At 35.3% G+C, this 72,089-nt stretch overlaps 1 long non-coding RNA gene across 1 annotated transcript; it reads left to right on the forward strand.

Annotated features, from left to right (window-relative positions):
• The first annotated feature begins 47,970 nt into the window (after positions 1–47,970).
• Positions 47,971–57,936, forward strand: LOC108504407. Its single transcript, XR_001877099.1, has 4 exons — positions 47,971–48,198; positions 52,525–52,608; positions 56,773–56,837; positions 57,695–57,936. It is a non-coding gene; the product is annotated as an uncharacterized LOC108504407 (long non-coding RNA).
• Positions 57,937–72,089: the final 14,153 nt, after the last annotated feature.

Here is a 72,089-nt window from a genome sequence, read left to right on the forward strand (position 1 = left end):
ACTACATCCAGCACTTAAACAGCTTTAGTTTTAGTGCTACTTCGAGTGTTTTTCATCCCAAGGCTCTTAAAGAAACACCAGCTACTGCTTGCTACTATAGACTAGCAATATCACTTTTTAGGTAAACATACTTTGCTTAAAACTTTCAAATTTTCATCCTCAAGTAAGGAACAAAACCCACTGCCTATTTCTCTACAACACTTCTACAACCTCTAGCTGTAACAGAGCTTAAGATTTTTCCCTGTCTTTACTGACAAGATTGTTAGTGCCTTGAAAGCACAGTTTTTTGGTTTGCCTTATGTAAAGCTGCACTGTCATTGAGAAGTTCCTAAAAAGTGTCTCCTATCACTTCCAGGTAGATACAGCTACTGTTATATAGTCTATAGACCACATTACCTGCTTTCGGAGGCTAATTGCTTCAAAAGACATTTCTTGGAAGGGTAAGAATTAAAGCTGTGACTCATATATATAATAAACAGAGTATAAAATAGTTACTATGTTTTCTGAATGCATGTGCTATAACCTATATGACTGGTTATAGCTGAAATAACATAGGATATTTGACCTCCTTTATTGTTTACTGAATTCCACAGTAGTCGCTGGTGTCTGTTTACAGTGAAAATGGTATTAGCACACTTTTCCAAGAATGAGGTCAAACAACAGAATTCAGCAGAGTGAGCATATTTTTGGAATATCAATATGGAACTAGTATCTGGCTACTTTTAAAATACACTGTGGCATACATTTGTAGTAATTGGAAAGAGAAATTTTTAACCTTTACTATCAGTGGAAAGATTACAACTTGATTATCCACAAAATCGATCTGGCAAAATGTTGTCATCCACCAGCACTACAGTGCTGTTGTTGCTGCCAGTATCAGGCTGCTAATTTGTATTGAGTTTGCAGGACTTCAGGATGGGTGCCTCTTAGATTTGCTTTCTCTGAACTTCTCTGCACATCTCATCGGAATAGATGTGATGTTAAATCATCTTCCTGTTGCTCTTTGCGGAGTGTCTAGATGGAGCTGACTCAATGGTTTTGAGTATAGACTTTGGGATATCTGGCTAATCCAGAGTCTACTGTGTTTTGAAGTGTTATCACTTTCAAAAAAAAAAAAGTAATTTTGATTCAATTTTTGATAAGATGTGTAGTTGTCATTGTTTTAGTGTGGAAAAAATGCCTTTTCTTTTCCCCTGACATGGCAGATGCAAGCCATTTCACGCAATCTTTCATTTGCAGCTGTCATGCAGGAGAACTTGAGGATTTGAATATTAGCTCCATTTATAAGTGCGTTAAGTGACATTAAAAGATATTTGTATGAGAAAACTATTTACATTCTCAGGGTTTTTTGTAATTTTTTGTACTTAACACAATGAGCATTTCAACTTTTCAGACACTTGGACTTTCTAAAAAATGCAACCGTCAGGGATGGAATGTATATTTTTGAGACCCATTTATTTATTTAGACCAAACACTTTTGGTATTAGTGTTGCTATTGCTATAACTGATTTATGGAGTCTTTATTCTGATAAACTGTCAGAATAGTTGACTTTGACTTTTTAACAGTTGATTTTGTGTCAACTGCTTGTGCAGATGCAATCAACCCCAGTGTTGTATTGAATATAGTTGATAAAAAATAAAAATATAAGGTGGAATACCTTTGAAAACTTTTCCAACTACAGTCAGGTTTCATTTTTTTATTCTTCTAAGACTGAGCAAAAATACCAATAAAATATTGATTATGGCACCACTTCTAAAATTTGAATATACATTAGAAGACAGTCTTATGACATATTCAAATCACCCCCAGTGGTTATATATTAATGTGAAATTATTAATATTTTATCTTCTGGTGGTTTTCAGAAATATTTGCATAAATAACGAAAGTTTCACAAGCTAAGGGAATCAACAGAGTGTTAAAGTATGCCTTCTAACAGTCTTGTGATGCTGTGTTCTGTAGGCTGTGGTTAGTTGTTCCTTTTTTAAGTACTGAAGATAACATAAAACATCCTGCAGCTTTTCTCTCTTCAGTGATTCTGCTCCCAGAAGAAAATGAAAGGCTGCATTTCTGCAATATTTTCTGTTTGATTCTTTCCTTAAACAGCTGTATGTAAGACACACAACCTCCCTTTGTACCACCATTTTTACTCTAATTCCTATTTGAAAATGCCTTAATCATAGACACTTCTTCAGTGGCTTTGTTTTTAACAGTAAAGAAAAGAAAGTATGAGCTAAAAATGTCTATTCTTCATGTTGTTTCTAGTTGCAGGCTGATTCAGATCAAGACTTTCATTCATTCTACTTTGTCAGTAGTTCATGGGCACAGTCTACTTTCACTCTCAAGGTTTTTCTGAAACCATATTCTCTATCCTTAGCACAGTCTTTGTACTTATTTCTACTGTCACAAAGATACTTTTATATTACTTTCCTGTGCTTATTGTTCTTATTTGAGACTAGAAGGATTCAGCTACGTCTTGAGCAGTTTTACAATACCTTGTCTCCTTTTAGAGTGAAAAGGAATAATTACAGTCCATTTTAAAAAGCATTTTTTATGACTATTCATTTAAAGCCTGGGTTTTGTGATCTAAGCACAAGGGTTTTTTTGGGAAGCTCTCTTGAAACTCTAGACAGTTTTGCTTCAAAGCCATTACTGACTTAATTTTTCCTCTGTGTCAGTCTTGTGAAAAAGGAAGGAACACCTTTGTCCCTCTATGATGTTTTTTTAATTTTCCTCTTAATAGGTGATTCCATGTACTATTGCAGTTAGTGAGCAGTTGATTATGCATTTGTAGGTTGCTCCTTGGGAAAGTCCAGTCTTCTTCAATAAGACCTATGTTGTATTTTTATGTAGGAAAATGCTATTGGTTACAGGATATATTAACAGTTGTGCAGTTTATGAGCCTCTTTTGCCTTGTCACATGATCTGATCACAAATCTTGTTTAAGTATAGGAATTTAGATATAATTTTTTATGGTTGGTAATATGAGCTTACACTTATCTGTAACTTATTTGGGCAAAGTGCACTTCCATGTGTATTTCTTCATGAAGGACATAGACTTTTGAGTATGTATTTACATGCTTGCTTGGTGTTAAGATCAATTTGGAATGTGCCTTTCCCCATACTGGCTAAGGAGTGGTAAAGTTTGACTCTCAGTACGTATTTTCAAATTTTAAGTCCCAGAGAATGCATTAGTATATTGAAATAATTGCTGATGCCTCTGTTAGCAGGCATCATACTTATTTCAGGCATCATACTTATTCATCTTTTATTTTTTTAATAATGGTAAATACCTATTTCCTATCCTTAGCAGTGATAATTCAACAGTAATGTTGTTTTCTGTAGCAGGTTATCTTGCTCCAATATATTAGCCATACAATTCCTGACATCTCACTTCTGGTAAGATGTCTGCGTTTCTGTAGATTAGAGAGAATAATTCATTACCAGGACAGTCCTAAAAACAACTTCTTTTTTTTTTTTAATGGGAAGAAAAAAAATCTCCCATTAGAATATGGATGCTGAAAAATTCTAATTTTTCTCATGACAAAATCCCCAACTTCGAAGAAATGCTGCCTCCAGCCCCCAGCTTCCAACACCCTTAGATTAATTCTTGGTATATTTCTGCTTAAAGTGACAAGGAAATTTAGATAAACTGTACTTTTCACATTTTAAAAAATACACTGCAAGGTGTCAAAATTTAAAAGTGAACGTGTTACTTCCAGAGCAAAACTGTTAAGTGTTGAAAAGAGAAACAGAGAGAGCAAAAAACCCAAAATAGCTAAAGAGGGATCTTTTCAAATTCACGAAATATAGTATATGACATGGTTTATTGCAACAGAAGAGGACAGATACACAAAATTCAGATAGTTTATTTCTTTCTAAGAGTGTTACTTTACTATTTCCTAATAATGTTGCAGTCAAATGTTGGAGAAAAATAATTGATTCTTTCACCCTGTGTTGCTTTCTCTTTGGACCATTTTTTTGCCAGCATAAAATATGCAAAGTATTTCCACAAGTTTAATCTGAAAAAGGTTTTTAAAGGACACATAAATTTTCCTCTTATTTCACTTTTATCTTTATAAAATCAATTTACATTTTTTGGTTTCAAATAAAGGAAATATTTATACGCAGTCCATTACCAAATTTTGGTATGAGTGATTTTTAACCACCTTCTCTGGCACAACGAAAAGGAAGTTTCTTCTGTCATAAGCAACTGCAAGGGGTTGGTTGCAGTTCTAAAGAGGTCTTCAGTTTTGTCTTTTAGTAGCTAAATTTAGACATTTGGATTTGTGTTAAAACCTTCTTTGTTAGATTCAGCCAGATGGCAAATGACAATGAAGTGTTAACAATCCTCTCCTTTTGCCTCTTCTGTCTTCTTTTTATTGCAGAATGTCTATTCATTTCAGTGTAAAATGGTACTATTTACATGCAAGCTCACTCAAGGGTGGTGCTTATCCTGGAGTTGGATGTTTCTCCATATGGATTAGGAGAAAGGTGTCATGTAAAAGCCCATCACCTTGGTGGCAGGGTTGAGCAGCAGCTATTTTTTTGTAGTTTTCCTGTTATTAATGACTGCACATATATCTTGGTGATTTTATTCAACCACATATCTCTGTGTGGAGCTGGGTCACTACTCCCATGCACTGTCACTGGAAGGAAGAGCTAAATTAGGATTTGAGGCTTCTATGTTCAGAGCCTAGCTATTTAAAGAACTCTTTGGAGAGTGAGTGCTATATGTAGGTATAGCTAGATCCTTAATGTCCTGAGGGAATGAATGGGAATGTTTATAGTTGCAAAATTATTCAGAATAATCAGAATTTAAATGTCCTCAAGGAATGTTTGGGAGAGAATCTTAAATATAAGTCAGGCATAGGAGGAATTCTCATGACAAGTGGTTTCTGCTTTAAAAATATAAATTAGTACACACTGGGAAAAATTAATTTGTTGCACATATATACTGAATTCTGTATTAAGTAACTCAGGAAAAAGGTGTTAGAATTATTACAATGAAACCCTCTGCCTCTGAAAACTGTAAGCAAAGTTTTGGACTAAGAGCTAAACCAAAAATTAATTTATAATAAAAAATATCTAATCCCTTTTGATCACTTGGCCTTAAAAACTGTTAGTTGTTGGTTTTTTCCCCTCAGGTCACACATTACTCTACATTAGGGAAACAAACAGAAGGAGCACAAAGCTTATGTTCCCCCACTGGCTGTGTCATCACTGAGATTGCAGTAGATGGTGCTTGTTTGCACCTCACATGACCTGTAAGGGTTGGTGCAGGCTTTGTGGGGAGAGCATGTGGGGGGTATTCACCAGCCCAAGGGCACAGATTGCTGCTGTGCCACGGCTGCAAGGCTTGATGAGAGGGTCAGAGGGGTTGATGGGAGACTCCTCAACCCCAACAAAATGAGGTGGTTGAACAACTGGAAGACAAAACAACTAAAATGAAATCAGCCTTCAATGGCTTAGGAATCCAAATTTTAAAAAATACAGATGTGGGAAAATACATATGAGAAAAAAAGAGTGAATCAAAACTGAGATTCTGATTCAACTTTTTAGTGGAAGGACCGTCCTTGGGAAAGTCAGTTCTAGGTCTTGAATTTGTACCATCAGAAAATTTTGAATTCAGTCTTCTGACTCTTTTGCACTGAAGGATGCCGACAATCTCTATATGGCTTTGGTCCATCCAAAGTAGAGGATTACTTCAATAAGATACCAGATTGATACATGTAAGATGCCAGTGCATTTAACTCAAAGATGGCCCTCAAATTAGAGATGGAAACCAGAAATACAGGATTTCTAGAATATAATAGCTTTTGTATTTATTGCTGCACTTCATCTATGAAATGGGCCCAGCTGGAAACTTAACTGAGAAATGCTTCATATTCAAGTCCTCCAAGGGAAATACAAGCTGGAAATGCAGTAGACACATTTCATTGATTCGTATTTTTGTTTGATTTTGCACATTATGAATTAAATTTTTAATAAATTTAACATGAATACACAGCTGTTATGTCTAGTGTAACATTACTACAGTGAACAGCCAATGATAACTTGTCTCAGGAACAAGGGATGTCAAGAGCCATTTTATAACCATCCTGTGTATAGAAAAGAACACTAATTTCCATTGGTGCAAGATATTGCCTCCCTGTGGATTGCATATGCATCTTTGCCTGCTGTGACTTCTGATTATTAAAATTTGAGATGTTTCGAACATTTAGGTGAAAAAGTTTTATTTTAATATCTTTTTACTGAGGTAAAGCTTCTGTAATGCTATTATGGTCCAAGCTGACAAATAATGAACAATCAATCATGTCCTTTGAGGGTAAAAATAGAATACTACAAAAATATTAGGGGACTATTTTTTTATTATTCGCAAGAACACTTCACATATACATGAATATGATTTTTTTCTCCTCTACTTTTTCAGGAAGGGTTAAAAAAAAGTTAATATAACTAATAGTTCAGGAGTATTTTTTTTCAAAACTGGAAGTGTTGTTTTCTGTGTTTTTACTCTGTAGCATAATGATTATCTTCACTATTTCCAGTTTTTGCATGGCAAAATTATTTATACTTTTGAGAATGCTGCTGCTTGTGCAATAAATGGTGTATCTGTGAAGACTGTGTAGTTATATGTTGAAAACCTTTTAAATTGCTATAATTTTTGATCCAGTTTTGAATTTGGTTATTATGCAGATCCACTCTATAGTGAATGAGAGGGATTGCCATTTGCTTATGTGTGTACAATGGACTGTCTTGGTTTGGACCTTAATGAAAAGGGAAAGCCTGCAGTGCTAATTTGCTGTATACATTTGGAATAAACTTTGCACTGCAGTCATCAGCATAGTGTCTTATTCCTATTTTCCATGCATAGGCTCCTATTTTTCATATTACTGGTACGTTATGCCACCTAGACCCTGTAAGATCTCATAACTGGGACAGCTCCTTTTTTTTCTGTTTTCTGTTTTTTCACTTGTGCTCAGCCTTTCAGGCTGGGCTAAAAGTACTAAAAACCCTTATAGCTTATACCTCACTATATGTCCTTGTTTCAACTCTGCTAAACTTCACTGGGATTTCTTATCCTTTTCCAGTCCCAAAGGTACTCAATTTAATTGGAGTAATTTCCTGTACTTAAGCAAGCTTTCAAACAGAAAGAGTCTCTCATAATCAGAGAAGCACTACATCTCTGTAGACTCATGGCTATACTGTGTTGTCTTGTCCTTTCCAAAACTTCCAGGTTTTATTGTGACAAATTCTTTCTCTTGAATGAAAACAAGAAAGCAAATTCAATTTAATATTCAGTTCATATGTAGATGAACCTATTCATCCATTCAATAACTGAAAGGCAGAAGACTGATTTCAAGAAAAGCAGTAGATGCCTTCAGAAAAAGAAACCTTCTGTCATGGTTGACACAATATGTTGGGATTTTTTTCCATGTACAGCAGACTTGCTTTGCAAGAGACTTTTTAGGTCAGAAATCCCAAATATTTTCAAATTGATTTAGACTAAGAAATTATCAGATCTAATTCTGAAAGTAACTCTTCATTATGTCATAGCAAAGAATTGTGATGCTTCATGTGAGACATTCTCTATTGGAATGTGACTGCTATTATGGTGCTTAAAGAAATACCTTGTCATCGCTGTATCACATTTTAATAATTTTACCTGAATTGCAATCTGGTTTTTGATTTTAAGTCACAAAAGTCATAATCCTGATGCTTTAAAAAAACCCAAACCATTGTACCAGCCTAATACACAAGATTTTTGCATGTTTTTTACATGTTTATATATAGTGTGTAAAAGACATTTGTAGGGCAGGGTGGAATGGAGTGTTGCAAGGCATATCTTAAAATAACTTGATCTTCTCTATACGTTTCATTACATCATTATGTGCTGTATCCTATCACCTTAAAAATAGTATTTTTGTCCTCAGTTCCCATAGTTTTTGTGCATTGCCTTCTACTGGAATCAGAAATTCATATTAATTGAAAATATTATTTCTGATATTTCAAATAAGTCTTTTGTAATGAACATATTAAGAATGTGTATATTTAGCTGTTTGAAAAATGTTTTTTAGAAAATATTGGTCAGAATTGTAGAAATGGCAGAGTACATTGAACAGGGCAAGTGCAGAGAACCAGCAGCATGAACGTCGATCTACCTTTAGATTTTTCTCCTCCCACTCATCCTTATGATCCGTGATGGGAGGAAAAAAGGATATCTTTCCTTCTTTGAGCATTTACTCTTTCATGAACAGCCCACCACGCAGCTGAGGTTTTTTTGAAGATCAATCTTTATTTTTTAATGCAATACCCAATATATTTCACAAATTTTAACATATAATAGAACAGGAAAGACATTGGAGAGATACGTCAAAGTCACCTGTGTTCCTATCCGAAGCCTCTGTGCCTTGGCAGATAGATTGTGTGCCTCTCTCTTTTGGCATAAGGCACAAAGATATTTTAAATTATAGGAGGCCTTTCTATGTAGTTCTCATGTGGTTTTCAAATAGCATTTTCTCAACCCTTGGATCTGTCACCTTCCATTGATTTTTGTAGATGGATATCCAGCTTCAGTGAACACCAGAAAAATAATTAATTTCACCCACTGTAGATGTTGCTTGTTCTCCCACTAATAATCTTTGTATCAATTCATAAAGCACAAGTTATGAATCCCTTGAACAATTACTGTCAGTCCTTGCTCTACTACCAGCATTTACACAGAAGCAGCCAGTGATTAAGATAAACTGCTACAGACTAAGGTTGGCTTATGGAGTCCCACTTCCCTTTTCTCACAAAAGTAGTACATTTGAGATCTTCTAGTTACCAATTTCTTTTTCAAATTGGTATTTGACTTGTACTAAAAATCAAGAATCATCCACAGATATAGCTCAATGCTATTTAAAAAAGTGGATTTGCTAAAAAACTTAACTAAAAAGATCTCAGTTTTAATATTTTTCTGAAAAAATGGTGGCTTTCAATGGTAATTAATAAAACATAATTTCTAAAATTGTAACGTATTTCTTCATAGTTTGTTATGCAACGTGGCTAGAAAGACTCAGATATATTCCTAGATGAATTACTAACAAACGTGTACAATTAAAAGATGCAAAGAAGCAGCAAATACTTATTTATCAATTTCTGTTATTTTCCTGTGTAAACCAGGAATATTTCCTATTTAATTATGCAACTTTCTTAACATCACCGTCTGTCTATGCTATGATGTGGTATTAACAGGTTAATTTTAATTAATTTATGTACAATAAACACAGATAAAACCTTTCAAAATGTATCTTAGCTGCACCTAATTACCTATTTAAGATCTATTTTAATTCTCTGAATGCAGCCAATATAAACTGTACTCTCTAAGAATGATCAGGAAACCATTTATTATGTATGTTTATAAGAAAATATTCTTTAATTTAAAGGATTGATATTTCCTACAAAAAAACTTTGTTGTCTGGAGAAGCTGATAAGGAAAAAATTGAATTCTGATCGGATGCTTGAGGCAAGGACTAGCAGTAAATACTCTTTTTCTAGGGAAATAGTGGGAAACAAAAATGTAATTATAGCTTCATCAGTTGATGAGTGCATGTGTTGATTTCACTGCAAATGATATTTTTTTTTCCTTTCTAGTTTAGATAGATGTATGTTTGAGAATCACATTTAGAGTTTAAACTTTGATAGGGTACAAGTAATAATATTTTGCTGCACCTTAAAAGAAGGAGAAAATTATATAAAGATAATTCAAAGAGGAACAGCACAAAATATAAGATTATGATGTCAGTGCAAGAAAATACTTGTGGTTATTTGTGAAGAAGTCTGACTGTAGCAGTCGGCTAGCAGCTGGATGATCTCTTTTTCTATTTGTGACTGAATAAATTCCATTTGGGAATCACTAAACCACAATATTCATTAAATAGTCAAAAATCCTATTCTGGTGCATTATGACCTCTGAAAAAATAATCAAATACAATGAATCTCTGTTTTATTTTGAAATATCTCATAGCACAGAAAATGGAGTTGTTGAGGTGAAGTAGTAAGTACTTGTATGTGTACATCACACAAGTGGTATTTTATACCCCAGAAGGTAAATGTGATTTGGTTTTAGTAATACCCAGAACTTGTCTCTTTGTTGGTTGAAAATAGGAAGATTTTATTATGATCATGGGCTGCTGAGCTTCAATGCAGTTGTTTGAGTTTTAACAGCTAGTCATATCTACTTGTGTGTTGTGCAATTCTAGGATTTCCAGTGGGAGTTTATGACATTTTTTGTTACTTCTTTACAGGTTGTTTGTTGGTTTACTGGCATTTTACTCATTGTACATTTCAGAGAAAAACACAGTTCAATATATTTCTGTGAAATCAAAGAGCAAACAAGCTTGAGAAACAGTGTGACTGAATACTACTAAAGAGATTTGAAAAGGTAATATGTTGTTATGGCAATTAAATCTCAAGATGCAAAGAAGGCACTGAAAGCTGGGCTTACAAGCCCTGCACAACTTTAAACTGCATGTATGCGTTATAAAAAATAGTGAAAGTTGGAAACCTCAGCAAAATGACCTTTTTTTTTTCCCTTCCAAAGAAACAGTTCATAGTTGTATTCAAAGCAATCTTGTATCATTTTGGTCAGCAATGCATATTTCAAGCTTTTTATTCCTGTTAGTTCTGCAGAGCCAATAAGGCAAAATAGGGACAAGTCTGAGTGCACATCACCATCATTGAGAAAATCACTGACTCAGGTCTGATTGTCAAGGTCTTTACATTAGTAACAAGACATTATATCAACAATAAAGTCATAAATCTGCAGTGGTGGAAAGCTGATACAATGTGAAGAGACTGAATTTACCAGGCCAAATTCTGTATTTGCTTGCATACTTGCTGTCCGAAACTGTCCCTCTAAGGCTGCAATAATAAGGGGAAGGAGCAGAGCTACTTTTGACTAATGTGTGGCCTGACACTCAGTTCTCACCTGTATCCCAGAATGGACCAGATCCTTGGAGATCCACAACTGAATTTCTCCTATCTTAAATATACTGAAAGGCCTTCACTTAAAAAAAAGTATATGATTCTTTTAGGACAGTACCACCTATTGCATATATCACTTTGGAAAAGTAGTGCTTGATAGAGCCCTGATGTGCTTGCAAGTCTGACAAGTATAAGGGAAAAACATCACCACTGTCTTGGACTTAATGCAACCTCAGACTTCCTAATTGCATGCATTCTAGCAGAGATGCTATAGAGATTGTTCTCAAACAATCTATTTCTTAAATCAAATTTTACATGCAAATATGTAGATATGCACTTACACACATATATTGCAAATATATTTTTTGTAATCAGGAAAGCCCAGAATTATCCAGAAAGTCACTAATATAAGACTGTCAAAACAAGCAACATTAAAATGGAATTGTGTGCAGAAGGGGGGGGAAGCTACAATTCTTAACTCATTTAAACTAAACTGGCAAGAATGGTAATCTGCTGTTTTGAAGACACTTTAAACTGAAGGGCTCCCAAACCCTTTCACATATAAGCTAAATGACAGAACAGTGCAAGCTTGGCTTCGTTTTCTGACCGAGGAATTCAAGAGAAATCTTAGCCAAGCTTTACAAAGCCATGAGGATGCATTTTGTTTTACTTACTCCATTGACAGCGTAAGAGGCTTATGAGCTTATTCACTAGTGCACTTCCTTTTCGTAGGGAACAGTAGGGCTCTTTTCTGTGTAGGGCAATTAATGCAACCAGAACCTTTTATTATTCAGTAAAAAAACCCAGAAGATAATTCATGTGAGCCTGTGCACCTGCAAAATTAACCAATTGTAAAAAAAAAAATAAATAAAAAATGCATGGTTAGAGTAGATGACACTACAAGTACCAGAGGGGGTGGAAGTGACAAAAGAGAAGAGCTAACTAAATCTTTTAAATGGTCACTATCTACTACAGATGGAAACAAAAGAAAAGCCCACAAAGAGCACAGAGAATCAGCAAAAGGACATAAGAAGAGTCGGTGCTGTAACTACTAAAAATTTTTGTGTCTTTTTTTTTTTTCTATGGGCAAAAGTTCTCATTGCAGTTGATCTGAAAGGGAAAATACAAAGAATATATTCAACTTTTATTAAAAGGAATTAAATCTATTTTATAAAGCTCAGAATTTGGGAAATGTGTATCATTTTGAACAAAATCCGATAAAATTTTTGAATGAGAACAGATGTGAAATTTGTACCAGGAGACAGGTTTGTTAATCTAGTCCTGGTTAATGAATGTATTTCTTCTATTACAAGTGACCAGTTTCTTGAGTTTGTGATTAAGTTTTTGGGTCAGATGAGAATGGTTAATGGTGCCACTTGCTTTATGAAGCTTTTTGGGAGTAGGAAGACAGATGTATATTCCAGTCTGTAGGAAATGAAATTCTGTTGGACTGCCTCCTGTTTTGTAAAAGAGTGGCAATTTAATAATAATGTTGTTTTCACATTTTCACAGACTGAGGTGAACATGTGGTTTGCATGGTGGGGAGAAGTTTGGCTGGTGTGCTCCAGCGACTTAGCTCATCCTCTGCCACAAGAGGGGAAACAGAGGAAAAACTACATCTTGGCTCCGTAATTTCTTGACTTTTAATGATGTGATACACATGCTCTACCCTTCACAGGACTGGGGGAGGTCTGCCATGCCACACCAGAGCAAAGCAACTACACTCAAATTACACTTGCGTGCCAGGGGTGTGTGTGTGAGCGCACATGTAGGGGTGTGAAAAAGCCACCAGAGATCTCTTGCTCTGCCACCTGATTCTGGCTCTTGTATTGCAAAGTGTCACCTCCCTGCTGCTTATCAGAGCCTCCACAGCCCAGCCAGCCAAAGTAGTGTCAGTGTGCTACAGCTGAAATACTCTATGAAACAGGTATTTAAAGGTCAGCAGTCAGGGTACAGAAGCTGTTTAACAATTGCCACAAAACCTTCCTGCAAGGCTGTGTGTGAGGTGCCACCAAGCCTCAGCAAAACCGAGCACTTGAAATGACCTTGGTTGGTTTCAAACGATTTATGCACTAACTATCAAGCTTTCAATACTCCGAGCTATTAGATGAGTTATCATACCCTAGATTCTTATTTTGAAAAGGTTTCAAAAACCACCAGAGTCTAAATTTTCAGAAGTTATCAACAAAATTTGTTTCCACTGGATTTAAGTCAATTTTTTTTTTTATTGTTTGCTGAAAAATGCAGGATCCATGGTTAAATAATTCACAAATTCAAGTTGAATTTAAAAATAAATAATCCTGCTCATGGAAAAGAAAACTTGGAATAAGCAAAATATTCATTATTAAAATCCTTGAAATTCAATATAATTTTGAAAGGAATTCTTTTAACATAGAAAATAACAGAAATTATATACAGATTAAAAATATTAAACTGTAATACGGAAGTAGGTTACTTTTTCAGTAGAATTCTGTTCTGACTTCTTTGGTAAGAAATAATTTGAAAAGTTAATCTGAGCTCAATTAAAACTAAATTCCTTCAGATATCCTTTTAGTAAGAAACCTGAAGGACAAAAAGTTATTCAGTATACTTTACTCCTAAATCCTAGTGACCTTTTATTGGTTTCACTTTAGAAATCACTTATGCATTTTTGAACTTTTTTGCAGTTAACCATTTGACTGAAGTATATAGGTGTACTGGTAATTAATTTGAACATTTTAAGCATTTACTATGCTTAGAAATACTTGATTATTTTCCTATGGTTGTCATCTACTACCTAGTAAGTTGCCATGTAATTAATCAACAAATTAAGGACTAAATTTGTAGGTTAACACTCTGCAAAAATATTTCATTTAATTCAAAATTGTTAAAATCATTTTTATTTTTAAATCTGCTGCAAGGCTGATCCCATATCTGAGTACTTTGTACTTTAGGTTCAGGCTCCCTCAGATTCTTTTGGCTTTCATCATTTATTTTGAAGGAAAAGTTCTTTATGGTGTTATTTTTCATATTTGGTTTATATGTCCAAGATCACAGTTGGAACAAGTCCCAGAAAGTGAAGAGTTGTTTTGCTGGCAAATAGTGATGGAAAACAATAAGTAATATACCAATTTGAGTAAAGTGGAATTTAAATTTTTTTTAAAAAAGCTCTATTAAATTTTTGACCCATTGTTCTCTAAAGCAAAGAAAATCAATGAATAAATACTAATGAAGCACTGCTAGCAGGTAGTTTTCTTGTGTTTTCTTTTTGTATTGTAGTGAATTTCCTTGAGTGGCTCAGCTGCCCACTGGGAAAAAGAGAATAGAAACACAAGTAAGCAACAGTAGTGTATTACCATAATAGTTGAGCTTGAAAAGCATGTGGGTTTAGTAGAGTGATTTGACATAATTAATGTGGATTAATACACGCTGGTGTATAATGTTTTTATTACTTTGTGACCACCAATGGCATTAGTGTGGTCAATGTAAACATACATAAAGTACAGGAGCATAAAAGGAAGAAGAGAGTTCTGGGAGGGACCGTCATGGGCAGCAATCCCATGCTGGAAATAGTCCATGTATAAAATCATCATTAGACAGATGGTCTGTGCTGGTCTACAGCTGGAAGAAGCCCTTAATAATAGGACAGGGCATCAGGACTAAGTAGAGGGGAGGGAAGGGAACAAAGCAGTTTAAAACAGGAAAACAGGAAGTGCAGCACTGTTTTTTCCATGGGAAAGACCAAAAAATTTCCCATGCTGTTAGAAACTATGCTGCATTATATACTGTCTAGAATTTTTGCAGATATTTGGCATTCAAATAAACAATGTGATAGGTATGAATAATTATGCTCGAGGCAAGTTTACCAATAAGTCTCCAGGATCCCATTAATCACTTTTACATTTGGATAGTAATTTTTATTATACTTCAGGAATCATACCAATTCCAAAAAGATGAGTGCAATAAAATAGCCTTCAGCTTGGTATCAGCTTAAGATGACTGCCCGTGGCAGATTGATGAAATGAGAGGTGTTAAGAGCAGAGGACAGAGGACTAGATGTGAAGAAAGGGGAGTTGTCCCTCCTTAATGAGAAGGACTGCAGGATTTTAGCTGAACTGTTCTTATTCACAGCATCTCAGGAAGGATGTATTTGTCAGACTTCAGGTGATTTAAGAGAGGTAGGCTTAGAAAAAGGACACACATATATCAGAAGAATTGCTATCCCCAACACATAAATAAACCTTTAGAAAAAATAAGATTTCTTTTACACAGAAAAACAGGTCTTTTCCTGTTGAGAAAGTAACTCACAAGGAGGAACTCTCTGTTTTATAGCTTTTTTCAACCCAACAGACTAACAGCAGCTGATATAATCAGGTAGTATGTGGGGAGACAGAATCAGTATATGCATCTTTTCTTTGCAAGATTACAACTAATTATGGCCACAGAAAAATTATCAGTTTCTGAATACTGTCATTTAGAAGGGAATCTATAATTAAATACTAACTTTGGAGGTTTTGTGCTGATGAATTCTCCAGTCTGAATACTGACTTTTCTTTCCCCTGGAAAGTCCTTTTCTAAATAGAAGTGTGGATGAATGCCTTTATTTCTAAACCACTGAGCAAATTTTTACCATGAAAATTTAAGGCTTAGCAATTAGAGTGAACAAACGTGAGGAGCAATTTGGAAACAAATAATTTTCTGTCACCGAAATCTAGAAATATGAGTATCTGAATTACTTTAATAGCAGAGAAAGGAGATGATCTAAATCACACATACATTTGGTTGTGCCCAAGAAATTCATGAATTCAGAGCAACTATTTTATCACGTGGGAGAAGAGAAAATGTTTCATTTAGGTTTAGTCAAATCTCAAAATGCCTGATAGTATAGTGATTTTTGTCTTTTGCAAGATGTATACTTAGACCTAGATTTTACATTTAAGTAAGAAGAAATCTCTACTAAAGTAGATACTCTTGGGAAACAGTGATAGGATGGCAGCGTGGAAAAATGTTCACTTTTGCTTCCTATTTCTTTCCTAGTACGTTTGCAGATATCGCTGTTTTCCTTATTAAGTAGTACAGAAAAGTTCCCATTTCCCACAGTAACTGTTCAATATAAACTTTTCCCCTCAAAATTTGATCAGTGCTGAGACCTATATTGGCCCTATATGCTGTTTTGGTTCACCATCTCAAGCTTCCTATAAGCATTTTTTTTCCTCTGCTTTGTCATTTGTAATACTAAAAGGTTTACCTTTTAGAAGTAAAAAAGTTACATAAAGAATAAATTCAAGTATAACATAAATATTGTTGGATATGGAAATATTGGGTTTTTAGCTCAACTAAGGACTGCAAATGGCAGCATTCAAAATCCTGTTGCATACTCCTGTGACCCTGAGCACAGTTGGAGAAGAAATTCAAAATTATTGAGTGCTGGCTTCATTTGTGTCTTAAGAGCTGTCCAGCAGGACACACAGTCTCCAAAACAAGGTCTAAGTAGATAGAGGTAGTTACGGCACCATCAACAGGGATTTAAATACAAAGAAATTGGAGATGAGAGTCTGAAAGCTCTTTTATTTATTACAATGCTTCTGCATACTTAATGCTTTGAAAAGGATTTTATTACTATCTAAAAGAAGTTGCACAATAAATCTTTAATTAACTTCTCTCCTGCTTGAATACAAGCATCTTCTCCACTGGGCAAGAGTTCAACAACGCTGAGTAAGAGAGCTTTGAAGCTTTAGATGATGTGATGAGAGTTTGGAGCAGCCTATTTTGAAGTCTGCGCTTCCAGGACACAAATTTACAGTTCATAAATTTTCCTTAAGACCCCTGATTAGCATTTTGTGAGAATGCTTAGGATTTTTCCTCCCATCCTTTATGCTACGTCATATTTTCCTGAATTTAAGCTTGCAAGCCAAAGTTAAGCAAGTTTTTTTAAAAAGCAGTTACCTTTCTCTATGTGAAGCAGAACAGTGTTATTGTAATGCTCAGGTTGAGGTGTTTTCAGGTAAGTTTGTATCAGAAATCATCAGCTAGTCAGCACTTGTAGGGACTTTAGCTTTGGTTAATTATTTTCCAAAAGGAAGCAGGATTAAAAAACCCAGAGGTCCTTCTAATGGACAGGAAAAATACAGGCAGAAAATACTACTTCAAAAAAATATGTCAGGAAAAAACAAATCTCCCTTTGTCAGCTCTTCAGTTCTTTGCCTTACTTACCTTTAAAATATTGCTGTCAGATATTTTTCCTCCATGAAAAATATTGGTGAAATATCTAAACCTAAAATATTTCACCTTGAAAAGCTACCTCGGTGCTTTCTGGGACCTGTAATTTAGCAATTGTGTTTCCATTCTCTTCTCTATTATGGTCTTAGGTTAGGTTATATCTCCTGTGGTACATATCTGTCAGTCCTCATAAGGAGTTGGTGATTATAGTGGAACGTGGGAAATATGTGCATGGGAGCGAAGCCCACTGTAGACAATGAAAATATTGAGAAGCAGAAAAACAGGTTCCATGAGGTATTATAATTGTATATTTCTGTTGGCAAAATCTTTTAAGAATTCAAAATAAATCCACAGAGAGTTAGCACTTTCTGTTTTAAATTGTTCTTTAGTTGGAACCTGGTTTTTTTACTGAAGAGCTATTTAGCAAGCTGATAGGAATATCTGATCTCAAATTTATTTTGTGTTTGGAGATGTTACAAGATGTATGTGCCAAGAAACAACCCAGAAAATATCTCCATCTACTCTGTCAGGAAAGCATATCCATCCAGTTCCTGAGACCCATCCATGGCACTAGTTTCTTTGCTGGTGGTTTCACAGAGCCTTCTCCACTGAAAAGAGAACATTGATGGCAAAATCTATATAAAAAAACTGAGGGAGAGTGAATTCTCTTTCTTATTTCTCCTGCATAGGGCCTTTCTGGGTATTTGTGGGATGTGAGTGAAGTGGATGGGATTTCAGGACATTGGATTGGAAACAAATAGTAGCCAAGAGATTTGCACTAACCTGACATTAGGTTACCCCTTAGTGAAGAATAAGAGCTACCTTATTCTCTCCAACATTCTGCCCCCTGCACCCCACCAGTAGGCTGGGCAAAATCTTGGGAGGGGATGTAGCTAGGACAGATGACTCAAACTGGCCAAAGAGATATTCCATACCATATGTTCTCTGCTCAGATACAGAAGCTAGGAAAAAGGTGAAGAAAGAGAGGGACAGTAGTTATTTGCCTTCCAGAGCAACTGCTACGAGTGCTGAAGCCCTGATTCCTGGGAAGTGTCTGGTCTTTGCTGGCTGATGGGAAATAGAGAATAAAATCTTAGAGTTTTTTCCTTTATTTACATGTTCGTGTGTGAGCTTTGTTTTTACTTTAGTAAACTGTCTTTATCTTGATCAGTGATTTTTTTTTCCATCTTATTTGCTTCCTTTCCTGTCCTGCTGAAGAGAGGAGTGATAGAGTGGCTTGGTGGGCATCTGGCATCCAGCCAAGGTTAACCCACCACAAGAAGACCATCAGCAAAGGGCTTAATTTTTTTCAGTCAAGGCTATCATGTCTTTAAGTACATGTGTGGCCCTGTAAGAGGTCCCTATATAAGAGCTTTAAGGTTTCAAAGAGGATATACTGGAGGGATCAGATAATGACCTTAGAGAGGCTTAAGGTTTTAGCATTAGAGTAGATACAGAGACCACAAACAAAGGATTTTAATATTGAAGCATCATAATAGAATAGAGCAATGTCAGAAAATGCCTTAAAAATCAAGACAGTATCACAAACTATGAGACTGAAAATGGATTAACCTGCCTTTTTGGTCCGTAATTGTACAATCCTTTGCAAATGCTGCTTGCCAGTAATAGTATTTAATTTTTAACCTGGTTAAATCTGGTCTGTTGCAAGTTTAATTTCACTCTAGCCATGTGGGAGCTATTTCGTATTGCCTTGTAAGTGTTCTCTTTTCTCCCTGTCTTTTTTTTTATTTTCTTCTGTAAAACCGAACAGGTAATTCAAGATGGAAATTTACTTTTGTTACCTTTTTCTCTGGGCTGCAAAAATACCCTCCCAAAACTAGCGATTTCATAAGTGTATATAAAGACTGTTCTTTACCTATAGAAATCTAAACACAAACATGAAATTATTCCTCCTCTTCTCAGTTCTTCATTATTAGTGAGATATCAGGTAGTGAGGACACACATAATGGAATAGTGTCTGAGTTACTACTTGTGTGAATTTGCCGAACTCTATTGCATTCAACAGACCTTTATCAACTATCCTATATGAGAAAAAACCCCACTACTCTTTCCATATAGATTATCTGTTCAGTGATTCTGCTTTTATCTACATAGTTCATTTTTGTAGGGGGAAAATCTATTGATTTTAAATAAGGAAATAGCCATAATTCATGCTTGTCTCCTCCCCTTTTAAAAGCTGAAATCAGACCACCTGTAAAACATACTATGAAATAACTATGCCCTTTTTTATACATTATCTGAAAAGTCTACTGAGATCAGTTATCCATAGCTACTAGGTTCACATTCCTTTTTGGTTTTTTTTCAGAATAGGGTAAATATGAACAGTCTGAATAATTTAACAGCACATGATCATTACAATTTAGAGGGAAACCAGGGGGTGGATGAACTATATAACAGCCAATACTGACATCATGGCTCAGCAGTCTAGGTGGTAGCTTATTGATCTTACTGTACATATGAGACCATGACTTGATTTCCCGGATCACCAGTTCAGAATTGAAACACATGGTAATTAGCAGCCAGTTTTCAGATCTCAGTGTACTGAGCAAGCAAGTTAGAATAGCTGTCTCCTGGGGAGATGGAAAAACAAGTGAAGGAAATTAGGGGAATTGTTTCTGGATTGCATCTCAGGGAGGAACCAGCAAATATGACTTACAGTGTCCATGGCTGAATTTCTACAATTTATGGTGCTAGGAAATACTTCTTGTGAATAGCATAAACTTAAAAATTCCTACACTTGTACCCTGACAAATACAGTTTCATGCAACCGTAAACATCTCTCTTTTTTTGGTTACTTTATCACATCAAGAGAGATCAGAATTATTTATTTGTGTTGACTACAACAGTATGCCAGGATTCCTACCACCAAATATTCATGGAAATGTTTGAGAGCTTCTGCCAGGCAAAGTCTAACACAGTGATTCACTTCTGCTTTGTCTTTCAGAGCCTCACTGGGGCTGAAGTTTGCATGCCCAGGTTACACTTCACTGACTGTGAAAATTCAAAGTGCCATTTGGGATCCCAGCCTTATTGAAGCTGTGGAAGCTTTGCCACTGACTCATTTGAGCCAGGACTTTGCGCTTAGTTTACAGAATCATATCAGAAGAACTTTTTCTGTTTGTTTGTTTATTTTCTTTGTCTTGTAAACCAAAACTGTCCTTATAGTAAGTAAGCCACAAGACCAACATGACCCTGCATCTTTAAAACCCCAACTCACTACTACGGGATGTGCCTTCACATCAGTTAGATGTGCAAAAAACATCTTCAAGCCAGTCTTAAGTGGTAGATTGTCCCTCCACTGACTATACATGCTGGATCTTCTGAGAACAGTCTATCAAATGGGAAAGTAATAACAAAATCCCATGCATTGGTTTAGTATTAGGATTTTGGGGTTTAGTGGTTGTTTTGGTATTTTGGGGTGCTTTTTTCCCCCAAGATGTATACTGGTAAATCATTTGAAAGGAAATGTGCATTGTAGGAGGAAATGTGTGTTTTTGAAATGCTCTAACTTGGTTTTCTCAGATTATGAAATTTCTCGCACTGTCTGCTTGCTTGTGCTGTCTCCGCATCTCTGAAATATTTAGCCAATTATATTTTGATGCATAAACACTTGCCTGATTGCTCTTCATCCTCATTTTCCTGTGTGATGGATTGAATGTATGGCAGCTGTCCCCAGAGGCCATCCTGAAAATAAGATGTTGCAGCTCATGAGTTTATCCAAGTGAATAAAACTGAAAATATCTCATAAGTACAAAGAAAGTGAATTTTTTCTTTCTTGCTAGTAAAGAGAGATTAAGATGCAATAATGTCGCTCACATAAGGGAAACTTCTTTAAATACCTGAGCCCATTATAAAAATGTGGATGTTGGGACATGCACTGAGTACTGATTGCAGGATGTCACCATGGACACCAACAGAGAAAAGTCAAATATGATGAAGGAGAGAAAGGAGAAAAAGAAGATGTAGTATCCATGACAACAAGTGGAAAAGAATAAGACTCAAAAAAGTTGTAATCCCTGTGTTTGTCTGTATTATTAAAATGAAATTTGCAAAGTTAGATACACATACAATATTATTTATGTGTAGCTGGATATTGTGCAAGTTGTCAGTATAAGACAGGTACAAAGGATGTTCAAATGGTGCATGGATTTTTTTCTATTAGTTTTGTATATCCCTGGAGTGATTTGTGAAACTAAACTGCAGCTGGAGGAACAGTGGTGATCAGAGCCAGTTATCTTTATATGTACATATGTATATACATAAATCTGTCCTTAGTTTGTCTGCATTGGCTAATGATGTGATGCAGCACATTGCAAATGCCTGTAACATCCTGTAATTTGATACAGTTCAGTATGGTCTGAAGTAAAACAATGTGGTAAGAGGAGAGGAATTGAATGGATTAAAAAATCATGTTTTCTTCTGATGTGACAGGAGCTCTCCTTTTGAAGCCTGAATACACAGTTTGAAGTAAGTGCAATGGACAGAGAAAGAGTGACAGAATAAGTGCTTGTGCTATCTGATGCCCACAGGATACTGTACATTTGTGCCTCTATGAACTATTTTGGGCTGCTCTCCCCACACCCAAATGAAAGTGGTTTGCATTTACTACATCATATTTGATGTTACCTATTGGAGCTCTAGTATGCAGTCCATGTGGTGTTGTACTGCCTTCTTGCAGAGGAATGTTGATGTTACAGGGAATCTATCACTGCAGAATTTATCTCCTAAAATGTAACTCTTAAACAGAAAACGTTCCTGTACAAGTAGAAAAAATGAGATAATTTTTTAAAAATTACACTCCATTTCATTGTAGAGGTATTTTCAAATACTCTTTAGTAAAAAATGTTATATAAAAAATGTTGATTAGAATTCAGGAATATGAGGCAAATCTCCTAAAAACATTAGTGAAAGATGCTCTTCTCCTGTATTCAGTGAGAGCTTGTATTCTCAAACAACATGCAACATGAAAGCATTTTTGTTTAAATGCCAAACTGTGTCCCTTCATGAGCTAGATCCAGTACATTCAAGTAGATTTAAGGTACTGCTTAGTATAATTTTCAGACTATTTTTGGTGTATTTTATAGTCTTATGTGTTCATGTGAGCTTGCAAAAATACTAGTGAAAACTATTTAGATTTATCTTTATATACCAACTGTCTTCAGTTCATCAGGGGGAAGGATTTGACAATGTGATTTGAAATGTCCTGTAGAAGAAGAGTATTTTGTGGGTGAACTTCGGGTGGAGGGCTTTTTGGTACCAGAAAATGAATATCCAGAATAAGCAGCTAAGCAAAGCAGAGACAGAGTAGAATTGTGTAGGGACAAGAAATAGAAGCACTCTTTCTTTCCAGTGACAGACTTTTCCCTATGTTTTGAATACAGATGAGATTAACGTGGCTGTATTTGTGGTCATGCTTCAGAATTACTAATTAGATCAGGATGGTTCCCAGAGGAGAGTGATTTTGGTTAACTGTTAAGAAAGACTGCAAACAGAGCATAAAGCTTTGTTCAGAAAAGCAATGTGAAAGCCGGTGTCTTCTGTTTGGTTTCTGTTCGATTTTGGACCCAAGATCTGAAATGCATGGTGACACCTCTTTGAATATGGAAATAATTCAGCTTAATTTAACAACAGAATTCTGTGCTTAAAAATAGCTTTCCATATTTCATATTTTAATTAGTGATTTAAAAGCAGATTGGTGTCAGATAAACATGGAAGTGCAATTAATACAAAAGGAGAAGCAGACATAGAACAGAGAAAATTATTTTAGTCATCTTTTTGGTTTGGAATACTTTCCTGATATCTAGAAAAGTAGATGAGAAATATTTCTTCTTTGGTTTTATAAATAACACTTCTATCTTTTCTCTCTGTATGACGTTCAATAATTTGCTAAAAGTTTCAGATACTCACAGCTTGTAAAAATACTAGTGAATGCTATTTAGATTTACCTTTATATACCAAGTGTCTTCATTTGGGGCAAGGATCTGACAATGTGATTTGAAATGTCCTGTAGAAGAAGAATTTCAGCAGCTGTAAATTGTAATATCTCTATAATTTTAGTACTGTAATAGGTGTATTTTATACCTTTGTGAACCATGCAATTCCTTACATTGCAAAACTTGACTTTGTCCCATGGGACTAGAAATCTACTGGCAAAACCACCCAAGTGCACATCTAAAGATGTGGTCGGAGTTCCTATTTCGGCTGCAGCTGAGCAGCTTCCTAGATCACTGACTTGGATGGTTTGTTGCTGTCTCCTTTGTACCCTCTGCCTTTGTAAGCAGAATTTATCACCCTTTGGATCTGACAGCTTAACTATGCATCTGCTTCCCTCTCATCCCATCTGTGGGATTTTAATTTTTTTTTAACTCAGACCCTTTGACAGAACTGGAGCAGGCAGAGGCTGTGTATATGCTGCAATACCAGCTGATCTGCAGCAGTTGCCTTCTGAGGGGAATAACAAGCATCTAAGGCTGAGCCATAACCCCTCAACCCAGTATTTGTGACATAAGTGTGCTTTGCTTGACTGAGTTTATAAAGGAAAGGGTGAACTAAAATAGTGCGATGTACTTTGCATTATGCAAAGGTATGACACCATATGTATTACAGACTACAAGGTATAAGAGTCAATCTCTAGACAAGTAATTCTGTATGCCATAGTAATTCATAATTTATGTTGTTTCATGATAATACAAAATGGATCATAAGGCCTCAGTGAACTAATAAAAATACCCCACCCAAAACTAAAGAAAGGCTGCTGAAACAAAACATATTTTGTTTCTCATCTACTGGCTCAGAAAGGCAGATGTAGACCTGCTGCTTCTGTAAATGGGAAATGAAACTTAGGAAGCAAGTATCTTCAGGAAAGCTATAAGAAATGCAGCGTGAATGAATTTTTGAGCTATGGTTTCTATGAATTCCATGATGGGAACTCAAGTTCCTATCCCTCATTGTGATTGTTGGTGTCTGGAAGCATGTGGGAAATGCTCAGAAATTTACAAGTTATATGGATCATCAAAACCCCAAACTTCTGGATTTTCTCTTTTTTTTTCTTTTTTTTTTTAAGTTTGTCATTGGGAAGGTAGCTTTCAGTCAAACTTGAATCCACACTGAAACAGAGAAATCTACACTTAATTATCAAAATATATTGATTATCCAATATAATTTTCATGGCCCATCAGGTATCTGCTGCAGTGTGAAGAATTCAGGTTCAAATACTCTCTCTCAAGTACAAAGGAATTTCTAAATGAATAGGATTCTTTCTTAGCTGATCTGTTCCGTTTAGTCTACATGGTTAAATAATGCTTCTCTCTGCACATACCTGGCTAAATCTGTAGGAAAGCCTTTTCCATGTCGTCTCTCCCAAAAAAAAAAGCAGAATACTTGACTATCTCTGACTACTGCAACCTCTTGGCTAATTGACTCGTTATGAACATATATATGCTCACACAGACCTGCTTGTTTGGTTAGCTTTTCTTGCAGGAATCTGTGGTGCTTCTGTTTGAGCTCCTCCCTGTGCCTAATACAGAGTAAGAATTATTTCAACTTCTCTGTGGATAGTTTTGCAGTTTTATATGGTGGTTACATTTACTTTTAAAATATATGCTTTTAAAAGTGTTTCCCTCTTTTTTAGAACTTTTGCTTTTCTAGAAATTGGTGAAAATGTTAAAACAATAGGAAAATGACATTTTATTGTAAGTTTCAAAAACAAGAACCTTACCAAAAATTTACTGAAGTCTCTAGAAAATAATCCTTCTGGTCTCCAGCAAACCCTGAATATTCATTATAGATATTGCAGTACCTCTGCATCACTATACTTTTGTTCTTGTTTGGTTGACTGCAGAGATGGTCACAATTTAGTGAGGTAGATAAGCTAAAAGTGTATAAAATTTGTGTGTATTGAAAGTTATATGGAGAATACAAATCATGGGCATTGATTGACTTCACAACACTTCAGTGATTCATAAGTTGAGTGGTATTTGCTGTGTGAAGAGGGGCAATTTTGCCCAGAGTTTTTACTACACTTCCATTTATCACTATCCAATTATTTGCTATTGCTAATAGAACTCCTGTCACTACTCAAGCTTTGAAATGCAATCATTTATTAAAAACATATTTGATTTTAATATAAAAGATACAACAGTGGTTTTTCTGAATTGAGCCAGTAACACCTGACTAATTATCTGAATTATGTCTTAAAAAGTAAGATTAGTGCAATAGAGCATGAGCAGGATTTTTTATTTTATTGCCTCAAAATCATTAATTCCTCCACAGTTTCCTTTCTAATCAGAACACAGCATGGCTTCTGCTGAAAATAATTGACTTTTTTTTAGCAAGTCTTAATAGACAGCACTGAGAAATGCAACAATTACAAGAAAGAATGGAATGAGATTTATTTGTAAAACTGTCATATAGATTATCAGTCTGTCTCCAAGACAGGAATGTGTTGCAGGTAAATGATGTCATACATTCGAGGGCTACTTTTTCACTGTCAGGTATCACAAATGAGTCTCCTTCACAGATAGTTCTCAAAGGAAAAAAAATAATATCCCATGTATTGAAACTTGCTTAAGAATACGAATGCTGCAAAAGCATGGTTTTCACAGGGAAGGCTGGGATACAGTGTAGAAGATTTTGTGAAGCTCCAGGACTTTCCCCTTCCCCACGGATGATTATGTAAACAAGTTTTTCCTGTGTCAAAACAAACAGTATCTCTCACTCATATGGTAGTCACACTGATTATTTTCTGTTTATGTAGAAGACTTCATGCCACCATCCATATTTATTTGCTCATATTTTTAAATACAGTAAAATATACCAACTACTTGGCAACGAAACTGCTTTACCTTGCCAGGTGTAATGGGCTTTTGGCCCATATAACAATATTGAGAGCAGAGAAAAGCCCTCTGGGTTTTACAGTACCATACCAGATAAATCTAGTATTTCATCCCATGGAAGAAAGTGTATCACAACAGAAAAAAACTCTTTTAAAATTCAAGCAGCAAAGTGATTAATCCAAATGTATTCCAATAAATGATTTATAATATGCAAATGCCAACAATACAATTTTTTTGAATGAAGAAAACTGTGAAGTATTTTAATTTTGATTCCTTTTTCAAATATGACTGCAGACCTGTGTTTTGAGAAAATTATTTCAGAATTCCAGAAGTGTAGAATGGACTTGGTATGCTGTGCTGAGTAGCCCATAAACGTAGAGATATCAGCACAAACTGAACTCCTGTAAATTAATGAGCCCTGAGCAGGAAGTGGGTGACCTGATGAGGTTCCTTACAGTCTCAATCACTCTTTTAACCAAGGGTTAAACCCAAGAAATTTAGCTGAAAGAGGCCACATTATTCAGGGACAGAATATCTTTCAGTGTAGACATTTCTTTTATGTTTGAAAGTTAAGTGGGAAAATTTAACCTATTACCAAAGGTTCACACAAAATAGCTTTGAAATTATGTAACATTTCCTAAAAAGTCTTGGACAAACTGTTCTTTTTCCTTGTTCAACAGAAGATAAATTTGTGGAAAATTGTAGAACTATAATTCTAACACCTAATACATATGTCTAGGCACTTACTCCATCGCTCCCTCTGAAATTACCTCTATATATGAAAATTATCCACATGAATTTATTGATTTTGATTTTTGTTATGAAGCATGAAGACATCCCCAAGAACCTTCTATAATAGAAATTCTAGCAAACATGGGAGTGGAAAAATGGGGTTTAGTTAAAGAAAATTGTGTAAGTTTTGACAAGGTAAATTTTTTTGTAAAATCCTGATCTTTACAACAATGATAAAATCTCTATTTGCTTCATTAAAACTACAATCTTGTCCCTGTTTTTAGAGAAAGTGCTTGTACTTAGACGATGTCTTCTATAGAAGTCCTTTTTAAGATTACTGTGACAGCATTAAGACTGGGAATACAGTAGAGACACCTCCACCTGAAACAGAAGACATTTTTCAAGGATACATTTATCCAAATTAAGCTTTTGTTCAAGATGACTTTAAGATTTTCTGAAAACTTGAAATGCTGAAGGTTGCAAGCTCTAATTTAAAAAGTAGCTCAAGTGTTCAAAAGGTGAAGTCACTTAGGTTTGCTTGAAAATTTTGCTCTAGGAAATTTCACCTTTGGGTATGAATTCCTATGGTGGAAAATACTTGAGAATAGCAACTCACTAACTTATTTTTTTTAGCTTACACTTTTATTCTTTCAGCATATTTGCACTCATTTTTTTTTCTTTTTAGATTTCAGCAGAGACATAAGAGCTAAATAGAAGCTGGGGTTTCAACATTATCAGCTAAAGTTGGGTTCATTTGAGATTGGTGTTACCTCAGCTGAGATACCAGAGCTTCTTTACCAGAATTTTTATCCTATCTGTTAAGACCCTTCTGTGGGTGTGTTTCAGCCTTTGAAACACTATTAATGTTTACTTTTCACTTAACCTTTTTGGCTAGCTATATCCTACTCAGTGTGATGAACCATCTCCCACTTGTTCATATTTGTTTTATGAAGCCTTCGTCTTCCTACGCCCTGTTCTGCCCCCAGCCTGGACCTGTTCAGACTTCATTGGAGAGGTTTGATCCACCTGCAAAGGAACTTTTTCAAGAGGAGGTCGCCCTCTCCCTCCTCCGCTCCCACGTTGGCAGCGACATGTGCCCATTGACGAAAAGGGGGAATTCCCAGCCACAGCCAGCCGCAGACAGCATGAGTTTCGTGGGAAGAGCCCCTCTTTTCCCCTTCTCGATGTAGGGGGGGAAGACCTCCGTTTCAGCTTCTCCCACTTACCAGGGCCCCATGCGGTGACTGCCAGAGCCCAAGAGACCGACTAACACCGAACAACTGCAGGCTCTGCTCCTCCAGTGATCCAGCAGCGCTCCCTCCTGACCTTGGTTAGAATTGCACCAAAAGGCGGAAAATACTGAACTGTTTCCTTTCTGAAGGGGATTTTTTGGTACAGGATTATTGTTTGGTTGTTTTTGTGTTCTTTTATTGTTCTACCAATATACATATATCCTTTAATAAAGGGCTGTTATTTTTTCTTTCTCTGTACTTCCTCGATTGGAGCCTCTTAATTTCAGATTTACAATTGCTTAGAGGGAGGAGTTTGGTCTTCCTCATAACTCACCCTCCTTAAAAAAACACTTAAGTCTCATTAAACTGAGACAAGTAGTGTGCTATTCATGCCTGCATTACACAACCATGTGAATGTTCTTGCTTGTAAAATTCATATTTCTACAACGAAACTCAGTAGCCATGCAGATGACCAAAAATGTGTAGGTGAATAGCATGGAAATGGCAGGATTTCCCTGTCTTATGCCACTTCAATAAAAGCGACATTATAATTTGTTTTGCTACATCTTACTTATGTCAGTGCAGTTGGTAGATTTTACACACAAACAAGAGCGTATATATATATATTTATATATATATATATACATACAAATACACATTCAATGGGCTTGAGTTCCACTTCTAAACAACCTGGGTAAAAATATTGACTCTTTTTTTCCTTTCTCCAATTGTGAATTAACTTATGCCCTTCCCACAGGACTTCTCTCTCCAAAGAATTTGAAATCACATTTACTTCTGAAAATACAACACAGATGTACCAGGAACACTTTTTCTTGTTTGCTGTTGTTTTGTATTCACTCTTCACATGAAGAGATTTAGCTTCAATGAGACATTGAGTAGAAATGATATTTAGTTTCTCCTATAGAAAATAAATTAATTCTTTGTGTTATTTCTCAGTCTTCTAGTTTGATTTTTTTTTGATTCACTGAAATTCTAACAAATAATTCTAGTTTATGACTGCTAATTATAGAAAGCAAAATACCAATGAGTTTGGTACTATTTCAGGTAACAAAGTGGAAGTTATGAACGTAGAAATTAGCTCAACAAGTCTTTGCTGTCTTATTTTCATTGTTTTGTGGGCAATTAAAAAAAAGATCCTCACTAATTAATACTTTCAGATAGTATATTGATTTGTAAGTTAGTTGTTACAAGAATGCTGTCCCTGTTGCTAGAATCTGCTACCACCTCTGGTCTTTTTCAAAGTGCTGTAAATCAATGCAGCTCTTCATGTGAAGGAACTTTTCAGGATGAGTTAACAAGAAGAAATGTATAGCTGATTTATTGAAGTGTGGAGTAGGCTTCACAGCCAAAATCACACGGTTGCTGCCAGTTATAGAACTCCTGCTTAGCACAGTTAACTTCACCTAATAAAAGGTTCATTTTTTTGCATCTTGTTTAGGTAACTTCCCATAGATTGAGATCTTCTGAGTAAGATTTACATTGCAGATGGTCAACATACCCAAATACTGAGAAAGGTGGAAAAATAATCAAAAGATCCAGCTCCCAACTAAAAGGAAGTTAACTTACAAATACCTAATTTTTACTGTATGCAATGTCTAGTTCACACACACACATACACAAAATAAATTAAAAAAAAATAAAAAAGTTAAAAATACCTTATCAGTAGGAGAAGGTTCTGAGTTTTGAAATCTGGTAAGCTGCATAATCATCTGAGGTATAGAAATATTACTTCTCATCCATTTCATATTCATGTGTCATGCAATGTTTCCTGTAAAGTTTCATCAAACCCTTCCAGTGTGCTTTACCTCCCATTTGCTATATGAATTAGGCCACAGATTCATTAGAGGTTTCAAAAGAAAACAAAAGCAACTTATACTTGGATATATCATAATCCTTAAAGTATCAATTAACAGCATTTGTTTCTAGAAAAGCTGAAATAGTGGGGTGGGTTTTTGTTTGGTTTGGGGTTTTTTGTATATTGGGAATTTAGAAAGTCTTTGGGAACTGAAGATTGCTATACTTCACCAGGAATGGGTGAGAAATAGAATGAGATGTTTATTAAGCCTAAATATTGCATAGTGGTTGTATGAAAATAAGATAAGAAGATCAAGCCTACACTGCTTATTGAAAGGACGATTATGCTTACTAATTTTTCCTTAAAAGTTTGTAAAAAAAAGAAAAAAAAGACATCTGACAAAACAAATTTAAAAAGAAGTCATTAATCTGTCAGAGTGGGTTAGTTAGCATGGTTGCATTGGAGTCAAGTGAGCTGTCAAACAAAAATACAGGCTGGGCAGATAATGGATTGAGGGGAGCCCTGAGGAGAAAAACTCCCCCTTGGTGGGGCTGTTGGTGGACAAGAAGCTCAAGATGACCTGGCAGTGTGTGCTCACAGCCCAGAAAACCAACTGTACCCTGGGCTGCATCAAAAGCAGTGAGGGCAGCTGGTCGAGGGAGGGGATTCTCCACCTCTACTTCTCTCTGGTGAAACCCCACCTGGAGTATTGTGTCTGGTTCTGGGGCCCCCAAACAAAAGAAGGACTTGGACCTGTTAGAGTGAGTCCAGAGGAGGCCACAAGGGCTGGAGCATGTCTCCTAAGAAGACAGACTGAGAGAGGGGGGTTTGTTTAGCCTGGAGAAGAGAAGGCTCTGGGGGGATCTTAGAGCACCTTCCAGTACCTAAAGGGAACATACAAGAAAGCTGGAGAGGGACTACTTGTAAGTTCATGCAGTGATAGAAAAAGGGGGAATGGCTTTAAACTAAAAGAAGGCAGATTTATATTCGATATTAGGAGGAAATTCTTTACTGTGAGGGTGGTGAGATACTGGAACATGTTGCCTAGAGAAGTGGATCGTGGAAGTGTTCAAGGCCAGGTTAGATGGGGCTTTGAGAAACCTACTCTAGTGGAAGATGTTTCTGCCCATGGCAAGGAAGTTGGAATGACATGATCTTTGATGTCCTTTTCAAACCAAACCATTCTATGATTCTGTGATTTTATTCCAGATAGCAATATGACCCAAGAAACCTCAGAGACAAAACTGAAAAATATGATATCTTGTCATAAAGTATATACTCTAGCTAAGGAATAGGAAACAAAATTGTACTTGTTGATATTATTCATGGAGATAGGAGATTTTTTATGATTGATATCACTTTTATTTAGTTCAAGCCAGGTCATTTAATCTTGAAAACCTGAAACACCTTTAAAAATTTATTTCTACACCTTGAACCTTTCTGTGGTCCCAGGTACCCATGTCTGGTATGTTATGAATGACTCGAAGAAAAAATACTGTGTATATGTTTGGAAAGTTATTATATGCTGAGTTAAATACAGCACAACTCTGTAAACCAATATTAGCATAAAATGATTTACAGTTGATGTCAGAGGTGATGTCTCAGAGTGCTTTTTGAAGGTATAAATAGATTTCTGATTAATAAGCTAATGTGTGGGTATTTGCTGCTAGATATATATTGCATTACACTGAAATTTTAAGGAATATAGAACAAACAGCAGTATTTGCAAGTATACAGTGATTGAACTTGAACTAGTACTATTATTTATTATGTATTTACAATAAAAGTTTCATGGGTCATCTACCGCCACCACCTGTGTCTCCTAGAACATTTCCATCAACGCTGCCTCCGTTCAATCCTAAATATCCACTGGTCAGATTACGTGACCAATACATCTGTTCTAGAGCAAGCAGCAGTCACAAGTATTGAGGCCATGTTGATGAGAACACAGCTGTGTTGGGCAGGGCACGTCTCAAGGCTGAAGGACCACCGCCTCCCTAAGATCCTGCTTTATGGTGAACTTGCCACCGGCTGCCGCAAGAGAGGAGCCCCGAAGAGGAGATACAAGGACTCCCTGAAACAACATCTCAGCCTTGGCCATATTGACCACCATAACCTCCAATCGGGAGGCCTGGAGACACAGCATCTACAACACTGCTGATGCTTTTGAGAACACACGCAGGATCACTCTTGAGAAGAAAAGACAATGCAGAAAGAATCGTGCCTTGCAGAATATACCATCTAAGGCGTCTTTCTGCTGTGCCTTTTGCAACCGGACGTGCCTGTCTCGTATTGGCCTTTTCAGCCACCAACGCGCTTGCAACAAACGTGGGTAGAGCCCTTCCCAAATCTTTGTTCGTGAAACCCAACCATGATGACAATAAAAGTTAATGATGTCTCCCTTTTCCTTATCTCTATAGCATGTGTAGATATCTCCCTGTGACCCTTGTATTTTGCCATTCTGATATGCTTTTAAAAATGGATTAGTAGTAGTCACTCATCACTCTCAATCTTTTATATCCAGGATAACATACACTAATTTATGATGTTGAATTCCATATTTTAGCATATTTCTTCTAATCCCACTCTACCCTTGTCTTTTGAATCTTTCAGGTCAGTAGCATTGTCTGAACTGGAGGACGGGGAACAAAACAAAATAAAAACAACTGTGCAGAAAAAAAATTAATTTTAATGCAGGTTTTCTGCTTTATTTTCATTTAGATACACAACGAGATGCCATAGAAAATGACTATATTGTCAAGCAGCAGTCTGGCAGTTAGAGAAGGCAGTGGCCAGTGTATTTACTAAAGCTGATGACACTAAAGAAGTTCTACACATAAAAAAATTTACAGAAGATGTGATAATCTGTAATTGGTATTTAAATGTACTGGAGGAGCCCTGGTAGTCTGTACAGATTGGCTTTTATAACAGCAGCTGAAACTGAACATGAGGAACAAAATTATTGTATAGATAGACAGTAACCTAAACTCGTATACTTATGAATTTTAAACTCATGAAAACTTATAATAAGAAGATTTAAGACTATTTTGGTAAGTTCAGTGGCCTCCCATTACAGTGTTACAAATGAAGAAAAAAACAGTGCAGTTATATTAAAAAAAAAAGATAATTAATCTGTTGCATTCTTGGAGGATATGTCAATACTTGTCCTACCTCTGGTCCTCCTGTCCTCTTGTCAGATATGAATGGAGATAAAGCCTGACTAATAATGAGAAGATGTGAAAACAATTATTCTGAATTAGGTATTAATGAAAAGAGAAATGTTAGTGGAAGTTTGCCTGAAGTATTTGTCTTAAGGATAATGGTGTCAATTGATTAATCACACCATTCAAACAAGGTTAATTTAGAGATAGAATTAAAGAACTCACTGTGTGTCACAGAAAACCACCAGCATTACAAATTCATTGAAACATTTCTGGACCACACTCCAACAGTGGATGTGTAAACTGAAGAGCTGATGGGACATAAAATGAATTAAAACCCAGGTATTTTCCTATACCTCTTTCTAATGTTAGTATTCTCTGAACTTCTTTTGTTTGAAACTTTAATGATACAGTAAAAAATAGTTATAGCTCTTATAAAAGATACCTGTTAGTCACAAGGATAAAGGTACCAATTATAGTGAATTTTGTGACATTCCCCATACTTCATTTTTTTTCTCACTTAGAGATTTTCATGAGATGTTAAATATTGAAAAATTTCAAATTTCTAATACAAGAAGCAGCTGCTGAGTAATACATCCTGAATCAGCCAGGAAAGTATATATTCGTACAGCTACTGATTCAGTCTCTCTACAAACCAAGTCCATTGTTTCTGTATGATCAAGAATAGATTGATCTTTTTTGTTAATCAATGATTAATCTCTTCATAGCTAACGAACCTATATATACAGTGGAGCTGGTGAGCTGAACAAGTGAGAGAAATTTGGTTGCTCCTGGGATATTTGCACAGGAGTTTTAATGCCAGGTTGCTACCTTCTGAAAATGCCTATGTGAGTAACAGAGAATTGCTGCCTAGACAGAGGGTATTAAGGATCACCACTTGAGGCTCAGTTGTCTGCTTGAAAAAAAGAAAGACTTTTAAAATGTAATTTCCTATTGCTACTGATGAGTTTTTTCCTTTGCTGGTATTGCTGAGGGCCACTCAGCAATATTAAATTAGAAACCTTTTCCCCTTCCCTCCAGCTCTAAACCTAGAAGAAATTGAAAAACATTCATGTGCCACAAATCTCTTGACCAAGATTACTGCATATTGTGAAAGTGAATTATGATAATTTCTTACAGATTTTAATAAAGAAGAATGTGTTCAGAAAGATACAGAGAGTAAGACTAGAAAGATCTCTGAAATAATGTATTGGTAGGGACTTTGAAGGGACATCTAAGGTGTCTGAGGTGCTATGTCTTTTGCATAGTTGTTCATTGGATACAAATCTATGTTGGTTTTTGATCCCATTGTCCCCTAGAGTGACATAGGAGACTATCTAGCATAAACCCATGGGGAATGATTAAGGCAAATAGTTTTGATTAATGCAAATACCTTTGCCTATACTTATTCTTTCCTTTAACACTGGTGTTCCAAATGTGACATATTGTCACAGCTCTGAGTATGATAGTTAGTTCCTGGGATTTTGCCATGGAGAAAAAAAATCATTGGTATACTCTTTATGAAACTCATTTTATTTACATATCAGAGAAAAAGAGCATCAAAAAGAATGGCATGACAGGTTGTTTTTCCAAGAATTTCAATCTACCACAAATATCTACATCTAGAGGGATTGACATTGCTACGAAAATCAGCTCTATCAAAAACCAAAAGAGAAAACAAATACATGCTATTTTCCTTCTTTCCTGTCTTCTGCAGCATCTTGGTCATTACTATACTGAAGCTGTAGAACCTCATGGACCAAAGATGTGATCAGGAGTCTTGAATTCCAAAACAGTGTGTCATTTTTCCAGTGAGTAGACTGGATTTTAGGAGGAAATTATTAACTTTTTGGGAACTTACGTCGTGATTTTTACTTAAGGAGTAACTGGTTGAGGGTAAAGGGAAAATTTAAACAGAATTCAAGGAGAAACAGTCTGAGGGTGAAATGCTTAGACTGCAGAAGAATATACAAAAGGAGTCCAATGATACACTAGGCAAAGTAGGAAACCATTATCATCTGGATATATAATCTCAAGTAAAATAAGAGGGTACTTTAAGGCACTTTGAATTGTGATAGGCATTTTATCACAACCTCTGTTTTGCTGGAGTGTTTTTGCACATATCCTATGGGTCATTATCCCTATGTTCATAGGAAATTCTTGCCATGTATGATACCCTCAAGGGCATGTTTACACATTTTTACACATGACAAATCTTTAACATGAGGAAAAGTTGAAATTGAGATAATAAACATGAGAGTGGGAACACAGCTTAAAGAGAAGGTAATACCTTTTTTTTTAATTAAAGTTACACTCTTCTGTTGAGATGGACTCTGATTAAGGTAGGCACCCAGAAATTCCCATTGTAATACCTATATAGCCAATATTCTTTAAACTCTTGTCAAGTTGAAAATTTTGAGTTCTAATTATTTTGCTCAATATACAAAAAGGATTTTTGACACACCTAAAACATAAATCTTATTTTTATTAAAAGGCCATCCTTCCCTTGTTTCTTAATTTTTAAAAGAATTTTCAAATAATCAAGCTTCAACCAAGCATAGTGCTCTAAAAATGTTTCTAATCTGGAATTTTATTACAGGTACAGCAGAAGAGGGAAAATTGAGCCCATACCTTGAGCAACTAGATAAATCTAGCTCTGTTTCTCTTAAAAACACTGTCCATGTGAAGCAGATTTAGTACTACAATGCAAATAGTATTAGAATAATAGTGAAAAATTAAAAAATCCACCCCACATCGTCAAATCTGCTGAATTCATTACCTAGGTATCTAGGGTACATGTTAAATTAAGAGCAGATTGCTTTAATTAAAATCTCATAAACTCATGAGCTTTGAAAGTTGCATTTTTTAAAGTAGATTTGCTCATTAGTTAAGACCTTATAAGTACCTGACTGTTCTTTTACTTATTGAATATGAACTCCATTTAACCCTACACATATTAGATAATGTCCTTATTCATAAAGATGATTTCAACCCCACTACAGTTAGTATTAATCTACAGACTTTCTAAAGACATTGAGGGTCCATTTTGATTTTTTATAATAAAGTGGCATATAAAATGTGAAGGTGTTCATAGCAGTTATTTGGTTTGGACTAGATGAAAATAAAAAGAACTGACTCCATATAATGAAAGTGTCTTCACACTGTTGTAGCATTCAAGTATCACTGGTCCAAAACAGGTAAGTTTATGGACCTCCTTAGGCTGTAGTCATGTTTAAGGCAAGCATTTGGGGCAAGATGTAGATGGGGAAGAGAAAGTTCAACTTCTTTTCTGTTGTAATAGCTTGCTTATCAGATGTACCGTGATGGCAATGCCTCTATGTAATTTTTCTATTTGATGCTGCTGGTTGTTAATATATTGTGGGGAAAAATGAAATTAAAAATTCCAATCTTTTTATATGTATTATTTTAAATTTTTGGTGAATGTATGACTCTCAAAGTATAAAGAATCACACTTGCTGTTGCAAAAGTCTGCTGAAGGCAAAACCAAAGTTTACAGATGCAGTTATGTAGACTGCTGCAATTTTCCCTATCTTTTCAAACCTCTTTCAAAATGCTCAAAATCTATTCTTCCCTTTATATTGTGTATACGAAATGAGGGAGAACTCTTTCCTTAGTATTCAACCTTCTCCAATGGTCTAACTTGGGTCAACAAGAAAGCAGAAACAGAAGACAAAAATATTTCTTCCAAGTTCCCCCTTTCTAAGGAAGAATTCAAGGACCTACTTGTGCATATGGATTCAGAAAATACTAGGATAACCCTTACTGACCAAAGGATCATTTTACTGGTGCTGGGGTCATTCAGTTTTATCACAGCTGAAGAGTTCTGCCAGCTTTTCATTTCTACTGTGGAAGAGAGATGAGAAAATATTCTGAAAAGTCAGTTCAGTGCTTTATACAGTTATTTGTGTTTTGCTGACAACTGGGTAGTGAAAGAAGGTCTTTGTAGCACCTTGTAAAACAACACCTGTAATTTTAATTGTCTTATAATTATGTATAAAAATCAGAGAAAATCTAAAAATTCCTCCAAGCCAACTTTCAATTTTTATATATGTATGGGTAATTCCAAAGCATCTACTAAAAGTTGTTTATCTTTCTTTTTATTCTGAAAATACATTCAATTACCTGCTAACTTTCATTTATTTTTTTTTTTAGATGCTACCTGATGTCATGAAAATAGTTTTCCAGACATTCAATATGGAGAACAATTGGCCACAAAAGAGACAAGTGCATTAATTTATATACTTCCATGAGGTGTCTTGACTGCTTCATTTGCATTCTACCAAGTCACTCATTTTTGCCTGGAAAACTACTGCCACTCCAGTAGGTTTTTTTGAAAGCAAAAGTGTTTTCTTTCCTGGAGACCAACCTGATCTCATGTACAGTGTTTTGAAGCAATGGGAGCCATGCAGAATCTCACGTCTGTTGCCACTAGTCCTGGGTGGAAAGTGCTTGAAATTGTTCCATGTGACAGTGACTAAGCAGCTATCTCTAAGAAAGTTCACTGATAAACTCTCAGCCCTGTGGAAGATATTTAAAACTTTTTATTTCCCCCTCCCCACCTATAAGTCTTTAAAAACAAAACAAGTGATAACAGTTAATTGGTATTTTAGTAACGAGCGAAACTGAATTTTCCATCTATTCATTCACTTCCTTGTGAGAGAGGAGTGTGCCTCTGTTGACATTATGGGCTTCAAAAGCTGGTTCTGCCTAACTGTATATAAAACAAACCATCGTGCAGCAGATAAGGAGAGTGTTATTACTGCGCTATCATACAGGTGAAACATAGTTCAACTTGCATAATTTGTAACAGTTTTAAAGCAACATCAACAGTTTCAAGAGATAAAGGCTGCAAACTAGTCTCTTTAGGTGTTAGAATTACCTTTACTGAAGTAATTTCAGAACTCAGTGACATTAGTGGGGCTCCAGTAGATCCTGTTAGTAGCAGCCAGATCCTGTTAGTTGTACTCTTCACCTAGCCTGAGCTCAGCCTATACTCGCTGTGCCTTTGCTATTACAGGTAGAAAATGCTCTAACTGAATTGTTTCCTGACTATTCCCAAACTCTGTTTATTGGGAAATTCACAGCCACTTTCTGACATGCTTGCACAAGCTCACCAGAGGGATAAAACAGCAGAGAGATTTGAATGCATTTGAACAAAAACTGGCTTGCCAACCTACACTTGAAGAGGAGGATACAAAAGAAAATTGAATTTAAGTCTTGAAAAAAAGAAATCAAATTGCACTGCCTGCATTCAGAATATTTTCCTTTTTAAAGTATGAATGGGAATTTTCACAGTGAGAAGTCTGGTGACAAATAATAGAAACAAGCAATAGCTCTCTAAGGCTTATTTTCTTATCTTGAAATGTGTTTCACGCCTGTCCTGAAAGTGAGCCCTTTTCACATACATCAATTGCTCCATTAGTAACATGCAAGACTGTTCAACTTGCATATTGTGAAGTAAATGATACAGTATTTTGCACTTAAGATTATTTGTTGGCTTTTGTTACTTGTGTCATATTCATAATTTTCTTGTTCTGTAATTTTTTTGGTCAGCATAAAATTTTATTCCTCCACAAATATCTTTTCAAATACAAAAAGAATTTTGAGTTTGTAAGCTTTTTCTTGTGTAAAACAAGTAAAATTTTATATCTACATAATTTGTTTCTGTTTATGAATGCTCCAGTTAAACTTGAGTAGCTCTGAAATCAGCAGAGTAGTACAAAATCTATTTTGGCAGTCTCCCTATGTCTATAAATCAATCCTAAATGCAATAGCAGCAATTTGCAAAAACAGACAGTTCTGCAAATAACAGTGTATTGTATGTACTTGTGTGGCCAATTTAAATAAATTGCTATTATGAAATATGCCAGATAGTCAACTTTGAAGATTAAAAACATTTTACAGAACAGAAACAACAAGAACACATCTCATTAAGAAAGATTTTGTGCAATGTTCTTTTACAGTTACTATTTGTGCTTATTCTTTTCTGCTAAAATAATGAAAATCTCAATAAATGCTAATCCTGAGAAGGTTGTCCCAGCTTAAACATCATCCTTGGTTAGTTTCTCTATTTGCTACAAGAGAGGATCCTTTTTTTAAAACTGAGTGAGCAGACTTTGTTTCACTTATTCAACAGAAGCTTGGGCTGTTGTTCAAAATTTGGCTCTTTATCTGTTGGGAGGATATAGTTGCTCATCTGAGGTGAAAAAATTTATCATCTCCGTGTCTGTGCCTGAATATGTGACTTGAGAGTATAATGAGCTCAATGATAGGTCATATGCTCTTTGTTTTTCACTGAACTGATAAAAATAAAGTTGATTGCAGTCCTTTTCTGACATGTTTTTTTCTTTGCGTTTTTAAGCAGCTTTTTTTCATTTAAGATATATTTGCAAGAGTAACATGTTTATTATAGAGCAAATACATGCTCCTTATGCACCCAACCATTGAATAATAAGGAGTGGGGCTCACGTTCTGTTGCTTTTATCAATAAGGATTTCACTATGAGAGGTTACCTTCTATGAGCATTTATCTGTTTGTATTATGAAACAGCTGGTGAAATTACTTTGGTCCTTCTCAGCCATGCCCCATGGCCAATGTAAGAAACACAGAACTACAAAGGTTTTGTGAGAAAGGGTCTGAGAGGAGAGATTCATAAACTGTTGCAAAGTCAGCAGGAAAATCTTTTGGGGGAGGTTGCTTTCATTTCTTCCTGCAGTGCAGAAAAAAAAAATATAAAGAAACAGGTACAGAAATTCTTCACCAAAGTTCAAAGTTGCTGGATACACTTTCTGGAATGGAAGAGCATTACTTCTTTGTGCCTGTCCGAAGCAGCAGCCTGCTCCCAGGCTGTTCACCACCAAAATGAATTTCAGGTACACCTAGAGAAGAGGTGACTCTGAAACAGATGGTAAATCACCATCTAAACTAGACTCCGTTCTGAATCAGAGCTGATGCTAAACCTCAAAAGTATTGTTTGTAACTACATTTCAGTTGATTTTACCCAGGTCAAGAAGAAACTGGGATTTTGCTGTGGCTTAGACAGTTGATTATCAAGATGTGTTTAGTTTGTAGTACTCCATACTTGCTGTATTGTACCTCCTATAAATCTATCTGAAACTTAATATACTTCAAGTTGATTTCTGCTAGCACTGAAATCAAAGCTGAGTACTCATGCAGCACAGATACAGAAAAGAGAGTGAGGCAGGTGGGGAGAATTTATGTGGTCAAATAAATTTAATTTAATTAAACTCAGACCAACAGGGCTCAGCTTTTGGAATTACTATGGATGCAGTCATGAACTGGCAGATTTCTACCTATGTGTGGTGGCACATTTCAAGATTTAAATGATGGAATGAGAATTAAGATGTGCCTGTGCATCACTAGTTGATTAGGAAAAGGGGATGCAGACAGAGCATGTTACCAAAGTTGTCATTCAAAATAAATGCAAGAAGAACACGGAAAAAAAGAAAAAAAATCATCTTCTTTACTGCGCTAGTAAAGATGACACCTATTTGTGATGATAATTACTTTACAGGGTAAGTAAAATAAATAATTTTATTTTGAATGGTGCTCCATATTCAGTCACATTTTAGAAGTTAATCATCCTTTACCATCCTTTTTGCCTTTTATTAAAATGTTCAATATCCAACTTACTCAAATTTCCACCTAAGTATTCTGTCCAAAAGTTAAAAAACCCCCACCCAATATGTTTCAATACTAAGTGTGCTAAAATAGCCTATATTTTTTGATGTTTCCTTACAAATTATTTTATTACATAAGTTGATGTATGTCTTAATATCTTCAAATATTTTCAGAGCAAAGAAATAAAAAAAAAAAAGGAAAAATTGTTTATTGGAGCCACTTTTCATACAGTGTATCCATGAGCTCTAAAGAAATTGAGGTAGCTGCAGACACTTAGTTATTTAGTTTCATTGCTAGTGGAAGATCACTCTTAAAACTGCTCTGTAATTCTCCTAGCTTTATTTTATCGGACATAACTCTGAAACTTTGAGATCGTGTCAAGTTCCATCAACAACTCATACAGCTTCCAGATCTGCACTGTGCTTCTGCCCAGCAGATGGGAAACCAATGATTCCAAGCTTATTTTATGATGTTTCTGATATTTCTGAGGCAAATTATTGGTAGGTTTCAGTTGCTTTATTTTTTTTTTCATGTATTTGGATTTTTTTTTTACTAGATACATTCATTTGCAGGAATTTTGGATCCATCACCATTTAGTTTCTTAGCCAGGGACATCCTTTATTTTGTTAAACTTGTGTTATATTTAACTATGGTACAAACAGAAAGGAACAAGTAAATCACTTGCATCTGTGTCTCTAAAATATGCTATCTATATGTTAATTTACATTTGAATTGGAGAATTCACAAGCAATTAAACTACTCACTCTACTGCTAAATGGATTGTTAAACTGGTCTATAATTTTTTGTTTCCAAAGGCCTTTGGTTGCCTCTCACAGAATCAGTTACAAAGGTTCTAGGAATTCATTGGAAATGCAACTACAGCACAACTGTAATTGCCCCCCTTGTTCTGCATGTATGTGCTTGCTAGTCCATAGGGCAAAGGCTTCAGTGTCTCATTTTTACAGCCAAACACAAACATGTGGAATAAACAGGACATTAGATAGTTACCAGGCAAAGGTAACTAGAGACTAATGTCACACAGAATTTGGCAGGAATAATGGTAAAGACAGAAATTTATCCTTGCTATGTCATCCACATTTGCAATTTGTTGCATTATTTGTATCAAAATGGGCCTGTTTAGAAGCAAGAGGGATGTTTTCATAATGGAATCAGAGCAATTGATTGTTTGTTTGTTTCTGAAATTCAAGTAAGCCATCTATATAAGTTTCTATAGTTTAATTTGGCTTCACTGAAATCAAGCCTGACACCCTGAATAAGCAGAACTCTGTGCCTTTGTTTTCCAGTATGCAAAATGTTTACTTTTGGAAAGAATCGAAAGGGTAGTGGTTCAGAGGGATTTGGTAAGTGTTGTCCTTTCTCTTACATTTGATGAACTTTCACATTCCTCTAAGGCCACAAGTAGAAAGTCTTTAAAAGAAACTAAGATGTTAATCCGATAGCAATCTGTCTCTAGAGTGAGAAATTTTTTGAAAAATACCATAAACCAAAAGTACCGTTTTGAGGTTTATCTCTGGTTAATGATTTCCTCTTATTTTGCCAGCCTGAATTCTACCTGCTAGCCCTTCAGGCTGCTTTATCCACATCTAAGAACACTGTAGTAATCTGATTTATGTTAAAACTCAATGCATGAAGATACTGGACTTCTTGAAGTGTTTGCACTGATGAAATATGAAATAGAATATGTGCAGATTTAATTTTACAGCAATAGACGTTGGTTACTGAAGAACTTCTAAATCTTTCTGGCTTAAAACTCTTTGTGTTTTGTAATCACAAACAGAGCACTAACATTCAAGAGATAATTTTTTAGTTAAAAAATACATTTGTGACAGAGAAAACCACATGCAGATAAACAATTAATAAGAAAGATATTTATTAGAAAATTCATGGCATTTTTCAGTAATATAAAAAAACCAAAGGGGCTGAATTTGTATTTTATATAAACTGACATAGGCCTTTGGAACTCAGTGGAGATATGCTCATGCTCAGGGGATCCATCTCATTCAGAGAGTTATTACACTCAAACAAAAGTGGAAGTCCCAAGAGACTTCACAAGAATAATATTTCATTTTCCACTCAAGATTATTGTAGTAGGTCATCAGTTTTGACCATATCATAAGGCTTCTTGTAGGATGTTGCTCTCCTTGAATAGACCCTAAAGCAAACAAAGCCTGCATTTTCAGAAGTGGATATCCAATTTGACAAGAAAATGGAATCAACTCCAATAAAACTAGGAGAGAAAGGGAAAACCTATTACTTGTAGGCTGAGGATTGAAAACTGCTGTGACTGTTCTTCCTGCTTTGATTTTTAAAGGAAGCTTGATTGTTTTTTGGGTTGGCTTTTCTTTGTTGTTGTTTTTGGTTTTCCTTCAGAGTGGGCAAAAAATATACCAACTTGAAAACTTTCTGTATGAAAGATTACTGTAAGAAACATATAATAAAATATTCTTTCTGGTTAAAACGTGATTTATGTTTTTTTGGTGTTGAGTATTTAGCAGAGTGGGTTTTCCCCTATTCTAAATAATGTGGAACATATTGAAGTTTGGTTTTTTCATTGAATTTTATTACTCCATAAAGTTTCTGCTTCTTCCACAGGCTTCCCATGTGACTTCCTCAGCTATAGTTTGTCACCTTGTAACACTGAATTAATTTGTTCCATATTTTAGAGGTCTTCTGAGGATAAATCTACATATTCATGTAAGATGGCAAGATATTAAGGTGATGACTATCCCCTTTTAGAGAAAAATCTATAAATAAGAAACCCCTGTAAGACTGTAGCATTGTAGCACAATCTATTTTTTGCATAAAATGAATTTTGTTCTTTCTTGTTACACTCTAATAGGTCACTGATTTTTATTATCTTGTTAAATGAAAGAAAGGCCACAATTAGCAAGCACTAATAATGATTCATGATCCAGTCTAACTTCCAGTAGCATTAACAGAACCTTTCATTTCTATTGGAAGCCATTATTGGGTATCTTTATTTTGCAAAGCACATTGCCTTCTAAACAAGGAGTTACTTCTTTAGCAACAGCCATGTTTGTCCTAAAAGACTGAAACATATTGCACCAATTTGTGTAATATTTCAGACAAAAGCATGGTGTCAAGAGCATGTAGAACTCTACCTCAAAAGCATTTGCACGGTGAAGACCCTTTCTTCATTGACCAGTGGAGCATGGTTCCTTGTTACCATAGAAAAAAGTTTCAGGATGGAATAAATCCTGGTTTCAGCAGGGATGAAGCTTGTTAGAAATCTGACGGAGACCTGAAAAGGGAAAGTGGTTCTTCTGACTTCTCAGCCAGGCAAACTAAACCACAGTTGGACTCCAATGCCTGTATGTGCTTGGCTATGAGGTTTCAGTTATTTCTTGAATCATTCCCTAACACCGTATTTATTTATAATGTTAATTATCAATATTTAACAAGCAAATTCAAACTTGAATCCTTTATAGGATTTGAATAATTTACCTCATTTTCCAGAATAATAAAATTGTGTGGATGGACATGAAAAAAATTTTGCTTACAACTACTGTAGTGTATTAAGCAATATCTCAGTATTTCATTGAGGCATGTTGTAAATGCAGTCTGTTGATCAATTTCTGATGTAGTTAATGAAAATGTTTTGAATTATTTTACTGCAAATTTTATCAGACTACTTGTATTTAAGGGGGAAAAATGAAGATATTAAAATATTTCTAAAATATTCCAGAAAATAAAAGGTTATATATATTTAAGAAATTCATTTTGAGGAACAAATAGAGAGACCAGCAGAGATAATATTGGTTGAAAGAGGTTAATGCTTCATTTTATACTTTGTGGGTGAGTTTCTTCATCCCAAAACAAATCATGCATTATACAACTGTTCCTACAGCATATTAATGTAGAAAAAACCACTCATTTTAGGCAAGTAGAAAAGAGGGGGTCAAGAAAAGTAATTAAATGTGACAGTGAGAACTTCTTGAAATAATTAAAATATAAATTGAATTATAATTCTGAAGAAAATATTTTGACTTCTCCACTTAAAAAAAAAAAAACAAAAAATAAGTCTAACTTACAAACAGACAAATCCTGGAGATTAATTTGTATTTATCCATTCATCAAACTTAATCAATTCAGAGACAGGCATCAGAAAAAACATGGCAGGTCATTCTGAAATGAAGGACAACTATTCACGAGTCTATGTGTGTCTGTGTATGCTTAAAACAGCACAAATGTCTATTTCAAATAATTTAGGAGTCAGATAACTTAACATTGCTATTAAATGTGCTCAACTGCACATGCAATATTGGTGTTGTGGTTCTTAATCTAACCTAGAGATTTCTGCTTTTAAAAATTAATCATTGAGTGTGCTGATGGCTCTGATATAATTTATTTTTTTTCTTCCTATTTAAGGAAGGAAATAATATCCTTTCACATCCTGCGAGGCATCTTTCCAATATTCTCAAGGCTTAAATGCTGGCTGTAAGGGATGGGACACAATGTGAATATTAACGTCCTGGTTGAGCTGACAAATGTGCTCTGTCTGGGCCAGGGCCAGACATGAGCATTCAAAAGATGGAACTAATCCAGGAGGCTGAGATTTTCAGAGAATCTGGGGAAAAGTCTGCCAAAAGTGCTCAGCAGCTTCCTCATAAAGAGAGTGCTCTAGAAATCTGCAATGTGTGAGTGAAAAAAAAGTGAGTTGTGACAGGACTGGAATGAGTTGAAAGAGTTCAGGATAGTGAAGAAGGACAAGGCTTCCAGTGTATCAGTACATGGACAGAGTAAGAATGACAGATGAACTAAAGCACAAGAAGATACACTTTACACAGTTGTTTGCATTAGAATGCTTGCAAATATCGACACATTTCTCCATATTCTAGATTTCACCACTGCTTCAAATATTATTAAAACAGTTCAATTAATCTTTCTTCTCTTAGTTTATTTTCCAATACAACCAAGTCTGCTCCAATGGTGCATTAACCTCAACGTGGATTTGGTAGAGAAGACAGCCATCCCATCACAGCTCAGTGGCAATGGTAGAGCTGAGGCCAGTGGGCTTATAAGAGGAGCTGTCAAAAGCTATTTTTCCCCTGTATCCATTGGACATCCATGTGCATAGAAACCCTTCTTAAATCATCCTTTATGCAAAATTCCTGAAGGGTAGGGAACTATGGGATAATCTGGGGGTAGATATGGCTCATTGGACCCTCTAATGAGTACAAACTAGAAATTATGTCCCCGGTGGAAGAGGCAGAGAGAATTTAGGATAGATTACTCCAAAGAAAAGGTGCTCTTGGAACAGACAAGCAATTTAGAAACTTTATCTGAAAGTCACTCAAACCTTTCAGCAACAGGGATAAGTTGCTACCTCTATAATGCTTAGGTCTGAATTCCATCTATCTACACTCTGTTTCAATGTTTCCAATCTTCATTCCCACTGCTTACTTCCGTCTGCTTATATTAACGCACAGAGAAATCCACTTGCTAGCTTTTACCACCAGGGTACATGTTTGTGAATGCCAGATGACAGAGGTATTCTGATTTAAACTTACAAGAAAGATGCCTGGACTCTGTGAAGATTTCAGTCCACCATATGAAGCTGCTACCCTCATTCCTAAAGCAAGGAAGCACATGCTGCTGTTAGGAAAAATAAAAAAACCTCATGTCTCAGTTTAATGAGACTGAGGTATTTTGCTAAGGAGGATGAGTTATTAGGAAGACCAAGCTCCTCCCTCCAAGCAATTGTAAATCCGAAATTAAGAAGCTCCAATCGAGGAAGTATGGGGAAAAAAAAATAATAACATCCTGTGATGGGTTAGTGAGATTCCCTGAGAAGGAAACGGAAGTAGGTTAGATCATCTGATGTTTATTCTGCCAATAAGATATTCCATACCATGCTATGTCAACTCTGATATAAAAGAAACAGGAAGGAAGTCAGTGCTCTTTTCTCTTCTGGTAGCTGAACAGAGCATTTTGGGCAGCCTGTTCAGAGGAGGAGTGTCAGTTGTGGGGAAGTATCTTTATTTTTTAGTTCCATACACATATTACTTATAGCGTTCTCCATTTTTGTGTAAAGATAGATAATTTTTCTTAGCAGTTTTGATCTCTGATAGTTTCTTTTTCCTTCCCTCTTTTCCCCCTTTCCCCTACCGTTTCCTCCAGAGGGAGCTGGGTGCAGGCCCAGTAGATACCTGGTGTTCAGTCAAAGTAAACCATAACATAGCCCTTTATTAAAGGATATATGTGTATTTGCAGAACAACAAAAAGAACACAAAAACAACTAAACAATGATCCTGTACCCAAAAAACCCCTTCAAAAAGGAAACAGTTCCGTACTTTCTGCCCCGGTGCGCGGGAGGAGCTGAAATGGAGATCTGCCCCCCTTCCCCCCCACACCGAGGAGGGGAAGGGGAGAAGGGGAAAAAGGGTTTCTTCCTGCAAACCCATGCTGTCGGTGGCTGGCTCTGGCCAGGACTCCCCCAAAAGTTCCTTCGCAGAAGGGCCAAGCCTCTCCGATGAAATCTGAACAAGTCCGGACTGGGGGCAGAACAGGGGGCAGGAGAACGGAGGCGAACTGGGGCCAGAAGTAGCCAGATGACCCGGCTGAAAGCAAAGCGAACTCGGAGCCTTTCCACACCCCCCCCCTCCCTTAGGCAGGGCAAAAGTGAAGTGTCTGCCGTTTCCTGAGGAGAGGAAAAAAAAATTCATCACCCCTACCCCCCACCAAGTCTTTTGAGGATTATCAGACTGGAATGTGGATCTGCTAGCTAGTTCCTTTGTGTGTGCCAATCACCCTAGGCAAACACCCTCCCTCTCCCTTGTTCAACATCTTTCTTTTACAGCGAATAGGAGGAAAGAAAAGAAATTCTCCTTTGTTTTTTTTAGAACAGCTAGGTAGAACTTCAGCTCTTCTCTGAAATCTTATACACTCCCTCATATAAACAGATCTTCCCAACTCAAAGCTCACCAGAGATTCACTAACTTTTTATTATGTTTTTGTTCCCTGTAGAAGTCTGCATGCAATTTTTTGGCAAATTCTTCATAGTTGTAAAGTGAGTGCTGTTCCTCTGACAAAATCACAAGGACTATAGCAAATGAAATTTTGACCCTCCATTCACAGAAATACCCTTCCCTCTTATTTTTGTAATGCAGATGCCCTAGAACTTTCCTACATGCTTTATTCTAAAATCCACAAATGCTTGCCGCAAAGAAAGTGTTTTATTATAATTTTACAGGCAACTAATATTTTCTTTCACTGTTCCATGCTGAGAACCCCTTCACATGTCACAGAAGGGTCAGGTTCTCTTTGCTGACACCAAATACAAAATCCTTCTGCTTTTAGCACAGGTTAGGATACGCTGTGTTTAATTAGCTGGTGAGGGTAAGCAACCAACTTCCTATCAGTCTGTCACACAGTTCTGGGCTGACACACTCAAGATTTCTTTTGGGAGCTGTAGAAGAGGGGCACATATGCGGTTGCAGGTCTTTGGCACTTAACCCAGGTGGAAAACATGTGCGGGTAGTAATGGAGCTGTTACCCAGGAATAGTGAAGACAGAGGCCCACAGTCATAAGGTAAATAGGAGATGTTGAAGTGTGAATCCTGGAGCTCTGATATGTGAGGAGGGAAGCCAAGCTCCATGGTGATGGCACTGGATTTTGTGTAGGAGTAATCAATGATCAGGTATCCTGGAGCAAAACACTGAAATCATCCATGGTTGTGTATTTGTTCCCTCGCCTTTCTTCTAGGTGTTGAGATCAGTTTCAGTTCAACAAAATGTATCAATAGGAAGCACACGTAACTTTTAAAGGCAGGTCATCATCTGTTAAAACTAGATTTTTAGGCCTGACTCTTCTGGGTAAACTACAACTTTTATGTACAGTTCAAATTTTATTTTAGATATGTTGATATGCAGTTTCCAAGATGACCTTCGACTTACACATTACAGGGTCTGTATTCAGAATTTGCCTTATCCCGATCCCCCTAAACATTGGCAAAAACATAAAAGAAAGTGTATGATCACTTAGAGAAAGATGCATCCTCTGGTTTATAGAAGCATCTAGGGAGGCTGATCATAAAGTCTGCAATTGGAAGAAAAGAAGGACCCTTGCAGCAGCACAGTATTGAGAAAAATAAAAGTACTTAGTAGTGAGGAGAAGAGAAAAATTGCTAATAAAAAAAAAAAACAAAAAGAAAAAACTAAACAAAAAGCAACAAACAAACAAAAATTGAAAGTGACAAACAAACAAAAATCAAAAAAACCCAACCAAGCAAACAAAAAATCATTTTTCTTTTCTAATGAGCCCACTGGTATTCTGACATAAGTTTGTGAAATAAGGTGAATTATTGGGAAAATATTTTGTTATCTCCTTGATACTGTCTTATGATTCACAGGTTGCCAGATCAGTTTATTTCTTAATGCTTTGTTAATACCCAGAAAGATAAAGAAAAGAAGTATTATGCATTGCCTCATATAATGTCACAGAAAAATCCTTAAGATGTCAGCAACTACTCTGAAATTACAAGTATTAAAGGAAGAGATCTTATAATTTTTGAATTATTGGTGCATAAAGGTTTATAATTGCTATTCTGATTTGATGTCTGTCTAGTTAGCCTGTGATTTTTTAATGAAAAGGTTAGCAGTTGCTGTCTTGGGTTACCCAATAAATAGTACTGACAACCTGTGGTGAAAATGTAAGTGGTACTTATGACACATAATAAAAAGCACCAGTTGGTCAACCAACAGGAAATATTAAAAATGAAAAAACTAGGTCCTTATTAGGTGGACAGGTTACAGGTAAGTTTAACAGAATACAAATACCATTTCCAAAAAGTAGCTTTGAATGTCACTAAAATGTGTATAAAAATGGTTTGAAAAGATAGTGATATTGATCCATGCTGATCTTTATCAAAATGGTAGAGTAGCGTTTCATTCAGTAGAACTTTCATTACAGCCCACTCAGTGCATTTAATGATGTACAGTATCTTATAGTTATAAGTGATTTCCATAGCAATACTAGAAATCTTTTAATAGGGCATGCTGGAAGAGATAACATCTGCTGTGATACCCAATCTAGTGTATCATTAAAGGTAAAACTTTCCCCTCAGCATTTAGCGATGACAAAGGTTCTAACCTTGTAAGCAGGGTTTCAGAATGATAAGTGGAACTGCTCTTTCACATGAAGTGCCTTTCCCCAGTGTAATGCTAGAAGGGAATTTATTTAAGTTTGAAACTTAAGTGCCTGTTCTTTTATTCTTTTGGGAGCATATTCTCAGGCTAGACACAGTCTTCAGTGTCATGTTGTTCTTGTAAGCAAAGTTTTAAAATAATGTCCGTGTTGTAAGATTTTAAAGGAACTTCTAAAGGATATTGTTGATACTATTTTATATACATTCTGTTGCTGACAGGGCAATTTAAAGATCTAAACCAAATGTCAGATTCTAAACTGTATATTTTGCAACTTACATCACTATATTTTGTCAGAAAGGTGTCCAAATATTAATCATGCTTTTTACTGAAAAAGATTAAGTTAAATACTTGCTATAAGAGTCAGGAAAAAAACCTTGACAAGTATATCTCTTATCTTCGAAATAAGCAACTTAACTGCCAAACTTGTAGATAGCCTAATGTATTTGTATGCATTTTCACCTTTCAGCTTCAGTCATTATTCATTACAGCAGGGAACCTGGCTCTTAGTGTTTTAAATGGAATAGCAGACCCGCTGTGCTCTGATACAATTTCATGTATATTATGTGAAAAAGGCACCTGTCTCCTATGACCTAGTTCTGAGTGCAATTCTAATCTCACCTGGGGCTGAGTTAGGATAGCATCTTGAACTAGATGTTCCTACTCCTAGGCAGTGCCCCAGTAAACAGCAATAAAGTGAGAAAAGGGTGGAAAGTCTTTGCCACTCACTGTCTGACAATTAGGAAGCAAATAATGAACTCTTATGGGGCTCATTGTGGGAAAGTAGTGAAAGAGATGGATATCAATTAGTTAACACTATTTCATTCCGTACCTCTTCTTATAAGTGGTTGAAATACTACTGTAGAATTAATTTCTGTATTAGCTTTTGTGTATTCTCTGTTCTATGTATTTTCAAGGAAAAAATATATTTGGCTTTGTAAGCTCCAAATTAGTTCACCTTCTACTTAGCTTTTTGTTTGTATTTTACCATGGCAACATGGTTTACAATGGATTTGCTGTTCCATGGTCAAACGACTATAGAAAGGCCCTGATGAGCATTCCATATACAATGTTAAAATTAGGTTATTGCGTACATACAATTATGATAAAATCAAGTTATCAGCATACACAGATGTTTGCATACATCTGTGATGAGTTTCTTTCATTCTCATTTATACAAAGTCTCTGATTTTATTGTTTATAGAATGCATGTCAACCGATATTTTGTATATGGTAAATTTTCTTTCCTCTAATGTATTGTTTTAAGCAATGAAATCACTATTCATTGACCATACTTCCTTTTCAAGAAAAAATTTGAACTTCTTTAGCTGTATTTCAATAATATGGATGTACAATTTTAGCAGAAGGATGAGATGCTTCACTATGAGACTAATTTAGGTAAAACTGAGTTAGTAAATACATAGTAGCATTTTGTTTTTTTTTTCATAATAACTGCATACAAGTGCCAAATATTGGAAAATGCTCTTACACATTCTGTCTTTTTGATACTAAAACATATTTTAGGTCCTAAACCAGTTTTTGCTGGAGTTGCCACCTTTTCCTTGTCTTCAAAGAGTGTTGGCATGTGGCATAGACTTGTATTTTGAATAATATTTTCTAATGGTTTAGTATAATATTTGTTCTGTTAATATTAGAAAATTTCACAGTTGGGCAATGCATAGTTATCCATCACCTTTCTCCATGTATTTTATTTTTGAGAAAAAAATGGTTCATGTCCTTTTGTTACTGGGCACAGCACACTGTCACTCCAGTTTTAGAACTGAAGGAGTATTAATAGATTTTGCACTGCCAATTTCTTATTATCTGTTTAGAGAATATTTTTGTATTCCTAGGATTGTTCTCATGGCATGAATGAGTTGAAGATGTGTGCTCAGTATCTGTATATCAGTTTCACTGAGGTGGAGAATATGTCAATAATTCTGATTATAAGACTCAAGGGAATATGAAATGTGTCAAGGTATATTAGGTATATGGGTTAGAATATGGTTTGGAGTAAACATTTAAGGGATAAGAGAAGAAATGAGGAAAATGTAGGTAAATTATTTCAGGCACTTTAAAAAATATTTTTATATACGTGTGTATAGCTTGGAACAGTCATTGAAAATACTATATTCCACTTAAAAAAAGAATCTTATTATGAGATACGTGTCAAGAGGTAAATGGATATTTTCACAGAGATAGTTCTAAAATAAAACCCCTCTTATTAACAAAATGAGTCAGTTTTATACAAGAAAATCAGCCTCCCACAGTTCATGTTATAACAGCCCTAAAAGGTGCTCTGCAACTGTCTAAGCAGTGATGGCAACAAGCCAATAATCTTCTATTAATTCCTTTTTCAAATTTGACATAATATACAATATTTAGCATCAAAATAATTTACAAAATACATCTGATACAAGATGAATGGGACACGATTTCATCATAGCGTCATCAAGAATCTAATCACACCAACACTTAAGTACACATTATTCTGAGTACATGAGTAGACTCAATTAAGTTACCTGGATTAGTCACATCCATAAAATTAGAGTGATGCAAAACCAGTTTTTCTAAAATGGAGCTAAAATTTAATGTTGCTTCTTGTAAATTTAGACAAGCATTTTATCAAGGGAACACTGTTTTGTAAAAGATGAAAACTGGTCTCTCCATTGTCTATAGCAATATGATTTTATATCTCTTCATTGTATTTTAGAAGAACAGCTGCCTCTATTAGTTTGTCAAAGAAACATCGCCTTTCAGTTTCTCCTTCAACTGCCAAACATCCTGGATAATTAGGGTAAGGAGTAATCAATTTACTTTGTGTATGTGTAATATGCATAAAGTAAAATGTGATATGAATTTAAAACAACAAAAGACATATCTTCACTATCCTATTTAAGTCTTGACCCATTAATAAATAATTAATAAATTATTAATAAATTAATAAATTAATAAATTAATAAATTAATAAATTAATAAATTAATAAATTAATAAAATTCAGCTGAATTTTATATCGAAATGACTGCAAAAGCTTACAAAGACTGCACACTCCTTAGACTGAGTAAAACTGCTTTAAAAAGCATCTTGGGAAAAAATGTAGCAGAGTTCATAGCATTAGACAACTTTCTTTCAAGACTTTCTTCCAATTGTGCCTGTAAAAATCATACCACATCCTGATGCATGCAAAATTATATTTTAAACTTCATTTTATTCCTTTAATCAAATGATCTGTCCCCTGAAGACTGCATGATCACACATCATTCCTCTCATAGGTGTTATGAAACTTGTTCCAGATCTCAAGGAATGCTAGAACATTCCAAGTTTGCTAAGCACACCAGAGTCTTCAGCTGATCCACGGTAGCAGTATAGGCTAGGCAATTGTGTTATCTCTACCTTCACAGTAGGAGAGAAATTAATAACTTGTCCAAGGTCATGGAGCCAACCATTTCAAAGGTTTGATCATCTTCAAAAGCAATTTTTTCTGGTTTAACAGGTCTTCCCAATTAATTTGGAAGCTGAAAATTTTCCATGTCCAATCAGAAAACTTTTGAAATGGTATCTTTTAAGAAAACTAAAGGGAAGCATCCCTGGCTGATGACTCATCTGCCAAACACAGAGAGGAGATATAATTTCTAGCCCTCATCTCTTCAGCCAAATGCCCCTAAACCCTGGTTATTTAGGAGACATTTCTCATCTTTCAGTTTGAAAATTCAGTTAGAGTGTGAGAAAAATTCAACTGACCTGTTGCAGTGAAAACCATATTATTTTATGAAAAACTCAGCTTCAAGAACTCATCAATGTCAGTGAAAAATTGCCAGTGTCAATGCCTTGCATCGTTAATGACTCTTTCTTATAAGCACCGTCTCACTGGGATTTGTTTATGCTGAGCAATGGCCAGTACCAGTTTCTGGCTGAAACAACTTTTTCCCTCTCCTACAGAGGTCTAGGGCTCACATACATGTGGATCTGCTGTGCCAGCAGAACAGCATGTGAGTTCTGTAAAAACACAAATCTGGGTAACACAACCATTAACAAAACAACTGTCTGTAAAATGTTTTTGGAAGGACTGTCAACACTGAAACACGTGCTGCACTCAGACCTGCCAGCTCCAGGAATGTGAGTGGTAAGCTGTGGCTTTTGGAGTTCAAACAACCAGTTTGAGAAGTGATCTATTGCCCTAGCACTTCTGGCAAAGATCTGTTGCATTTGAGGGAGTCTGGCAGCCCAGGCTGTAGATATTTGGAAATACCGGACAAATGGATGTTATGTATAGTAGGTTTGACACCGGAAAAGTTGGACCTGTTGCTGTTGGTACTGCCAGCTTTGGCAGAGCTGTATAGGGTACATTTTCAGTGTAGACTGTACATTTCCAAAGTCTGCATATGTTCTAGCTTTCAAGAAGAATGACTGTCATCTGCAGAACAGATGCCTAGGAATATTTGTGTATGTAGGGGAGGGTTAGCAATGCTCACATTTAGAGGAATTTGCCACAAAAGAGCCAGTGAGAAGAGCCTTTGAGCTGGAAAACTATGTCCAATTACTGGCATGAAGAGGCTTCAGCAACAGATTGGAAGTTGAGAGAGCGGAGCAGATTGTTTGTAAAGAGTTCCAAAGCAATAAAGATTTGAAAACAATATACTCTTTAACCTTAATATAATATGAATTATTCACTATAATTAAGTGTAAATTTTATTTGAAATGATAAAATGGTAAAAAAGTTAAGACACTATTAATTTACAAAAGGACCATTTTTAGAAACATTGAGTATATCTGACCTTCATCCACTGCATGCTGCTTCTTTTAATTTTGTTACAAAAACCTGTTAGGGTAACTCAAATGTAAACCACATTGCTGGTCACTTCAAATAGACTTCAAATTGAGAGTGTGGATCTGTTTCAACAGAAATGAGAGGTAGAGTTTAATCAAAACCTCATCAAAGATCTGCAGAACCTGGTACGATGTAAGCTGCTGTTGTAATATTATGGCAAGTTCTTTTCCAGATGCTATTACAAAACTCAAAATTGAGTTTTCAGTAGAATTGGATCAGTTTTTACAGGTATCTGTGCCGTATTATTCATAGGATCCATCAAATCTTGAAAAACTCCTCAGGTCAGTATGCTACAGGCAATTGCCCAGTATAGGTCAAGGTGATGGCACAGTATGTAAGTCCAAAGATCTGTTTAGTAACTACTGCCTTGAGAAGAATTTGTGACCTATCATCCAGTTGTTTATGGCAGAGGAAATTGCAGGTTATGTTGCTCATATTTGAACAAAATACTCAGATTTCACTGAACATTCTTTTGTGTTGATAGGTCAATTATAGTGTAAAAGTGGTACTGATAGTCTTCTTTCTAGATATAAGATAATGTCAAATACCTTCCAACCAACAAAGAGTGTATGACAGTAATAAATACTGAAAGCAGATAAAAATACTTGCTTTAAGTTTGGACGTCAAGCGGTGTTAAAATTTCAGTGATGTGTTTTGTCAACATACTTCTACCTGCAGTCCTGGGATGCTTAGAAAAGAATTATCACCATCTGGAGCGTTACAGAAGTATGAAGCTGTTATCTGTTGTTTTCACCAAAACTTCAAATGAAATGGTGGCAGCAGAATCCATTTAATCAAATGTATCACTGAGTTTGTATTTTTGGTAGCAGCAGATGGGTGGCAGTCTGGAAGACTTACCTAGAAAAGAATCAGGGTAGTTCTGAATATTTTCTTGGCATTTAAGCATATGCTGGAAGTGAGTGAGTTACCACACTTTACCAAGTTACTGTTCATTAGTAGAAACTGTGGTGACTGATCATGTGCAGATTTAGTCCATCCAATTGCAAAGTATCAAACACATTAGATTTTGGAGTTTGTATTATGAGTAACTTTTAAAGATGTTAAAGTTGATCTGAAGGAATGGTTTTCATGATGCAAGTGGAATAGACTAAGAGCAGTCTGGTTATCAGATTTATAATACTTTAAATAATAGCAGATATAATACATTTACATTCAGTGTTGATCCATGCATTGCTACTGAGGAAGGCTGTGGTGACTCATTAGAGAAAAAAATTCTCCTCTCTCCTTTGACACTAAATTATTGCTTGGACCTTAAAATTACTTAGTTTTTTCTGTCTTTTTTTTTTTCTTTCTTAAAAATTAGAGTATAAGAAGGATTTCCTAAAGCTTTCAGGATTGTCTTAACAATACTTTCTTTTAAGTAGGTAATTCCATGTCTGAAAGACTTGTTTTTTAGAGGCCTCAGTGTAAAATTAGACAAGTGCAAAATAATTACAGTTTGAAAACTGAGACAGGAACAACTACACTATTTTTTTAGTAAGGTAACTAACTTTTCAATCTGTACAGATTTATTAATAAAAACATTGTAAGAATTTTGAAAGCTGTTATTAAAAACATTTGTGCCAGCAAAAATTCTGATTTTTTTCTGTTCAAGAAATACAGGTTCCCCTCTGTTTCCACGAACCCCCTCTGACTTCTATACCTCCATGCATGCTTTGTGCAGTGAATACCAAAGCCAGAAATCTGACAAAAATCTGCTTTCTTTGTTGCATATTCTGACTGCAAAGCAATGTCCAGGACAAAACTCTGACATCACCACCAACAGTGGTGCCTTATACCTGATTTTCTTAAAGCCTCAGAGGAGACTCAGAAACATGGTGAAAATTCAGAAATGAGCCCTACCATTGCAAATTCACTCTCATCTCTGTCTTCTTCCTTTCTGCCTTCCTCTCTTCACCCTTCCCTCTTCTTTCCTTCCTTTTCCTCTCCTTCCTCCTCTCCCTTCCCTCCCAAGTGCACCCCAAAAAGTGCCTCTGCTGATGTTATCAGTCACAATGACCATGGAGAGGTTGTTATTCAGTTCTTTTCAATTGCCACTTATACTCTAAAACCAAAACTACCCTGTAGTGCAGCTATTAGTGACAGGCTTTTGTGATTTTTTTTTTATACAGCTGGTGACTCTGGTACCATCCTGTTCTTGTATTTTGGAGGCCTATATTATGAACTTCTGAGATCTGTGAGTATGTGGGTTTTTACTTTTTGGCAGTGTCAAAACGGCAGCATGGTTAATCAGGTTATGTCAAACAGTCAGACATTAAAATCAGGTGGTATTCAAGGACTCAGAAAGCTTTATTTCCTCTGGAGTCCTTAAATTTTGTAGCCTGTCTGCAAGGTTCTTGGAAATCTTTGTGAAGGGTTTGTTAAAGCGTGCTTTGTGAAAGTCTACCTAAATGAAAAATCAAACCCTTGCAGGGTTTATGACAATTTCTTAAGTCCGTGGTAATTAATTTGGCCTCAATTTCTTTAAAAAAATAATAATTCTTGAAAATTTAGGTTTAGAATTGAAAATTGGACCCTTCTAGAGTAGATATAATAATAAGGGGGAAAAATTTTAGTCAAAAAAATGGCAACATAAGTCATATTCTTAAATTTGAAAACATTCTATTTGTGATACAATTTCCAGTTCTACATCAAATACTTATTTTTTCTTGTGTCAGTAGTCCCACACCTCCATTAGTAAGACTAATATTTAAGACTACTTATGAGCAGGCAAGCTTTGATAACCTTGTGACTATAGTTGTTCAACTACTACAATCACTCTTTTTTACACGTAAAGGTTATCAAACTTCTTTTCTCTGACTTTACTTTTTCTCTTCTTACATTCATACATGAAGGTGTGATAATACCTCTGTTGCTTGTCGGGAATTATTCTACTAAAAATTTCTGCAAATTAAGATCTTCTGATCTTAATTTGCTGCAGTAACTGCTGCACTAACTTTTGCAGTAAAGTGCTGATTTTGGTGAATGTTTCAGAAAGAAAAAAAATTATTAGGACTCTTCTAAATATTTCATTAAAGTGGCCCTTTCTTACAGATGGTTCTATGAGTCCTTCACCTGAATCTGGAGCTTGCATTTGTTAAAAAAAAATAAATTAATCAATCAAGTACAAACTAAGATCAAGATTTCCATGAAGTACAGCACCATTTCTCTGGAAGTTTTCCAAGAGAAGAAAAATATTGGTCCACGGCTGAGAAAAATATGCAGGAGGAAAAAACCCCAAGAGAAATAGAGACAACCCATGGAGGAATGACTGGCTTCACTAAAGCTAAAATGGAATAAGGCTTCTGGTATGTCAAACTAGGAAACCTGGATCTAATCATTAAAATAAAACTGCATGAAAGTCAGGAAGTGTTTCATTCTCTGGGGGTATGTTAATTAAAAAAATATGCATAACAACAAAAGATAGAGCCAAAATCAATAAATTTCTTGTGGTAAATACTTAACGGCCACAGAGAAATAAAAATAAAAGATCAAATGAACATGTACTTCTGCACAAATATCAGAATCCAGAAATAATGGAATTAGCTGAAAAGCCTGGTTTTAGATAAAGTCGATGCTATGTTGGGTATGGAAAGAATTTGGTGAAAAATAAATTGTAATCTCTGAAATCACTTAAATATTGTGGAGTAAAGCACTTAGAAATACTGAAGTAAACCATGGGGAGTGGTTCCAAAAGATGAAGAAATGAAGAAAGCATGAACTGAAGAATACTTGAGGAATATCAACAAGTGTTTATATGAGCCTAAAGATCCAGGGATAGCTTAGAGGAGTGTAGCAGCAGTAATACAAGAATGTATACAGTTACTAATCACCCTATTAGGAGTGTAGTGGGCAGAATTCCAAAAAATAGAATTTTTGCTAGTAACAAGAGATTTTGATCATTGCCATGTAAATTGGCTTCATTTTAAAAGAAAGCTTCTCAGAGAAATGGGCCAAAAGGAAGACACCTAAACAGCATTTAGAAAGACATTACTTCTCTCTGGAAGTGACCGGATGGTGTCTACTTTTAAAATCCCTGTAGAAAAGGAAAGAGTCCACTACGACAGTATTTCACTTCAGAGAGGAAAATGTAGCAGTTGGTTGAAATACCTGTTCAAAAGGCTGGAAGAGCTGCGGCAGCACATTCATTTAAAGATGTGACAGTGAATTTTCTGAAAAGATGTATTCCCTACACAAACAGAAGAAGGGAAAGGATGTAGAGGAAAAACTTGTATCTTTAACAGGAGAGAAAAGAAAGACATTGGAAACATAAGATCTTATGATAACAGATATGTCCAACTGAAAGAAACCATAAAAGGCAAACCAGGAAGTTAAATCTTTAACATGACAATTCTTTAGCAAGGAAAGCAAAAAATTACTAAAAGAAAAAAAACCCACCAAACTCTGAATAAAACTTCTTTTTCAAATATTTTAAGCATTACAGAATTTATGTGGTTAAAAAAATGTCAAGAAATGAAAGGAGTACTCTTGGAAAGTAGTTGTTACTAGTTTGATATTTTTAGCAGCATTGAATCTGAAATTGTTTTAAATTTAAACATTGATAGCAAAAGTTTGAAAGTAGTAACTACTTATCATTCTGAACAGTATATTCACAAAACTAATAAAATTTTCCTTGACCTATTAACTTTTGTGTGGTTTCTGTTGCTTTCAAATCAGCCTCAGGACCTGAAGAACAAACTGTATATGCAGTGTGACTTCTTTTTTTTTTATGTTGTGGGGAAAGAAAGACTATTCAAGAGCAATAGACGGGAAAATCTGATTTATCTACCAGATAAATTGGTAGAAAACATAATGAAAAACGGAGCTATAAGACATATGGACAAATATGATACGATGGTTGTACAGTCAGCAATGCTTTTGCAAGAATGAAGTTACATCTGTGCAATTTTATTAGGCCTCCCTGAACTCACAGGTGGAGAATGGAAAAAGGTGACCTGGCAGTTCTCAGGAGTTAGGATATTCTAAAATGGTTTTGACATGATGCCTTCCTAAAACTCTTGGCTAAACTAAATTAATAGAAGCAAAGATCAAATGAAAAATTAATAACCAATTAAAAGACGGGGGAAAAGTTGAGTAACACATGGTGGGCACAAATAAACAATGAGTCCTGAAATAACCAGTGATGGATCATTTCATATTTCTTTATTCTTCCATATCTTCCTTAGTAATTTGAAAGTGGATATGAATAGTGAAATGACATAATTTGATAAAGATAACAATTGTTCTAGGCAATGAAAAACCAAACCTGATTATTAAGTCTCGCAGAAAGATCTCTGTTACTAAATGATGAACCTAATCTGCCATTTCAATGCAGGAATAGCTGAATCAACATAAAAAAATTGATGAACTCATAACTAAATATTGTCCAGTATGCAGAGCAGACCCACTTCTAAGGGAAGTCCGCTGCCTCCCTGGGACCCCAGTTGAGGATGTGAAGAGAAAGCTTCCTGCCCTGGTAAGGCCCTGAGGTTATTATCCATTATGGATTTTTCAGGTAGGCAGAAATTTGTGGGGTTTCATCATGGGTCAGTTTACATGACACCAAGCCTTCTGTTAACTGGTGGGGTACATCTGTCTCCAAGATGGAAAAAGAATCTTTACACAGGACTTGGCAGGGTTCATTGAAAGGGCTTTAAGGGAGGAGAAAGGAACAAAACCGGAGTCACTAGAGATAAACGTGGCAGTGTTTTTGGGACGTTTGCTAGCAAGACCATTTGGTCTGATCTGTCAGTGATCATAAAGGACTTTTCTCACCTAAATGATTCTATGATAGTATTAATGTTATGACTCAAAATATCTTCATGGATAATGAAAAAATGTCAAAGTTCATTAATGTCAGAAAGGAAAGAGAATATTAGGAATTATTAGGAAAGAAATAAAGTAAATAGAAAACATAACACTAGGTGCATCTATTTCTTGAACATGGAGTGCAGTGAAAGTGTGATCTTGAAATCATGTGATCATAAAGTGGAGTGAATTGAAAGGGACCTTAAAGATCTTGTAGTTCCAATCCCCCTGCTGTGGGCAGTGACCTTTTACACTAGACCAGGTTACTCAGAGCTCTATCCAAACCGGCCTTGAACACTTCCAAGGATAGGGCATCCACAATTTCTCTGGGTAACCTGTTCCAGTGCCTCACCACCCTCACAGAAAAGAAAGATGAATTTTCCAGGATATCTTATCCTCAAAGACTCAATCCTACTTAACTTGTGTGAGCTGGCAAGAATGCAGCCTGATATGTCACACGTGTGTAAAAGGTTTGTGGAAATGATGAACTTGATTTTATTTTAAATGTGGAGCTCAAATGGAGTCTGGAGTGGAGTTATTCTTTGTCAGGTTTCAGCCCACAGAAAGATTATAAAGCTGAGCTCTGAACTAGTAAAAATAGAATTTGCAAATGAAGTGCTGACACAAGTCTCAGGCATAATAGGATGAGCGCTATCATATATGAATGAGTCTTTCACAGTAGCATGCCATGCAATGTGCAAATCACTTAGTTTAATGAACAGCTTCATTTAAAAAAAGAATTCATGTGGTTAAACACTCACAGACAGTTATTAATGTTTTAATTTTATGGACTGAACTAGGATGCATAAAATTAAATCCAATAAAACTCTAAAAATATTTAGAAAGAAGCCAACTAAATGTTAGTGATCATAGGTTTGAGGCTGCTGATGGGTTAGGGTTTCAAAATTAAGGAAGCCAAAAGCAATATATCTTGCAGGGAATAAATAATAAAACATTAATATAAAAATACTCATATAATGTATCAAAATAACCTTGGTTTAGCTACATAAATCTGCTATAAAGAAGTTCAAGATGACTAAATGGTGGCATATAGATAAAAGGTATAAGTATATACCTTTTATATATCTAGTATATATATATATATATATATGGTAGATATACAAAGGTAGAAGGATTACAGTTGTATACTACCTATACATATTACTGCTTTAGAATCTCAAATGAGAAGCTTTGTATAAAATAGACATCCACAACAACATTGTGGGTCTAAACTCATTATAGAACTAGTTATTACCAAACCTAAACAAACTAAATAAATCTAAATAAATGGGGAAACCTCCCATGCTATTTGCCTGGAGACATTGAATGATGTCTGTCCTACCAGACTACAGTATGTCCGGTGTGTCTTCATGCATGATTTACATCAGGGTTGCATCCAGGTATGTGTGATAAACTAAACCTTTCTTACCAGGAAGACGGTAACGCCCTGTACACATCTTGGATCTGAAGCAAACACAAGCTCTAATTTATATATACCCCCTGCTCAAACTCTTACTCAGCTCTGGTCCAGTTGCTGGCTTTTATAAGTTCCAGTCTCTGCTCTGGCTCCAACAGGATGCTGGGATACAGCTTGGAATAGCACAAATCTACCACAGCTCCATCCCCTCCTGGGCCTGCAATGGTACTGCCGCCCCAGCTAAGAATGACACTTCAGGCATTTTTGTCCCCCTATATATATATAGGTATATATATATATGAAAAAATATATATTTATCCATATTTTAACACCCCTTAAAAAAAAAAAAAAGAGAGAGAGTGTATGTGATGGCCAGTGGAGGCAGAAATCCTTCTAGAAATTGGGGTGAGTCACTTACTGTCTTGCAAAAACTATGCCTACATACTATTAATGACAATTTCGTGAAAATAAGAGAAGAAACTAACGTAATGAAAAAGAAGAGGTGGAATAACAGTCTTCTTGGGAAACAGGCATTTTGCAGATGGTACTTTTCAAGTTCAAGTAAAATAAATCACATGAGAAAGGGGCACACTATTGTGTCACTACCTACTGGATATTTTGCTTTTATCTCAATACCTAGAACCTAAAATGCCTGCAGAAGCCTACTATGATAAAACATATAGGAAATTTGCTTTGAAAATCTTCTGCTGGTGGTGATGTAATAGGGGAGGAGTCTTTTCAGCCACAAAAATTTCAAATTATTCAGAATTTATTTTGATAGCAGAGTTTGAGTGCATCATGTAAGCCATAGAATATGCAAAAAAAAAAAAAAAAAATTCCTGTTTCCTAATTTGAATTCAATAAAGAATAGGATGAAATTAATACAATCCAACACACGCTTATCACTTTCTGGTTTTATCTGTATTCTTATTTCTTTTTATTCTTTTCCAAGCTTATTTCCCCCAAATTGTTTCTACCAATTTGTCTGTCATTCATCAAGCCATTTTAATTTTGATATGAACCAATAAGTACAGCTGATAACATCTCTATAATATTTCTACTTGTTTATAATCTAAACAGACAATTTTAGAGACAAATCCTTGGCAAAATATCTTCATGCTAGGGATATGAAAATGGAGGCTAAAAAAAAAAGGAAAAAAAGAACATTCTAAGTTTATAGTATATTACAAGGTTTTCATACTCGGAAAAAAAAATGAACATGATGGAGAAACAGAGACAGCTGTCAGGGTTTAAGGATAACAACTGTTCTTTTGTAATGGGCTGGTGGTTAGATGTGAGGAACAGATGTGAGGCTGACAGGAAGAAAGAGTGAGTTGGTAGATAAGAAGATTTTTGAGGTTTTGGTCAAAACTCTTAGGAACAACTTGGCCTCCACTGTCCTTAAGACGGAACAGGAAAAGCCCCTGTATGAGTCTGGGACAGGGGAGAATAAAGTTGTCAGCAAAAACACAGACATACCAGTCAAGGCAGAATTGCAAAAGCAAAGACAGTTGAAGAGAATAGAGTAGACAGAGTAAGTAAAAAGTAAAAAAAGGTTTTTCTTCCTTCTTGCTTGTTAGACCGAGTAATGGAATCTCATTTTCACAGAAGAATTTTTTCAGAGTTGGAACAGATTCTTCATGTACATTAAATGTAGAGAAAGCAGAAAAACTGTGCATTGGTAAGGGGAGTCTAAAGCAAGCTTTTAACCATAGTTCTTTGTGTTCTATAAAGCCTATGTTCTTCAGCTCTCTAAGTTGGAGCCAAAGGAAGGATTAAATAAAGTGTAAAGGAAAGACAAATTTACAGAAGATATTTATAATAAAGGAAAACTTCCACAAGTTTGAAAAGAATAATAGTCACCAACTAGATTACAATATTTTCTAATTTATTTTACTGTTAGAATTAAAGTCATATTATAATGAAGGTGAACCCTCTAATCTAGGGAAGACAGAAATACTGATCTAATGATCAAAACATGACCTTTGGTTTGCTGTGACAATAGATCCATGTCTGTGACTGCTTGGAATCTAATGGCAAGTTCAAAACCTGAACTGTAGTACTGATGCTCTGGTTTTGGTCAATATTTACTGAGTCATTACAGCTCTGATGATCTGCATTTGTAATATTACAATTTTAAAATTACCTAACCATCTCTGAAATTATGTTAAATGAAAGTTGACAGTTGGAACCCTAAGTTTTATTTAATTAAAACCCTAATCACTACTATAATTTAGAAATGTCAACACTTTGCAACTTTTCTGTTTTTTTTAATTCTGCTATTTCTCTTCCTAACATGAAGATATAGTGAAATGTCTCTGCTTTTAGAAGTGGATCAATCTACTAGTTTCATTTAATGAAATGATAGATTTATCACATAGGAACAAATTTCCCTCTTCTGTTAGTGAACAATGACAATTGGAATAGACTTAACTCCCCATCAGAATGAAGTCAAATTAAATTCTAAACCTGAAATAGCTGCTGGACTTTATACACTCCAAGATATTCTGGATGTAAACTTGCTAAGCAAAAGGCTTCAGTGATATTGCTACTCTAAAATATTGAAAAGCGTCCCTGGACTGCATTTCTTTAGGGTGTTTAAGATGCACAATACAACAGAAGTTTAGAAAATCAAACACAGTGTATAAACTAGTCAACACAGATGAGAATTAAAACCCCTTGTGGATACCCAAAACCCTGCACATATGTAGAAACAGATGATTAGAGTGTTGTATCTGTCTTACCTTTCAGTTGCAAGTGGTTTAATGTTCAGCTGAACTATCTCTTGAGTAAATCTTTTTTATATTCCAGGTTTTAGCATTCCCCTGATTTAACAGGATGGCACCTTGATGCATCTAAACTCTCTGGTTACTTAATAAGAATAATGAGAAACCATTTGTTACTCCATTCTTTTAGCTGTGTTGCTACATTAAAATGTTCCCCTTATAGGACCTTCAAATGCTCTTCAGTAGTCTTTGCTGTTATTAGTTCTAATTCATGCCTCTTTATTGGCTAGAAACTAAATTTTGCAAACAGTTCCTTCAACAATTTACATGTCTAGTGTGTGTCATGGATAGTATAAAAAGTGAGCTGCAGGAAAAATAAGAAGTACTGCAGTTTTTCACTTAAAATGGACTGATTTGGAGAAGCAAACAACAGGGGATAAGTTAGCTCAAAGACAAATATGAAAAATAGCACAAGGTGGATCTTTTCAATAAAAAATTAATTTTTTACAGCAAATTGCTCATTAGAAAATACTAAACAAGCATTTTGTCAAATAAAATGTATTTCAAAAAGACAAAATTGAGAAATATACTGTCAAACAAAAATAGTCTTTTAACAGAACAAAATTATCAAATTCAACAGGCATCTTTGGAAATTCCCATTTTAGCATATCTGGTATGTAAAGTTAAAAAACCTGTTTTACAGTGCAACACTTAATCTGATGTGTTTGATTGCTTCCCAGTTCCCAGTAATTTTAATCCAAGTATGTATTCTTACAAAAGGAGATTAAATTTGACTACTATTTCTCTATTTATCTACCAATTTTTTAACAGTGTTCATGGAGAGATGGTTTTGAACAAGGAAAATACTCTTGTTTTTATGTAATTAAAAAATCTCAAGCAAGCAAATAGATATTGTTTTTCTGTATATAAACCCATTATTTGCAGGTGGTCCAATAAGCAAATTAAGTATTTAACTATAAATCAAGCGGGTACTTTATACTAGAAAATATTAAATTCTGAGTAGAAGTGATGTTAGTTTCAAGGATAAAAACAATGAAAAATTTAGAATAGCTGTAAGGGGTAAAGCTTTTATCTAATAAAATATGAATTTTTCAAGTCAGGAAAGTTATATAAGGTTATAGCTGCTGTAATAATGCTTTATTGTGCTGAGTTTTATGGGACATTATTTGTTTTTTGACTAATAGACTTTTAAATACCAAATAATATTATTCAAGAAAATCAAAATGTTGGATCAGGAGTTAACTCATTACTTCAACATTAAAAGAAGTTTGGGTCAATCTATTACAAAGTTAAACTGTTCAATACAGTAAAACTTGAACACCATCTGTTCTTACGTGGCCCAGGTGAGTATCTAAGAAATATATATCCTAAATTATTTGCTGAAGTGACTAAAAGTTGTAGGTCTCCTATTTCATGAAATATGTTCAGTGAAAAGTATCTCAATGACATGGAAAAAATGGAGGAAGAAGGTGATTTTTTAATGTGTTTTATTTGTGGGAGTTTGATAATGTTTCTATTCATTCCAGAATGAAAACACCCATAATTTCTTCATCTTTTTTGGCAGATATTTGACCTTGTTCATGTGAACTTAAAAGAACATAATTAACTTTATGTGTAAAAGTAGTCCAAGGAAACTGCTTGAACAGAATGGTAAACAAGGGATTTTGAGCAAATTTGGAGAAACAGAGTAGAGTTCCTTCCACTAACAGATGGCTTTGCAGCAGGTAACAGAAGAAGATAATGAGTAATCAAGTGCAATGACTAAGCTGTCTTGGACAGGTTGTGTTTTCTATTCCTTCCCACTTCATCTCTCCTTCTCCCTGTTTGTCAGAATTAAACCAGTAACCTACATATTGATGAAGCCCTCATCCTTAAAACAATTCAAATTGAAAAAAGAGATTGCAGCAGCATAATATTATATTTGTGAAGGAGAAGAGTGGTAATCTGGAACGAAAGCATCAACATACCATTGGAGAAAACAAAATTTTTCTTGAGATCACATAGTTTGAGATCCCTGCCAGAAGCACTAGATAGAAAAAGAAACAGATTGGTGATTTGATAACCAACTGCTAAGGAGAGGTAGGAGGCCTTCTATCTAGCTAGGAGTTTTACATTTTTATCATAGATTTGATGAATCATATAGTGAGATAACTGTTTTGGAAGGACAAAACACGGAGTTTCTGGGGATATATTTAGTGAATAGTATTTGGCATGAAGAAGCAGATATTAAGGGAAGGTATTCAAACATGTTATAGAAGCAAGAACTCATCAAGAGTTCTGTATTACAAAGAGTGAAAAAAGTCTTCTTTTAAAAAAAAATGGGAAGTGTTCTACATTCATGTAATGGAAATCAAAGTTTGTCCAAAGTATAAAGTAATTTTACAGAACTTTATATAGGATATCTATTATAAATAAGTTATGGAAACACATGAAACTGAATACTCAAAAAAACCCAACAACTCTTCAGAAGGAAGTTGCATAGGATAAAAATATGAACTGTCCTCATGGTTTCATAAACAAGAAACAGATGGCAGAAAATACATGAGTCAAACTACTGTATGTATGGTGTGTGTTTGGGGATACTGTATTTTCTCAAGAAAAACATCTGAATGAGCAGGTCAGCCTGCTCTCATAGGGAACACTGATTACAGGGACAGGCAAGAAACATCCTAGAGAACATTAAATAAACAAATCCTGTATAAATACAAGCTCACAAAACTGTGAAGAATGTCAATTTTTAATTTGCTTATCAATGTTAAATGTTAAATGTTAAAAAAAAAAAGTAGAAACTCTCAGCAGTATGAAACATTTTATATGGGTGGTATTATCAAAGATAATGATTGAGGTGATTCACATTACCAGAATAATGTATACTTATTTTCCTCAGTCTGGAATTTAAAATACTTATTTGTGTGCATGTGAGAAAGAGACCTTCTATATTAAAGAAATCAGTACCTGATTTAAGGCTACTGAAAACCCAGAAGTACTAGATTGAATGCCTGCAGATTAATGTGTTAACTAGAACAGTCTAATAAGAAATGCAGGAAGGAGTCTGCCCTATACTGGTCAAACTGAATTAGAGAAAAGGATAAACTACCTTTTTAAAGTATCAGTTTGTCATCAAAAGGTACTACTATTTACACATGTATGCTGGAGAATGCCTGGAATAACTATTGTAAGAGGTCTAGGTTTCAGGAATTGTAATATTTCAAAGCTAAGAAAACCTTTGAGAGAAAAATAGAGAGAGAAGGAAATAATACATGGGAATGTGAATGAATATGGAGAACACTTGGTACATTACAATTTCACAGTCCAGGATAAATGCTTTAGATAAATTAGAGTAAGAATACTTCATTCTTACATCATATTTAGCACTAGTAGATGTCAGATATCTTCATACAGAGGTGAAGGCTTTCCTCTGAAATATCAATTTCAGGTTCAAGACTTGTGTTCTCTTCTCACATATATGGGCATTCTTTTCTGTGGCCTTGGATAAGTCTGCCTGTTTCTTCTCTGTATAGCTCAATCCACTGAAGATCACAGATGGTGAAATTAAGCTAACAAATAGCTATTTAAAAAATATATAGTCAAAGGAAAGAGGAAATAAGAAAGTAACAGTCAGTAAAAATTAGTTTGAAACTGTAGAAACAAGAGAAGATGGAGATATCAGAAAAGTAGTCCCTGTCTCTTATTGCAAAGAAAGAAAACAGTAAGTTGGGTGGGGATTTTTTGGACTATATTTGGAACCTAATAAATCCCACTGGGTCATAAACCAGGTGCCAGATGGAGATGATGAACCATTGATTAACAATGTAGAAAAGGCACAGGTATTTACTATTAAGAAAACTTGTTTTCTAAAACTGTGAAATTATATAGGTGTGTCTGGTAAAGTGACTGACAGCAATAAAGCACTTTCTAGTCCACCAGTAATAGCAGACAGTGGATAGCATCTTCTAGGGATTCCACCTTTTAAATCACCAGGGTCAAATAACCTGTGCTTTCAGGGAAGATGTTTCCTAAGCTGCAGTGGAACTCCTTTTCTCTTTCTCCATTTGAGGTAGGACAGGAAGAAAATGAGATCTTTTAAACTAAATTTAAATACTGAGTAAATCCTGAACACCACACACTTTCCCAAATAGACTTCACTGAAAATATATTTAAATTTTTTAGTTTTTAACATATCTGCTGGAATAGGTATACATACTAAGATAGTCCCACAAAGCTGATGTACCTTTTTGTTTCAGTTAAAAAAATTAATAATTTGAAACTGAACCTAGATAAACTGGGAAAACTGAAGACAATGAGTATTTATGACAAACTGAAGATGGAATTAGTATTTTCCTCACTTCTTGGTGCCTGGATTTCTTCATGAAACTCTGATTCTTTTATTTTTCTTCCTGTTTCAGGAATAGAAGTGGCTTGGCTTGGGGGTTTGTGAATTTTTTTCTTTCTCCTGCTCTCTTATGTGCTGCAGTGTATTGTCTGATTGCATCAATCACATTATGTCTCCTGAAGTAAATAATATATTGTCAAGATATGTATTATTTAATCCTGAATAGGGCCTTCACATGTGAATACACAGGTATAAATTTACAATTTGCTGTGGTGCTGAAACCTATATTTGACAGAAGTTATAAAGGAGGAGATGAGTGAATTCATTTTGTCTGATGTTGAACTTACTTGGATAGTAACTGAAAAGTTCAAGGTGAACTCTATCATCTGTTTAAAAGATAGTTTGAAATGTTTGTAAATGTGATGTATTTTCTGTTGTCTAAATACCCACCAATGCTATCAAACAAAAAGTCAAGCACTAAAGTATATTTTAGGACCCTCTGCTGACTACAGTTCATCTAGCAATAATGAGGGACAGGGTTGGAGGCTTTGTTATTCCTTTGATTTTTAAAATGGTTAATTCTTGTACATTTAAAGCTTAATCCATATGTTAATCCACACCCACTTAATTATTTCATCAAAGTCATATAGGTAGTAATATCTGGAGCCTCAAAATTATATATATTTATGTTATCATATAGATCCTGTTAAGTTATTCTCTGATAAGTTTCAGTTTTGCATTTAATGACTTATATGTGTGACTTCCAGTGTCATTTGCCCACTGGAGCTAGGCCTCACATAGTGGTTCATGGTGGTACACAAAGATTTGCTGGGTTTTACCTTGGCTGAAAATTGAAATTTCACAACATTATGTTGTAAAAATTCTTGTGTTGAGGAGCATTTTATAAATTTCATGGGTATAGTTCACTCTGATTTTGAGTAAAAGCTGTGTTCTGATTGTTGAGGTGATAAATTTTGCACATACAACTTTTTATTCCCATTGTATTATCCATTACAGTTAACAAAAAGAAAAAAGAGAATTGAGAAGTTTTCTTATGAGCTTGATCAGAACCTTCAACACCTTGGTAAGTGTACGTACTGATGTATCCACTGCAGTACTCAATAACGCACGACCAAGAAGCTGCATGTGCGAAGTCTGTACAGGCTGTAACATTTCTCATACTGATGTTCAAATTCATGTCTTTGCTTTGGCCCTTTTAGTCCTGCAGTACTGAAGAAAGAAGAGCTTTCAAAGTTTCATTTGACAGTTTTTCTTCTTTCAGTCATCCCAGAACTGAGCTGGGAAAGTGGGTACATATGACCCCTGCTCATTGACACAGACAGCTTGTTATAAGTCTGTGATAAGTGAGAAGACTTAAATGTAGTGATTTATGTCACATGCACCATCAGTACTGACATAATCAATGTTACTGCAGTGACAACAGCGCTAAAAGCACTTTTTATAGATTATTCTCTTTTCTACATTTTTATTTAAATGTCAATACTTTAAAGTTCAGTTAAGAGACCAAGTGACAAATATTTTGTATTATTCCATTGAACAATCTTTGTATGACCCCCTTTTGGTTCCTGCAGGTATATCTATTACAGTTATTTGAGCAATATTTTTGTAGAATATGTTTAGCCTATTAGTTGCCTGTAAACCATTTGCTGACTCTGTTGTGTTTGTGTTTATGATCGCTGAATTAGTTCTAGCACTGGTTTTGCAAGGAGGTGACAGGAAAGAGGACTGTGAATGAATTCTGGATAATTCAAGTAAAAATTCTAATTGTTGCTATTAATGTTCAGCAACAGTCAAATTATTTACAACATGTGAATCTGATTCCTGAGTACATAATTATTACTAGCAAATTCTGGTGCTCTAAGTTACAAAAGTAATGTTTTTATTTAACCATACTACTACCTTGAACTGAAAAACTAGACCATCTGATACAGCAGCTATTAACTTAAATAACATATGGAATAATTACTTAGGGATAAACACTAAAAAATGAAGAAAGATACTGTCTTCTGATTAAGGACACTGCATTACATTTTCATATGATCTGCTATGTTTCATATGATAGATATAGATATTTTTCTAGATTTGTTATAGGCATACTGTATAAGTCTGGAAGGATGCAAGTTATTTTCTTCGTGTACAAGACTTCCAAATGCAAATTGGCATACCAGAATTTACTTTCAGAATTTTAACTTTTAAGTTTTACTAGAGTTATAATTTTGCAGCTGTTTGAGCTCAACAGCAAAACCCTCAGTTTTCTGAAGTAACAGTTTTCTTGAAGTACCAATGGACACTACCTTAAGTGGTTTTATAATTACACATAGGTTTGAATGAAAGAAAATAGAAAATGGAATGAAAGAAATAGAAAATTATTTTTATGTATTTGATAATTAATTTACATCAGAGAATAACTCTTTTCAAAATTTTAAATTCAATTGTTTAATTACATAAATTGTTTAATTACATAAAAATAAATTCAAGGTGATGTAAACCTGAAATTATAGGTTATCAAAGTGGTACTTAAGCACTATAGTTCCATAAAAAGCACGTACTTGTGGGAACAAGCTGAGTCATCCTGCACCTGCATTTAGTTAATTAGAACCAAAAAGGAGGATCGACCTTGATGGGTGTTTTCACAAAGAGAATGCTGTGTTTCTCAAAGTGGAAAACCACTTGATGGTCTGCATGGTAGCATGTATAGTTTCTCTCACGGCTGAAAACAGCCACCACATGATGCAAGTGTGAATGTGTCGGATCAAAACCCGAGTTTAGCAAGATCCTGGGAATTCTGGTTGACTAAAAGACAACACCACGTGCTGTTTACAGAAGAATATGAGTAAAAGGGGAACACAGAAAAAGAGCTGTGGAGAAATTCCAAAATCGAAATCGAATTCTGCATGTGTGTGTGTGTGTGTGCAGCCTCATTTCTCCATCACCCATATGTACTTGAGGAAAAAAAAGTAAGCAAGACTTCGTAGTGAAGAACAGTAAAAACATATTCAAAAATATTCACCCAAAGTAGAATTTTAAACATTACTGCAACTTTTTGAATCTTCAGTCTATACATATGAAAAATATTAAACCTTTGACATTTTTGCCATTACTGAAATGCTTGAATTTTATTCT

The sequence above is a fragment of the Lepidothrix coronata genome, unplaced genomic scaffold (genome assembly GCF_001604755.1).
Source record: "Lepidothrix coronata isolate B3197 unplaced genomic scaffold, Lepidothrix_coronata-1.0 Scaffold163, whole genome shotgun sequence".
In the NCBI taxonomy this organism is placed as follows: Eukaryota; Metazoa; Chordata; class Aves; order Passeriformes; family Pipridae; genus Lepidothrix; species Lepidothrix coronata.